Source organism: Ochotona curzoniae, unplaced genomic scaffold (assembly GCF_017591425.1).
Source record: "Ochotona curzoniae isolate NIBS_2020 unplaced genomic scaffold, NIBS_Ocur_1.0 contig_64, whole genome shotgun sequence".
Classification (NCBI taxonomy): Eukaryota; Metazoa; Chordata; class Mammalia; order Lagomorpha; family Ochotonidae; genus Ochotona; species Ochotona curzoniae.
Window position 1 is genome coordinate 49,378,267 of NW_024466502.1, and position 65,551 is coordinate 49,443,817.

The 65,551-nt window shown below is 43.9% G+C and overlaps 2 protein-coding genes across 4 annotated transcripts; one reads left to right on the top strand and one right to left on the bottom strand.

Moving 5' to 3' along the window:
- Positions 1-23,464: 23,464 nt before the first annotated feature.
- NHLRC3 (NHL repeat containing 3) lies at positions 23,465-35,324 on the bottom strand. 2 transcript variants are annotated; one of them, XM_040991483.1, is made up of 7 exons: positions 35,141-35,324; positions 34,678-34,830; positions 34,238-34,385; positions 32,100-32,300; positions 29,104-29,195; positions 25,294-25,406; positions 23,465-24,741 (listed from the first exon to the last, which is right to left on the bottom strand). In XM_040991483.1, exons 1-7 carry the CDS (start codon positions 35,222-35,224, stop codon positions 24,501-24,503), a joined length of 1,032 nt encoding a protein of 343 aa, XP_040847417.1. In that variant the 5' UTR covers positions 35,225-35,324; the 3' UTR covers positions 23,465-24,500. The 2 variants fall into 2 exon arrangements, with proteins under 2 accessions (XP_040847417.1, XP_040847418.1); XM_040991484.1 differs by lacking the exon at positions 32,100-32,300.
- A 540-nt stretch (positions 35,325-35,864) lies between these two features.
- Positions 35,865-60,152, top strand: PROSER1 (proline and serine rich 1). 2 transcript variants are annotated; one of them, XM_040991485.1, is made up of 13 exons: positions 35,865-36,437; positions 38,833-38,898; positions 40,841-40,909; positions 42,390-42,484; positions 43,781-43,874; positions 45,297-45,407; positions 46,866-46,949; positions 48,172-48,250; positions 48,767-48,862; positions 51,889-51,933; positions 54,941-56,717; positions 57,601-57,751; positions 58,294-60,152. In XM_040991485.1, the coding sequence occupies exons 1-13, from the start codon at positions 36,393-36,395 to the stop codon at positions 58,414-58,416; spliced, it is 2,835 nt and encodes a 944-aa protein (XP_040847419.1). In that variant the 5' UTR covers positions 35,865-36,392; the 3' UTR covers positions 58,417-60,152. The 2 variants fall into 2 exon arrangements, with proteins under 2 accessions (XP_040847419.1, XP_040847420.1); XM_040991486.1 differs by lacking the exon at positions 38,833-38,898.
- The last annotated feature ends 5,399 nt before the right edge of the window (positions 60,153-65,551 follow it).

A 65,551-nucleotide genomic window follows, 5' to 3' on the forward strand; every position in this document is an offset into this window, starting at 1 on the left:
GAGATGCCCTAAGTATTTCTGAAACACACAACATAATTCAATTTGGATTCTTAAAAATCGAATTTGTGATAATAAGTATATATAAAGGCATACATGAAGAGCCATTTATTATTTTGTAAGGTAAGTAAAGAGGAAAAATTAGTGGCCAATGCTAATAGTCAATTACAGGAGAATAATTGAAAGTATGGTGTAGCGATACCTTGCTCTTAATCTATAAACGTGGCACTTACACATCCCTTCTTGTGATCAAATGGTGTTTGACTTGCTTTTCCAGAGATGTGGAATCCAGTTCCACTTTTCTGTGATGATTGTCCTTTGTGACTTTATATTAAGACAGACTGATTGATCGTGGTTGCATTAGCACCATCTGCTAACCAGATGAAATGCACATTCAGGACAAAGCAATGCCTTGGAAGAAAACATTGTGCATTTTCACAGACTCCAAAACTCTGGCTCTCATTAATACTCAAAGTAGCTAATTCAGATATCATTCATAAACTAATTCATCCACAGGACATCTCTCAAGCTGATCACCTCCCATCAGCTCCCAAAAGCCTAAAGCATGCTCTTCATTTAGTAATTTTAGTACTTCTGAGCAACAAGGGGACACAGAAATGACTAAGCCATACTTTCACTAAAAATACTGCTACAAATATTCTAGAACATACCTTTTGATGAATTTGCATGTGTGTGGATATTAGAATGGATTTGTTGGGTCATAACATACATGTGTATTAGCTTTCTCTTTCCAAAGTGGAAGTGCCAGTTCATACTCCAGCAGCAGGGTATGAGCTCCAGGTAGATTTAAGTTTTTAAACATTGAAGAAATTACTGCAGTTTCCTTCAACAACAACAACAACAACAACAAAGGTCTAAATCTGAAGGCTGGCTGATACTTTTTCCACATTTTAATTTTCCAACTTCTAACATAAAATAGAAATTGCTTTAGTACTATATATATGTTTTACTAAGTCACTAAACTATAGCTTCCTTTTCTTATAACTTCAAATGAACTTCTCAAAATCCAACTCAAATGCCACTGTCCTCTGAAGTTTTTTGAATCGTCTCTATTAGCAGCAACATCATTCGTTCCAACTCTTTATCCTGTTCATCTCCCACTTCTATTTTGGCTACTCTTCTGATTACTGGCTTCAGGACAGGGTCCCTATGTATATAAAATTTTCAAGTCCATTCAGGCTTTTGACAACTTTCCCATAATGGGAGCTCTTCATGGATTTTTGGGATTACTAAACAATTTTCTCACTTACTGTTACCAGTCCCACTCATGTGTTTGCAACACTACTATCCAATGGTATCATTTTGTTTTGGAGAACAAATACGTGAAGTATAATTTTCATGAAATAAAAGTTTGAAGCTCATCCCCAACTTGCCCAAGAAACAGAGAGTGGGAAGGAATGTGAAGGAGAGGCCGAAAGTCAAGCAATTTTTATTGTACAATGGAATGTTGTGCAATATGCTCTCTTGGGATTTTGGGGATTTAAATATCAGAGGGATTGCTGGCAGCTTGGGTTTGCATATGCAGCACTGTTTGGGAATGCTCATATGGTATGCAATTGTGCTGTGCCTAGAACTGACAGTGCCATCTGTCCTTTGCTGATGGAGCAAGGGGACTTAGCCCTCCCTGTCCACATGAGCACAAATGCATACAATGAGTGCACGTGCACACACACACACACACGCACACACACACACACTACATGCATAACACCACCCCCAATAGCCCAGCCCAAATCAAAAACACTTGATTAACTTTCTATTTCAGGCTTTAATCTCAGCAGGGAGTGCAAGACAGTCAGGCACCAAAATACAGTGGTAAGTGACATCCTTCTCTTCCACGGAGAACTGTGAGGTCCAAACGACCAGGAACCCGATCATCACACGCAAAGCTGTTCAGCAGTGAGTTCTAATGACAGATGGCATTGGTCAAGAAAAAAACGATAGCTTCAAAGAGAGACGCATGCTGAAGGGTATTATGTAATTAGTCAAACGTGCATCACATAATAAAATAACAGTATCAACCACAAAGACAGTTTTAAGAAATGCTAAGAACTACTTTGTTAATTTGTTATTTGTGTCTGTATATCCATTCGTCCTTTGGAAAAACAGTTATTTCTTCATATCATCATGAACTTTTTCATCTTCATCAAATAAAGAGAAATAACATAGCTCAATGAACCAAGGACGCAGCTGTGTTATGGGATGCTGCGTGCCCCAAGAAGAAACAGGGAAGGTGAGTGGCATGATTAATGAGCCATAGGAACAGGGAACATATGCTCAGGGCTTTCTGTGATTGCTTCATTTCTTTGTAATCTTATTCTTTCAAACAAATTAGGACTGAATAATTAGCCACAAATGTAACAACTTAGTTTTTACATGGCTTTTGCATCTTAAAAGTTCACAAATCAAGAAAAATCCTATTCTCAGAAATGGAGGATTTTTTTTAAATTCAGAAAATATAGCCATCTTTATGGTGACTTTTAAAATACAGATATATGTCAATGTTAACATGCTTGCTTAGGTGCAAGCAAAGGTCATTTTTAGTAAGCTGTCATAACTAAGCTGAAAAAAAAATCCTCCCTTTCAACACACAGACAAATGATAAATGCTGTAGGAAATACAACAAGCATTCTGCTAAATCTATTAACTAAGTTTCTAAGACAGAAAAAACAAAAGCAATTCATAGAGGGCCAAAATGAAAAATGAACTGAAAACAGAAGATAAGCTTGTCCATTGCCCACATGGAAGCTCTTTGCTTTGGGGAAGGGACAAGGCTGCTTGATAGTTTAAGTGATGCACGTGTTTTGGTGTTACACCATGGAAAGCTAGACCTTGGGTAGCCTGATGCAAAAGTTTAATTGTGGGTAGACTATCTTCACAGAATGGAAGTATTTCCTACCAGACAAGTAGCAATCACCAAAGAAAGCACAGTCCTTGCAGTGGAGCTTCCTAGCAGACATCTTCTTAGCAAGTGGTTATGTTTCACCCAATAGAGACACTCTCTCGAGGTCTCCAGTCTTTATGAGTCAAATAATTACAGATAGGGACTATTCAGAAAAAAATGTTATATTGATACAGAACAGGTATAGATTGTTTTCATGATACTATTTCTTAAATAGTACAGTATAACAGCTATTTATTGTGTCAGGTATAAGTAATCTAGAGATAAACTATCTAAGAGTTCATAGGTTATGTGAAAGTGCATCCATTATATAAACAACTTGAGCATCCGTAAGTTTTGCTACCTGGGAGATATCCTGGAATCATCCACTGAAGAAATTGAGGGACAATTGTACATCTGTATGAGCACCGTGATTCCCTGGCAGGAGGCATTGAGAGGCACCACCACCTCTCTGATTGCCTTACTCATATGAGGTGCAGAATTAGAACATAACCACAAGAAAATACCACAGGGGGCCCGGAGTGGAAGGACCCTTATTGAAACAACTGAACAGTGCTCTATGTGTCAAGATCATGAACACAAGAAAAGGAGAAGCCAACCCCCGTTAGCCAAGAATAATGAGACAGAACAATGAAATACAATGTGAGATCCATTTTTATATATTAAACACTTTTGAAGATTTTTAATTTATTTATTTGAAAGGCTGAATTCTAGAAAAATGGAGATACAGAGACATTCCATCTGATGGTTCACTTCCCAAATAGCCAAAAGGGATGGACCAGGCTATAAAGCCAGGAGCCAAGGGCCAGAAGCTTCATCCAGGTCTCCCAAATGGTTGCAGGGACCCAAGCACTTGGGCCATCCTCTGCTCATTTCCCAGGCACATAAGCAGGGAATTGCATTCAGAAGTGAAGCAGCTGGTACTTGAACTGGCACTTGTATGGGATGCCAGCATTTTAGGTGGCTGCTTAGTCCATTATACTGCAATGCCAGCCCCTATGCTGAATCTTACTACAACAACAAAAAGGTACTGGTTAAAAACCTTGCAAAATGGGTCCAGCACTGTAGCTTAGTGGCTAAAGTCCTCGCCTTACAAACGCCAGGATCCCATATGGGTGCCAGTTGATATCCTGGCAGCCCTGCTTCCCCTCTAGATCCCTGCTTGTGGCCTGGGAAAGCAGTCAAGGACAGCCCAAAACCTTGGGACCTGGCACCCACGTGGGAGACCTGGAAGAGGCCACGGGCTCCTTGGTTTGAATCGGTGTAGCTCCAGCTATTGTGTCCACTTGGGGAGTGAACCAGTGAATGGAAGATCTTCCTCTCTCCTCCTCTCTGTATATCTGACTTTACAATAAAAGTAAAATAAATCTATAAAACAAACAAAACTTGCAAAATATAAGTTGTATGCTATTAATTTTAGTTAGTAGTATAACAAAGTTAACGTCTTTAATTTGATCAAAGTCCTGTGGTTATAATATGGTACTGACATAAAGTTGAAGGGCATATGAGACCTTTATTGCTTTTACAATTCTTTAAGCCTAGAAGAAATCTCATAAAAGTCAAATTTAAAAAAAATTACCAGTGACCTAAATGTGATTATTAAGAGGATCTAGAGGAACAATGCGGCAAAAAAAAAAAAAAAGAAAAAAGAAATAGGCAAAATAGGTAAGACAAAATACAGGTCATTAAGTTGTGGCTAGAAGAACTTTCAAAGTCAACTCTAACAAACTGGCTGCACCTCCCTTTTCTGTCTTTGCTCCAACCTGTTTGACAGGATGTAAGGACACAGAAGGACACAGGGCCCATCTATTCCTTCCTACTTGTGCAAGTCACTGATACATGACAAGTCACTGATAAATGACAAGCCACTGCTGATGACATTGCCAACCCCAAAATGAAACCTTCAGTCAAGCAGGCACCATCATTGGACCTGGCAGATTGAAATAAAATCCTGCATTCCACAGCAAAATTATGGGCTAAGCCCGGTGACTTCAATGCATCCATGAAACAAGGTATTCAACAAACCTCAGACTTCAAAGGCTAGAAAAGAAGAGTGAAATACATGATTCCGATGAACCAAATCCAATTCATGACATATAAGTCAGTCTCTCCTATTTCCTTAATATGTCTAAGGTTCGGGGCCAGCAGCATGGCTTAGTAGGTTAACCGTTGGCCTGCAGCACTGGCATTTTGAATGGGCACTGGTTCAAGTCCCAACTGCTCCACTTCGAATCCAGTTCTCTGTTGATGGATGAGACAAAACAGAGGATGGCTCAGGCTCTTGGGCCCCTGACCCATGTGGGTGACCCAGAAGCTCCTGGCCCCTGGCTTCCTGGCTTCAGATGGGCTTAGCTCCAGTCATTGTGGCCTTTTGGGGAGTAAAGCAGCAGATGGAAGATCTTTCTTTCTGCCCTTATCTCTATAAATCTGTCATATATAAATATATATATATACACACACATACATATGTACATGTCTGTCATTTATACATATATGTATATATGTCGTATATATTTATATATACCACTGGATTAAAGCAGTAGATAATACAATATTAACACTTTCCCGTTTCTGAAATGTCCACAGTTAAAACCTCAGAGCTCTCAGTAGAGAGCTGACCAACCAAAAATCTGCAATGTAACAGAAACCAAAAGTGCACAATAAGATCGTAATATTAGTAATGGCTTCTGTTGTATTGCATTGTGAGATCAAGTCAATGTAGTTTAAACAGTGTGAGTGACATATTTGTGCTAATCGTGCACATATTTCTATTTGTCCTATGTTTATGCCACAAAACTCCTGTGCCCCAATGTACATAATCTTCAAAATCTTGAGATGATTCAAAGTGGTCAATAGGGCCAGTGTGAAAAATAAGCAGGGGGAGGTACAATGTGCAAATGAACACTTCCCTTCCCATTTGCTGTGAGCTTTCTTACTCAATTCAGGTGGAAGGAGCTTAGAGCCTAATGAAAAGTAAAGTAGGCCCCCTTCTCAGTCCGTAGGCCTCTATCTTTCCATGTGTTAGTTGTCTTTCCTTTCCAGTTTTGTATTTGCTTTTCAATAGAAGTATCTATTTAGTTATTTGAAAGTTGGAGAAACAAGGAGGGAGAAAGAGAGAAATTTTCCATCTACTGGTTCACTCCCCAAGTGCCATAATGGCTAGGTCAAAGCTAGGAGCTGGGAACCCAATCTGGGAATTCCATGTGGTTTCAAGGATCAAACCACCTGAGCTCTGTTGCCAGGATTTCCCTGGTTAGCCCTCAGCAGGCAGACTGAATAAGTACAGCTGGAACTCCGACCAAGACACTTCAAAAATGAATCCAGATGTCTTAACTGCTAAACCAAATGCCCACCACAATTTCCAGGTTATTTATTTACTTATTTATTTATTTATTGAGATTTACTTATTTGAAGACAGAGAAAAATCTTTCATCTGCTGGTTAACTGCCCAGATGGCTGCCACATCTGGAGCTGAGCCAAGCCAAAGCCAGGAGCTAGGGTCTGCTCCTAGAACTCCCACATGGGTGGCAGGGATCCAAACATTTGAGCCATGTTTTGCTGCTTTCCCCAGGCACTTTAGCAGGGAGCTGGATTAGAAGTGAAGCAGCCAGGACTCCAACCAGCCCCTCTAAGGGATGCCAGAATCACAGGCAATGGTTTAACCAGCTACTTCATGATACCAGCCCCTTTTCCCAGGTTTCAAACTCTGCTTTCTTGTTGGAAATTATTTCCTATTCTCTCCAGTCTTGAAGCTCAGGCACACATATGAATTCATTCCTGTCTCCTTCACAAGTTATGTGACATTCTATTTTTTTTCCCTTCTCATTTAAGTTTCTTGAAAAATTTCAGTCCTTACTTCCAATGAGTTTCTCATCCATAGCTATCTGGTTCTGGGTTTTCTTAATTGCTTCACTGAAATAGCCCTTACCAACTGTACTGAGAACATTGTTTTAGCTCAACCCCATGGCCATTTTTTTACTTAAACAAATCCCAGTGCTGCCCACACAGCCTTGAAATTGTTCTTTTGTTCTCTAGCCTCTGTCAAGTTGTTCTGTCTTGAATTTCCGCCACACTCCAGACTGTAACTTGTTAGGCTTCTAGCTTAACTTCTTCTGCTAACTTACTCAAAATGCAATATACCTTAATTCTCAGTCTTATTCTGGTACTTTTTCCCACTTTATAGTAACCTTCTCCATCCAGTGCCTTATCTTCCAACTTGTAGTTCTCCACGGTGTCTGTCCCAACCCCGGTCCTCGGCCCAGACATTGCCCTGAGCTTCATGCTAGGATAACGAACTACCTGCAAGACATCCTCACTTCTAGACAGAGCACCACCTCAAGTTCATCTCATGTACCAAATTCAGTTTTTTCTTTTTTTTAAACTTTGCTGGGATTCCTTATTTCCTTTTCCAGAAATTTGTAGCCAAAATCTGGAGTTGTTCTAACTCCTTATTGTCCTTCAGTTTTCTTATTGTCTTGTTTCTGGCAATCCAAGCCTCACTAATTGTCAGGTCATCATGTTACCTGTTTTTATTTCCTCCTTCACTCCCTAACTACCATAATCCACATCCTCTTTATAACTTGTGTAGCTATGTCAGTGGCTTGCAGAATCTCAGCCGTTGGCTATTCGTGCTCTTTAATCTTCCTTGACAAACATCCTACTCATAGTGTCCACCATGACTTGTGCAAGTAGTGACATTTCCTCCCATGCTATGTGACACTTGCCTGTGTTTCCTTAGCACAGAAGTCCACACACAGGAGTTCAGAGAAAGCTGTGGGCTGTGTTCCGTAGCCTGGTTTTAGGAGTGACATGGAGAAGAAAAACATGTATTGTTCAAAAACTTCCTCCTAGGATTTTAAGATACAACTATGTTTGAAAGTCTCAAGGGAAGAAGCTAAATAAAAAGCAAATGGATCAAAGGAAAGTAATAGTTTGAATGTGCCACTAATTCTAATGGGAATATGGGCCAAGTAGTCTCCAATACTTCTCAGGACTGTTGGGAACTAATAGGAACAAGCCAAATCTCGTGAGGACCTTATAATCTGTCCCCTAAGTTAATTTACCTGAATATTTCCTTACCTTACCCGATAATCCTGGATTCCAATCATATAAAACTATTCACAGCTTACCTATGTTCTTTATATTATTTTTTACCCTTATGACTTTGCAGATACACTTCTGGTTCTAGAATATCCTCTTTTTCTTCTCCATGGAAATCCCCATAGCCATCCTGTAGACTGCATCCATGCTTCATTGCTGAATATTCCTACACTCAGAAAAATCAAAGCAAGCAACTGCTCACTTAAGCCTATATTCTGTTTTGGATATCCCTCTGTTTTTGAAACTACATTGCTTTGAGCTCTTGGTTTACAAGCCGTAATTACCATCTGTGTGGTATGTCCTAGGTATTTCTGAGTCCCTGGTATCTAAGACTGTGTGTGTGTGTGTGTGTGTGTGTGTGTGTGTATACATACATACATAAATATATACATATATCTCAATGAATTGAATGAATTCCTCTATAGATATCCTCCAAATATTATATGCCTAAAATTTACAGAATGTCTCTGAATGACAAAGATTTGTCCATCTTTGGTCTAAATTAATTCAGTGAGTCAGAAGCTTGATACTAATCAGTATCAACTATCTATTTTTCAGCTCCGTAATTCTTCTTTCATTTGGGGCTCTGAATCAGGGTCGTTTGCTGAAGGGTACAGGTATCGATCTGGTAAGGTTCAGCCTTATAATGTTTACAGGTTTTATTCTTCCAAGGACAAAACAAACTAGCTGAATGATTTCCATCAAGGTTTAAATCTCATCTATCGAGGAACCCTTTTCAATCTAGGCATTGTACTTGGCAGTGAACATATAAACAAAAAATAAATATAATGAAGCTAGAACCAAAAATCTATTAGGGCACAAGCAATAGTTGATTGATTCTTCCTAAAAAAAACATACCATAAATCCATAAAATATTAGTTTTTGGGAGCCAAAAGTGGTATCTTAGATAATAAATGGCTGTAACTCACAATAGAATACGTATCAACAGGATGACAGTAATGCATTTGCTAGTAGTTGTCCTCAATTTATGGACAGGAACTTGAGTGGCTGTAACAGAAGGCAGTGATGAAGTAATCAGTAGAGCCAGATCCAAGTGCAGTCATTACTGATAGCTTTAATCACTTATTAGACAAAGGAAAGCCCTATGTCTTCATTAAAGTTGGTGGTAGGGCCAAGCACTGACTAGGCCTGGATTTTGACTACAGAAGTAGAAATTACAAGGTACTTTCTTCATCAGCGAAGCTTTATGACTTTAAGGAAGGCATAACTTCCTCCAGTCTTACTTTTTTTGGAAAAAAACCTCTTTTAGTTTTAAAGCAAGGTACTCATTTGTATTTGATTTTTCAGTATGGAACATGCAAGTGTTAACAATACTTAAAATTTTTCAAACCAATATTGTGTGAGAAAGGCAGATAATGTTTATTTTACAAACATTCAAAATTTCACAGAAATACTTCATTGGAATATGGTTTTGACATTCAGCCCAACCAAACTTTTTCTAAAAAACTAGGCATACAAAAAATTTTACAGTCAATAGCACTTCAATCAGTATTTATATATATTTATTTGTGACCTAGAGTAACAACTGCCACTATAATCCATCTTAAATCTTTAAGAATGTAAAAAGAAAGGAATATAGTGTTATCTTCTTTTTTGTTTATTTATAATGTTTCAGAATCTAGAAACATAATTAATAACCAGCATGAATGTTGACTTACATACACTATAAAATGATAACTTATAGGTTGTTGAGATTTCAATTACACTTTTAGGTCTTCAGCTGCTGAAAAATTTCTGCCACTCCCAAGGACCTAACCTAACCTCCATGTGATTTATTAATTTAACATGTATTCATTTTTACTGGGAATTCAGATTTACAGAGAATAGGAGAAAAAATGATCTTCCCTCCGCTGGGTCACTCCTCAAATGGCTGCAGCAGTTGGAGTGGAGCTCATCTGAAGCCAGGAATTAGGAGTTTCTTCTGAGTCTCCTCTGTGGGGGCAGGGTCCCAAGGCCTTGGGCCATCCTGTACTGATTTTCCAGGCCACAAGCTGGATGAGAAGGGGAACAGTTGGGACATGAACTGGTGCCCATGTGGGATGCTGGTGCTTGAAGGTGGAGGAATAGTCAGTTGAACCATCATGCTGGCCTCAGTGGTAACAATTTTAGGCAAACCATCTGGAGCTACAAAGACACACAGACTTCTGTGTACTGCTCCTGCATATTTTGACCCAGCAGTCACCATGTGCAGAGCTTGGAGTACTGCCTGTGTCTTCCCGCATCTTGTTGAATGACATCAAGACATCCTCAATTCACAACCTCACCTCCCAACCCAGGGCACCGTCATTAAGGTTACTGCTCCCTCTGAATACTTTGAAGGAAAGTTTATTTATTTGTTTATTTTTAATTTCCTGATGATGTTTATATAGTTGATCAGGGTGGGAAGAATCATGGGTTAGGGGAAAATGGGTGAAACAATTATTTCCCAATTTTCTTTTTCTTCTTCCTTTATCTGGGGGAAGGAGGGAAATAAGGGAGAAGCCACATCCAGACTCCCAACTGCCCCATTACCCAGGAATGGGGAGCGGACATCCAATGTCATCTCAAGGTCTCTAGTGTGGAGCGTGTTCCAAGGGTTCTGCTTAAATGGTTTAATAGTTCTGAAATGCTGTCAATCTCGCTGATTCAGAGATGAGGAAATCCTTCCAATGTCCACTGGCTGACATAGTTGAGCTTAGAGTCTCCGTTCGCCCAGATATTTGCTTTGTTTGGTTGGGGTAGTTGTCCAATTTGTTTCACCCTCCTTCCTGTGCTATAGAACCAGATGTCTTTTTGCAAACCATAATGGGCACTATATCCTCTGTGAGCATCCAAGCCTGTCATCCACTGCTCCATCTTTTCCGCTGAGGGGGGCACTCTGGACCACCCACCCCAGATTTGCCAGAACTCCCACCCTTGGGGTTCATGGAACAAGCACCCACCACAGAGGTGGGCCTAAGGACCCAGGTCAGGCAGCTCGGGCCCAACAAGACCTCCTGCCCCAGGTGCTCATGGACTCAGCACCCAGTATGCAGGTGAGCCTGAGGACCCAGCCCAGGTGACCTGGGTCCTGCTGGACCTTTTGCCCCAGGGGTCACAGATGTGGTACCCACCACGCAGGTAGGCCTAAATACCCAAGTCAGGTGACCTAGGCCCTGCTGGTCCACTCCCCCCAATCCCTGGGGCTCATGGAATTGGCATCCCCCACAAATCTCCAGAAAAAAAAATAGAAGGCTAAACAACTGTGCTACTAAACTGGAAATGGTTAACACAGATTTGGCATTAACCAGGCCCAGGATGCCCACCAGCTATTAGCTGCTTTTCTCCCTGCAATTTAACACTTGCCTAGGTACAATGCAACCTAGGCCTCAGCTGGGGGAAACCTTATTTTTACATCAAGTCAAGGACCCACTTTTTTTTTTTTCCTTTGTAAGGATATACAATAGGTTGAGCAAACTTTATTCCTTGTAAGCCATTCTACAAAAGTGGCATGGATGTCCCTACAAGGACCGCGCAGCTTTAGCCTACATCACAGTGGCCATAGTGGAGGATGAGAATCTGGAGTATGTACAGAACTCTGACACTCTGCCTGCAAGTGCTGATGGACAAAGGTTAATGTCCATCCACACTCTCACACCCCAGTAGTATCTTGATGCATGACTTTTGAGCTTTCCTATTTATGAGGATCCTGGTAGTCTATTGTCAGAGATCTCTTGGCTTACATAATTCCTGCTCACAGTCATGTCTTGAACTAACATACATTTCTGTTCCTTGCAATCTGACCACGCTTGACTTTAGGATCTCTGAGGATCTTTAGGAGACAGAAAAAATGATGAGAACAACCACAGCTAGTAAATGTTGTACAGCATAAAGCCTTCTATTAGTTCACCCAGCCTCTGACTGAAGGGCAGAATCCACTTACTCAGTAGTCAAGCTAGCTAGACACCAGGCTGACAACTCCAGGGTATAAAGAGTTGATTGGCTGAGTGTAATTCAGGATGCACTTCAACAGCACACCTGTGTCATCATTCAACAGCCCACTAATTAGGAGAGTACACATTTCATGTTCTAAGACTTCATAGATGTTGACTGTTTCCTCCTTATCTCCATCAGAGCATAATGATGTGACCATGTGCCTATCACAATACCACATTCACTATCCTCAAAAACAAACTCTCTTTAACACAACCCATTTGTTTCCGTGCTGGTGATTTTTTAAAAACTCACCTTCAAATTCTCCAAACATTGATAATGCAAACAGAAATGGAAACCGTATCATTAGATATTGGTATTTATTTCAGCGGAGGGAGAAGATAATCTGTATTGCATCATCTGAAGGGAAGAGAAAAGGAATTAAAAGATGTAATATAGCTCAGCTTTCTGTACCTGCTGGTTTCTGAACTTTCTGCTCACTGCTTTCTCAGGCTTTGTGTGTGTGTGTGTGTGTGTGTGTGTGTGTGTGTAGACCCACAGTCACAGCTCTGGCAATACGCAAAGAAACTGTGCTTCACTGAGGAGTTCAAGGTATGAACTTGCCAATGCAATGCTGATTTTGTGAAATTCTGTTTAACACTCTTGTACAAGTATTTCCGCTGCCTGGGTAATCTTATTGAACACTTTGAGATCATCAGAGCCAGGTGAGAGAACTTTTTTTTTTAAAGATTTATTTATTTAATAAAAGCAGATTTACAGAGAGGAGACGCAGAAAGAGGATTTCCCATCCCCCAGCTCACTCCTCATGTGACTGCAACAGCAGGAATTGAGCTGCTATGGAGCCAAGAGCTTCTTCTGGCTCTTGCAAGTGGGTGCAGGGTTCCATGCCTTGAGCCATCCTCTGCTACATTTCCAGACTATCAGGAAATGATAGCTGGGAAATAGAGCAGACTAGAACCTGTGATCATATGGGATGCTGGTGCTGCAAGGCAGAGAATCAGCCTGTTGTGCCACCATCTCAGCTTGAAGGTGAAAAAATTCTTGTGACACATAGGGTGCAAGGTACTGGCTCTCATCTTTGTACACATGAATTTCAGATAAAAGCTCTTGAGATCATATTGGAACAGCAGTTCAAAACCCATAAAATGAGCTACCTCGAGATGCTTTTAGTACATTGAAAATATCTCCTCCTGGTGGAATGGATCTTAGCAGGTCAGGCTCAGAGGCCATTTCCCCAAGGCCAAGGCAGGCCCTGATCTCCCAGGTCACACAGGACATGATACAGATCCTCATCACAACCAAATTTCACTATTTCAAATGATGCTAGTTTTCACAATACTTTTTATTTTTTTTATTTTTATTTATTTATTTTTTTTAAAAAAGATTTATTTTTATTATTTTTTTATTGGAAAGGCGGATGTACAGAGAGGAGAGACAGAGAGGAAGATCTTCTGTCCGATGATTCACTCCCCAAGTGAGCGCAATGGGCCGATACTATGCCGATCCGAAGCCAGGAGCCTCTTCCGGGTCTCCCACGCGGGTGCAGGTTCCCAAAGCTTTGGGCCGTCCTCGACTGCCTTCCCGGGCCACAGGCAGGGAGCTGGACGGGAAGAGGGGCTGCCGGGATTAGAACTGGCGCCCATATGGGATCCCGGGCGTGCAAGGCGAGGACTTAACCACTTGCGCCACCGCGCCGGGCCCCACAATACTTTTTAAAAACAGCAAGATAATCAAGTAACAAGTAGCTTAGTAACACTTGGGAACAGAGGCTCCATTTCACTGGAGTAGGTGGAGCCAAGTTCCCCAGTTGTGCCCTGACTGCCTTGAAATGTTTTATCAGAGGAGCTGCAATTAACTTGAAGCAAACATCTGCACACATTTCAGAACAACCACATTCCATTCAGCACATGGTCTCTTGATCACCCCTAGTAACTCATGCGGAGGGCAGTGGTCACAGTGCAGCCAGCTTACAAATTATTCCCATTGTTGATTTTTTTCCCATATGAAACTACCGATATTTTATAATGCTGTATATGAAACATGAAAGAGAGCATGTATTGCTTGGGCCTTAGCACCAAGTCTGTCAAAAGCAACCAGAATAGAATCCACAGACAGGAGGGAGACAACTGGCCCAGGGGAAGCAGGCTTTATTCTCTCTGAGCTTGATCCTGCCCTGAAACCCAGGCCGAAACCTCAAAAAACAAACAAACAAACTTCAGTTTTGGGATCACTCCCAGTTCAGACAGCCTTGTAAAGTGAGCACCTACAGAGATCTGTTTCTTGTGGGTGAGTTGGGTTTAGGGTTGGGTTGTCTCCTGCTTGCAAATATTTTGTTTCAATCTAAGCTCATTCCACATCTTCTCCAAGGCACAGTTCCCATTAACAGTGGGTTAGCAGGATGATGCTACCATCAGTCTCAAAATATTTGCACTTCTAAAGGCAGACACTTCTTTGGCACGCAGCATTCCTTTATGATCTGGTTTGGTGATCAGATCCAGGCTTCTTGCCATGACAACATAGGTTAGGCTTCCCCTTGCAGTGCCAACATCCCAAATGGACACTGGTTCCAGTTCCAGCTATTCAACTTTCAACCCAGCTCCCTGCTTGTAGCCTGGGAAAGCAGCGGAGGATGGCCTGTCTCCTGCCTGGCATCAGATTGGCCCAGGTCCTGCCATTGAAGCCAGATATACAGAAAGGAGGAAAGACAGAGAGGAAGATCTTCCTTCCATTGATTCACTCTCCAAGTGACTGCAACAGCAGGTGCTGAGCCAATCCAAAGCCAGTAATCAAGCTCTTCCTCCAGGTCTCCCATGCAGGTGCAGGGTCCCAAGACTTGGAACATCCTTGACTGCCCTCCCAGGCCACAAGCAGGAGCTGGATGGGAAGCAGGAATGATGGGATTAGAACCGGTTCCCCCTATGGGATCCTGGTGCATTCAAGGCAAGGACTTTAGCCACTAGGCCACCATGCTTGGCCCAGGAGTTCATCTTTTATTTGGAAATAGTGATGCATACTGCATTGTATCTTCACATCTTTATGTGATGGTCCCTACTACAGTTACTATACATTCCTTGAAATGAAAGAGCCATAAAACAAATCAACAACAGAGAAAAGTAGAAGTTAAATAGCATGCTACTAAAAGACTAATTTGTCACGGAAGAAATGAAAAAGAAAATCAAAGACCTTCCTGAAGCAAATGAGGCTAATGTGTGACCTGTGAGTCAGTGAAAAAATTAATAAGAAAAACAAAATGCCAACTAAACTAACCTCTCCCAGGAAACTCTACAGACCAGATAAGAATTGAGTGACATATTCCAGATTCTAAAGGCAAAAAATTGTCAGCCCAGGATAACATACCCAGCAAAGCTTTCCTTTGTCTTTGAAAATGAAATAAAACTCTTCCACAGTAAAAAGTTAAAAGAATATGCTTAGCGGCTAAAGTCCTCCCCTTGAAAGCGCCCGGGATCCCATATGGACGACGGTTCTTGTCCCCGCAGCTCTACTTCCCATCCAGCTCCCTGCTTGTGGGCTGGGAAAACAGTCAAGGACCCTGCACCCAAGTGGGAGACCTGGAAGAGCTCCTGGCACCTGGCTTCAGGTCAGCGCAGCTCCAGCTGTTATGTTCACTTGGGGAGTGAATCATTGGACAGAAGATATTCCTCTCTGTCTCTCCTCCTTTCTGTATATATCTGACTTTGCAATAGAAATAAACAAATATTTAAAAAAATTTTTTTTCTTGGTTGAGATTTGTCCAGGATGAGTTGCATATGTAAAGATGTGTGTTGCTCCACGATAATTCAGAAACTCATTTTGATTTTCCTCTGAACATTATTTTTGAGAAGATACTGGGATCTTTCTGTCTGTGGCCATCCCACGGGGCTAACGGTTAGCCTTATAGTAAAACCCTAAAAACCATACAGCTTCTACAACTCCAAGTTTCTAATCCAAGAATTTGAATGTGGAAAATCAAAAACTTAAAAGGTTGACAAAAGGAAAATTGTGCAAGTGACAAAGAAGATTCTGTGAAAACAAATTGTTACTATAAAATCCTAGAGTCAGCTTCTATGCTGCCTCATACATCAGCGAGCAGCCAACTATGATCACTTTAATTTAAAATATTGTAAGAAGCTCAGTTCCCCAGATACATAATACATATTTCAAAGGCTCAATAATCACGTGGGCTGCAGGTTGTCTTACTGCACACAGAAATATGGAATATGAGCAGTGTCTTGTCTATGGGCTAGGGATTTCTGAAGAATGGATCTAATTTTTTCAAATAAGAATCATATCTATACTTCCTTCTTTACCATGGCTATGATAAAACTAATACTTTAATGTGCAATTCCCATCATTACTGCTAATCCAAGGCTATGTACCTTCCTCTACTTCCCACATAATTTTTGATATTACTATTTCTCATTTAAATACTATAAATATTTCATGGTGAGAAAAACCTAAATTTCTTTTGAAAATGGATGGAACATTACCATTTTGTATTAATAGATCTCTACTGCCCTCTGGGTTAAAGATTTAAAAAATTCTAAGCATGGTATTAGGACCAAGTAAGTTTTATTTCCAATAACAAACACAAGAGAAATCCTCTTAGTATAACATACTGTATATATCAGCATCAAGGCCAATTTCAGAAGTTTAGTGATTGGTCCTTACAAAATTCTGATAAAAAATTACGAAAATTACCAAAGCTAAACAGTAAATATTAATTGGTGCAGTACTGGCATTTCCATTAAAATCATAAGAATATCCTATCCCATCACTCAGTATTGATTTCAATGGTGTAACTGCTATAATAACAGCTTAAAAATGAAACAATACAAACTATTGTTTAAAGATATATTTTTATAGTCATGCTTACATACCTAGAAAATCCAAATATCTGTAACAGTCTATTAAGTAATGTTTATTTATAGCAAGTCTCATCTATTGAGGTAAACTCTACATTGAAAGAATTGGGCCTCTGAGCCCCAAGCAGGGGAGCAGTCTGGTAGATCTGGGATTGCCTGCCCAGGTCTAGGCAGCCCTGGGCACCAATGGTGCCGGGTGAAGCCCATGGGCCACTAGGGGCACCCTCTGAGTGCTTGAGGGTCTGGGCTCACAGGTGGTCTGGGTTATGGCACAGGTGGAGGCATGCAGAGATCTGAGGGTTCCCTCCAGGTAAGGAATGATTTCTGAGGGACTTTCATGGACAGTTCCCTGGAAGACCAGAGATTCGGTGGTTTAGATGGAGCAAAGGATGATACAGCCAGATGCAAAAAGAAGATATGGCAATCCATCAAGCCTGCAGAGAACATCCGTTACCATAGCAGAGGAGGGAGAGCAGATTGTCCAGATCGGGTAGATAGGTGGGAGGGAATACTGGTGAGAGAGTGTGTCAGGTGAGGAATGAATACTGAGGCACTTCCATCAACAAGAAAACTGTACCTGCAGGTAAGTGATTGGGCAATGATTTAAAGGGGGAAACTGGAGGACATGTTAGAGTCAGACGAAAGCACAAGCCATCACGGGGGACCACAGCTGGGGTGGTTAGCATTGATCACCTCTGAATACCACTTACTGAAGCTGGGGCTGGGGAACTGCCTGACAGGGCTAGATCACAGTACTGGCTAGTGAGAGTCGGAACCAGAGACTGGCAATGTCAGGCTGGCCGTGACATTAGCTAACCCTCTGACACTCATGGGTACTGGGGTGGGAATAGGCTGTGCTGGTCCAGGCTGTAGCACCTGCAGGCACACCCAAGAATAGGGTATGGGGTGGTACAGGCCACAACATCCACCACCTCATACATAGGCTGGGACAAAGGACGTAAACTGTGCTGGGCAAGGGGCTAGTATCCACTGGCCCTGGATGCTAGGGTCTGTGGAATCTCTGGGGGTGGGCCTGGTGGAGGAACTTGGGAAACTCCCCTGGTGGGCCATAGCTCCCATTGGACAACATGTGATCCATGCCTGGGTGATTCAGGCTGAGCAGAGTAGCTCTACCCACTGGCCAAGTGTGTGGGATGGTTCTGGAGTGGGGTAGACTGGGCAGGGCTAAGCCAACCTTAAATCATGGGCAAATGCAGGAGCCAGGCTGGACTACAGGTCATGCCGGGCTGGATTATCACACCTTCCAGTTTATATGAGTCAGTGATGCGAGCACATTGAGCAGGACATGGCTGTAGAACCTGCCAGTTAGAGTTGGGACTCGGAGCAGGTCAGGTCAGGCCAGGCTGTAGCATCCAATGGCAAAGGCCAAGATGGCAGATGGACTATTCCACGCTGGGTCAAAGCAACCACTGGCATGCATAAAGCTGTGGTTGGGAACAGGTTCAGTCAGGGACCTAAGGGGATGCCCTGACTGGGTTATTGGTGAGCCCAGGGGTTGGAATGGGCATGGTGGTCTGGGCTGTGAGTGGCTGCAGTATCCCTCCACATGGGTGTAGACTGGATCTGGGAAGTGCCAGACTGGGCACACACCGGTATTCGTGAGAGCCAGGATAGGTGTAAGATGGGTTGGGTTAGGTGTTGGCTTCTGCTGAGCCACATGACAGCTGTGTCCAGGTGTGGACCAGGTACAGCTAGGCTGTAGCTCCCCAAAGCAACAACCAGAATGGGTGTGAGCCAGTTGGGCAAGGGCACTGTTCCTGCCATGACAAGAGATGGACCAAGTCAGCCTGGGCCAAGGACCCACTGGTGTGTGTGAGAGCTACCACTGGGAGGAGAGCTGATAGCAGAGCCTGGGGAATGTCTTTGTCAGGATGCAGTCCCTGCAGGCTATCTCAAGAACCAAGGCAAGCTGCAGCCTCAGACCAGGCCTTGTCTGGTTTTAAAAAATTAATAATAATCTTTTCACACCTCTTTCTGTGTACCGTGCGTCAAGGACTGGAGTTAGGATTTTGTATGTATGATCTTGTTTATATTCACAATAATCCCACAAGGAAAAAATTGCCATTTCCATTTCACAAATGAGAAATAAATGATTCACAGCAGCTCAAAAATGGGTAAGCAGCAATGCCCAGACAGAATTCAGACCACCCTACCTAAGAACTCTGAACTGAAGCCATCACATCTTCCACACCCAGTATCGGTGTGAGCCATTCGCCTGCTGAGCAGCTCTGTCAGAGGGTTCCTTTTCTGGGCTGAGCCAACTGTCTTGTTTCTGGAAAAGCTCATTAGTCTGCTCAATCTACTGCAAGAACACTTTCCGAAGGATTCAGAAATTATTTTCTGAGCACCATGTTACTTTAGTTACTTGCATTAAATGATTTTGTTTAAAATGCAGCATCCAAGAGGAAATTGAGCCGTGTCCATCTGCTTGCCAACTGTATATGATCTCCCGCCTAGGAACCTGACTATGTATATATTAATGTTTCCTAAACAGGCAACAAGCGTTTTCTTAATAAGGCTTATAATAGTTTAGAACAATTAATCTTCCAAATATTTAAAACAATTTTTTTTAGAAAGTCAGATACACAGAGAGGAAGATCTTCCATCCAATGATTCACTCCTCAAATGGCCCCAACAGCTGGAGTTGAGCCGATCTGAAGCCAGGAGCCACTTCTAGTTCTCCCACAGAGGTGCAGGGTCTCAAGGCTTTAGGCCGTCCTCGACTGCTTTCCCAGGCCACAAGCGGGGAGTTGCCTGCCTTAGAACTCGTGCCCTTATAAGATCCCAGTGCATGCAAGGCAAGGACTTTAGCTGCTAGGCTACTATACCAGATCCTTCCAAATATTTTAAAAGATGCTTTTATTTTCAAGCTAGGTTTTCTCTCCAGAGCTTTTGAATTTACATTTGGGACTTGCATTAAGCACATTAATTATAAACTAATTGTTACCATACAGCTGCTCTGATTCAGGCATAATGCCCTTTAAGTTCATATCTGTACTTACAGACACATACATAACCTCATGTACATAAATATGTGAACCTTACAAAAAGAACTGGGTAATTTTCAAAAATGTTGATCAAAAAACACACATACCTATAATTAGTTCTAAGCTCTTTAAATAGAAATGAGTATTTCAATTAAAAATTAAAGTTTAATTAAAATTGTTTTTAAATTATGACAATGTGTATATTAATTTATTGATAGTAAAAATATTTCTGTAAGAATGACAGTAATCAATCCTTGTTAAGTACATATCTGAGAATTCTGCTGTGGTGCTAAAATTTTTTTTTAGAAATCATGCTGAAAACCATGGAGCAAGTTTACAATGCCAACTTGTAACACCTGCAAATTTATTTTTTAAAAAACTTACTGAAAAGACTCAAGCTACTTAAGATGTGCTTGTTTGATACATTACAAAGTTTGTCTTTTTTTGGTAGGAATTATGCAGAAGCAGCATTAAAGCGTATTAACCTTATCTCACTTGTTACAATGCAAGTGATAAAAGTTTTCAGAATTGGGGGCCGGCCAGGCCGGTGGCATGGGAAGCTAATCCTTTGCTTGCCAGCGTCAGCATCCCATATGGAAGCTGGTTTGTGTCCTGGCTGCTCCACTTTCAACCTAGCCTTCCTCTCTGGCCTGGAAAAGCAGCAGAGGACGGCCCAAGTCCTTGGGGCACTGTCACCCATGTGGGAGACCCAGAAGAAGCTCCTGGCTCCTAGCTTCAGATCAGCTCAGCTCTGGCCATTGCAGCCACTTGGGAGCCAGTGGATGGAAGACCTCTCTCTTCATCTCTCCTCCCTTTGTAAATCTGCCTTTCAAACAAAAATAAATAAATCTTTTTAAAAAGGCTTCCAGAATTGCTATTCCTCATTGCTCAAATTCTATCTGTTTTTACAAACAAACGTAGCACCTGTATGTGATTTAGTATTACAGGACTATTTTACTACATAAATGCACAGACTCATTGGATAAGTGCTTAGTGGAGACATGACTTGGTTTCTCTGTAAATGACCTATTTTCCTTACCTATGAAATAATCACTGACAAGGGAAAACTGTCGATGAGAGAGCGAGCAAGTCTGTGCACTAGTGGGGCTGGGGGTGGGGGTGATAATCCCCTGCTATTGAGAATGTGCTTTCTGTTGTCCAAAACTCACACATCCAGGAATGGTCCCACATCTGGTAAAATGAGCTATTCACTCCTGCTTCTTTGGATTACTGAAAAAAAAAGTAGGAAAGTTCAATCAAGTGACAAGAATTTCCAAAACCATTTGGAAAATGTGTCATCAATAAGTCAATTTCTTCAAAATATAAGCAAGATGCAGAAAAAGAGGAAGAAAATTAACGTATGATGAGTAGTTTTTTTAAAAAGTACACAGAAAGTTAATATTTGTCCCTATGATTAAAAAAAATGCTTATTATAAGCAGAACTCTACTGCCCCCTTCAGCATCAAGAATGCAATACAACTCAAGTGCCAAAACATGGTACTCCCCCAGGCAGTGACAGAGTCCCAAATAATCTGGCCAGCCTATTGTCTTCCCAGGACACTGGCATGGAACTGGATTGGAGATTCTTAAACAGGCAGGGCTCAAACTGTCATCTGAACTTGCACTGGTTCTGAGAGTTTCAGCATTGACATTGCTTTCTAACTTACTTGGTCTCAGTTTAAAAACCAGTAAAAGCAAAACAAAAGCTAAGATGTTGGCTGTTTAGGCCTCAGTCACATTGCTTGGAGCAGTATTTTGCTTATTTGTTGTTATTTGAAAAGGAGAACAACAAACAGGGATTTTCCACCCACTGGCTCACTCTCCCAAATTATAACAGCCTAGGTCGACCCTGACCAAACCCAGGAGCTGGGAATTCTCCCACGTGGGTGGCAATGAGCCAATTACTAGACCCATTTGCTTCCTTTTAGGATGTGTTATCAGCAAGAAGCTGGAATAGTAAATGGAACTGGAATTCAAACTCTGGCATTCTTTCAACCTGTCAAGTGACCTGAGCACAAATGACATGTCCCCTTTGTTTACTCAGAAGGAATCTAAGTTTCCACAAAAATTTGATTATACAGACTTAATCATGAAGCGGGGATAGGTAAGCAAAGATACCTATACTCTTTGATTTTTAATTTTGAGACTCCGTCCTTCTCTAATCCCAAGAACAGGCTTACAAAGGCTCCACTTCTAACACTGAAATACAATTAGTTAGCAATTACTGTCACGTATACCCACCCACCACCTCAAAGGCAGGCACACTGTGCACATTTTCCAAGCGCCACCTAACAATCCAATGAGCAACAATTTATACTTTACGGAGGTATAAGATGGGATATTCTCTCAGCACCAAGTGCGACTCATGCCTGTTGAAATTCTTTAATGGAACAACAGGTTACAAACTACTTTCCTAACAACAAATATAATATTTAATTGGAGAGCTAGATAACACTGCCTTTTCTTTCCAGAATTTTAATTTGTACATTTTTTAATAGAAAATATAACTTTTTTTTGTAAATACATCTTTCATTAATTTAGTCAATTAATCCAAAGAAGTAAAACACTATAATTACAAGTATGCTATGAAATAAATATATACAATACACAGAAAAAAATGTTTTCAGAAAGTTTTATACAACCTTGTTATAAAACAAACTGAAATTAAGCAACACAAAAATGACAAAATCAGTTTAACTAACCTACATTACTTCACAGAAATTTTGCACTTCTTGTCCTGTCTTACTAACAAATAAACCCTCGATTTATTTTCTTTTACCCAAATCAGTTGTTCATGGTAGCTAAACTGCATAAAGTATACAAAAGACAGGTTTTGTTGAAAGCTATAAATGTGAAACTAAGGCCAACCCAGTACTTCAACCAGGTAAGCAGCAAACTGGCAGGGACGTTATGTTCATGCTGAGACCTGTGGTGCCCCTGGCTTCAAGGAGCACACAGGGGCTTACTGCAGGCCTTATCCTTACACTACCCACAAAGCTATAAACATCACATGTTCCCAGGATGCAGAAAAAAGAACTAAAAAAACCCCAAAAAAACCCTAAGCCTGCCTGCAGCACATTTCCGGTAAGAGCACAGGAAAAGGGTTCACTGTCGCTGGGTTTCCCTTCCTAACGACATCGAGATGGGAGCCAACTTCCTTCAAGTCTGAAGAGCAGACTCCTGCCACCCGTAGGTGAAGAAAGTTCCAGACCGATGAACTGCTACACAATATCCATAAAACACTGGGGTAAGGAAAAGGGGAAGCATGATCTGACAAGGTTCCATCATTTCTAGAGGAAACTGGAATGACTGGAAAAACGCGGTCTTAGATCGGAAGCCAGTCTTCAGGTCAGAAGGGGGAAAGAGATGTGGAAAAAGTCAAGAACTGTTAGGTCGCAACAGTTTAACGTGACATATCCCCATGCAGATAATTCCCCGGAACCTCATGGAGGCAGACAAAGGTTAGAAATAAACCGATTAAAACATGATAGAAGCACTGAGGAGGGGACCTGCTTTCACCGGATCTTGAAAAATCATTTATCTCCAAGAACTCCTTCCGGTAAAGTGCTGGTGCAGCATCACTTCATCCCCACATTTTATGTCTCTGTCTTTACAAGTGAAGGACAAAAACCAACTTCACAGCCCAAGCAAATCTCACAAGCAGCTGATAGCTTTTTTATGCCTCCTCTATTTGGATACCATATCCTCTTCTCTGAAAACTGCCTCTTTGGTTTTCAAATCCAAGTCCAATGTCCTACAAAGCCTCCCTGACTGCTGCTCCTCCGAGAACTGCCGCTGCGCCCCATGTCCTCTCACTAGCCCCTTGCTGCCTGCCCGCGGCTCTCCCGGTGCACTGCAGCCTGCTCAGATGGCACACTACCTGCTTCTCCATTTTGGAGTTTTTAGGACTTAGGATTCTGTGAATATGCAAATTAGCCAACTGCCCATCAGATTCGTTTATCAGTTGAACAAGCTACTTACAGGACAACCAATAAGTCATCTTATTCCAGTTGTTTTACCTGTTTGGGGCGGGGGGGGGGGGGGGGAAGACTAGTCTACCAGAAGAACTAATTTGCAATCCAAGTCCTTCATTCTGACCTCACGTTTTCAAGCTGCTCCCTCCCCTACTTTCTATTAAACTCATTTAACAGGCAAGAGAGAGAAAACAAAAGCAGAGACAGACAGACACCTGGAGGTGGAAGAGTGGAGAAGCAGGGATAGAGCAACCACCTTTGGGGCTCAGTTCCCACACGCCTGCAACAGCCAGGGCTGGGCACAGGGCCAAACCTGGGCACCAAAAACGAACTCGAGTTTTCCTTCAGGAGTAGCAGGAGTGAGTCATCCCTGTGGCTCTCAGGTCCTGCAACGACACGGAGCCCAATTCAGGAGCTGCAGCCAGCAAGTGAACCCAAGTCCTAGCAGATGGGACGTGGGAGTCCTAACTGCTAAGCTCAACACCTTTCCATATTCTTTCCTAACCCTCTGCACCTGGAAGTAAGACTGAGTCCCAAGAATGAAAACTAAAACATGATCATTAAACATAAAAACAAATCTAATTTTAGATTAGTAAATGTAAACAAATTTCTGGGCTTGAACATTGCTTATAAGCTACTTAATAAATTTCAGACTCTAACCATCGTTTGAAATATCCACAGTTAAAAAAAATTATGATCAAAATCAAAGAACGTAGCCACTCCAAGGCATATACTTTTGCACTTGTTTTGCTCCAATTTCCGCTACATAGATTGCACCCGTCCTCTTATCGACTTCCAGCAGATGTGGTAACACCTGATCTGCCAGTTGGATTGTGCCGATCACAGAACACTGGCCAATGTCTCCTGCTGGGGGTGCCGCCACAATGAGGAGCCGGCTAAGATTCAGCTGGGCCATAATCAAGTACTTTTCATCAGGAGTAAATCTGAGGAGAAAGAAATTTTCCATAATAAATTCACGTAAAATCCACATCAGTCAGCAGTGTTATTACCTACTGTGTTGAACACAGGAAGCGCCTCCTTGCTAAAGGATTTAAGGAGAAGTTAAGTTTGATCTAAATTTGTTTGAGGGGATAAGTGGATTTGTAACTGGTAGAAATGGCCAAAGATAGCTTCAGTCTTTAAATAAGAAAAAGATCAACAGTATGACACTAACTACAAAACTAGCAGGCAAGTAGTTTAGTATCATGCACTCAGACCTGGATGTGATCTTCATGTGTTTAAAACTTTCCAAAAAAAAAATCTCAAATGTATCTCAGTGATGAAGATGAACATACATCTTTTTTCCTGATTAGAGAACACAGAATTTGTTTCCACTTTATCTGGGATTAGAAAATACCAGATATGAAATTTCCCATTTCCTTCCATTTTCTCCTGCTTCAAATGAGTAACAACTATTTTAGAGTACCAGCTGGTTCTTGAGGGGGAGAAACACAAACGGACTAAAATTTCATTTCAAAGTAAGAAGAAGCCATTACCTGAGTGCGGAAGGGCCTTCTTGGGGGAAACAATTATCCCACGTTCCCAGCCACTCCCCAGTCCCTTTGTCAAACACTTGGACTCTTTTATTTCCTCGGTCAGCAACCCACACCTGAGAAACAAAACAAAAATGTTCAACTGGTAAAGACCCACAATGTAAGATGACAGAAAAACAGAGTAGAGACTGAATGCCATGTTTTCACATTGGCAGGGATTGAACATGACACAGCAGCGGCCATTTTGGTCCCAACCACCATCCTGTCCTTTAGGAAACTCAGGAATTCATCCCAGCCCTAGTGGAGTAAACCAAACTAACAGATAGGTCAAGCTTGCCTTGCCAGGCAGGACCCTGAAATGCCCCTTGTCCAATGCCTAGGATGGAATTCTTGAGAAAGTTCAAGTGTACTTAATTAGTCATGGGCCACTTCTGCAGTATGGAGACCCAACTCCACCCAGTAAATTAGTCCACAGCACTGTGGATTTGTTGTTTCTTCGGTTTTCCTTATCTGCCACCTTGGGTTGCCAGTTTTTGTACACTGGAAATGAATACATTATTATAGAACTCACAGGATCCCAAAGAAGCATTAAATGGCTCTTTCTAAGATGTGGAAAAACTAACGTTCAGAAAGGCTGCATCTGAAGTGTGTTACAAGTGGGGAAGCTGCCATATAAATGGCTGGCTGTCTTAACCAAAAGCCTACACTGCCCCATACTACCCATGTGAGCAGCTAACAGGAATACCCCACCATAATGCAGGGAATAGCGCCCGTCCTGAAAGCAGGAGCAGCACTTACTGCTAACAGCGTACCCTTTCCCTGAGCACTGTGCCACTGAGTCTCTGTCCAACCCCATCTTGGGGTCAGGCAGTAAGTGTAGCAGCCTTACTCATTTTTTTTTTAAAGATTTATTTATTTACTCATTCAAAAGGAATAAATATACAGAGGAGATACACACAGAAAGATCTTCCATCTGTTGGTTCACTCCCCAAGCAGTTGCAAAAGCTGGAGCTGAGCCGATCTGAGGCCAGGAGCCAGGAGCTTCGTCTGGATCTCTTAATGTGGGTACAGGCTCTCAAGGTTTTGGGTCATCCTTGACTGCTTTCTCAGGCCACAGGCAGGGAGCTGCATGGGAAATGGAACAGCTGGGATACGAACCAGCGCCCATATGGGATCCTAGGCACATGCACAGCGAGGATTTTAGCCACTAGGCTACTATACCGGGCACAGCCTTACTCTTCAGAGTGAGGCATTTGTTCAAATTACAGTATCAGCCAACCTAAACTTGCCATTACCACACTGTATTCAAAATGCTTAACCACTCAGAGAGGACAGTTGGGATATTTGATAACATCTTAAGTAGGGTAATAGACTTAAAAGATTTATTTTTTAGAATAGCAGAGCCACTAACACAGAGGAAGAAACAGCAAGTTAGAAATATTTCATCTGCCAGTTCATTACCCAAATGGCCCCAACAACCAGGTCCGAGGCAGGAGGACACGAAGACCTCAGGAACTCCATCCTGGTCACCTCCATGGGCGACAGGGCCCAAGTCCTTAGGTCATATCATCCTGCCTTTCCGACACAAAAGCAGGAGCTGAACTGGAAGTACAGAAGTCAGGACTCAGCCCAGGATTCTAATATGGGATGCCAGCTCCACAAGTTGGTAGCTTAACTCACTGTACGATAATGCCAGTCCCAGCAGGTTTCCTTGAGGTCTGTTAATGGGCCAAAATGAGCTATTAAGGAACTACTATTTCAAAATAAGAAGTCTGACTCAAAATAGATGACATTCCAAGTATTGTATGTATGCAACTTCTGTCATAAACAATGTGAAATGTATTTTGATGACATATTGCTTGGGTTGCAGAGACAGGAAATAATGAACTAAGTGGAGAGGTGGGCCAATGTTCCTGATCTCTCTTACCCCACTCTTCAAGTCCTTAAGATTTGTTGAGTTTCTGGAATCAGTAACTATTTTTTCTGGGTAACCCTATCTATATTTTCATCAGGGCATGTGAATGTTGCTAGCCACTGAATTCCTTTCCGATCAGAAACAAGGCTCATTTGCCATTTTAAAAATGCTACTACTACTGCCAAGTACTTAAGGTGATTTCTTATTCCCTTCCTAATCCGTATTTCTTCAGTAAGGACAGGTTTCCTTAAAAATTGCTGTCTCAGGCAAATGACCAAAGACAGTTTATATCCTAGAAATCAATAATAATGGCTGGCATTGCCAATCCTAGTCAACACTCAATTGGTCTTTGATTAGGGGGAATCCTGTTTAAGAAACAATAAGATGTCCTTAACACTTAAATAAATTATCTTCTCATACATGGTGGTGATGACTGAATGAACTACTCATGTAAAATACACAGACAACACTGTCTTTATAAAAACCCTTGCCTTGCTAAGTGCCAGGATCCCAAATGGGTACCGATTTACAACCTGGCTGCTCCAGTTCCCATCCAGCTCCCTGCTTGTGGCCTGGGGAAGCAGTCAAGGACGGCCCAAAGCCTTGGAACTCTGCTCCCACATGGGGGACCTGGAGGAAGCTCCTGGCTTCAAATCAGCTCAGCTTTGGCCACTGTGGTCACTTGGGGAGTAAACCAGTGGACGGAAGATCTTTCTCTCTGTTTCTTCTTTGCTCTGTAAATCCGCCTTTCCAATAAAAATAAGTAAATCTTTAAGCAACAAAACAAAACACAAAACACAGGTACACAGAAATTAACACCTTCACTTTTTTATCACTCTGCTGTATCTGTGAACTCCCATGAGGGATCTCTAAGACCTCTCAGAAAGATACTCCTCACTGTTGTGAATAAATTTGTGTCTGGCTTTTATAAGATCAGAAGTTCAATCTTCATTATAGTCCCAAGTGGCAGTAATTAATCAAGCTCTGGGGAGTGACATGTAAAGTCAGCATTCTAAAATTTCTAGTTTCCAATTTACAAGCAAAGGTCACAGGTTAGTTAGCTTATTAATAGAAGGGAGAGACAATGGATTGAATTATTAAACACTTTCATCATCAACACAGGAAGCCCAACCACAATTATAACACTGCTTGCTGGAATCAGAAGTAGAAAAGCATTAAGATGTCTCCTGGCACGTATCCTATCCATTAAGCATCAAGATGTCTATTCAGACAATTAATGAACACTTATGAATGCGGACTGCTAGGCACTAGGATATGAAGTGGAAGAGATTCGGTTTCTGAGTTCATTCAGCCTCCACACTGTAAGGGAGATGGATGTGACAGTTACTAGAAGGACGAACTGAAGGCCACTAAAAGAAAACAAGAAGAAAGTTGTGTAAACATTTTTTCTGGGCATTGGGTTTTGGGAAGATAAACCCAAAGATGTGGTTTCTATGTTGGGAAGGTATTTGAAGGTAAATGAGGTGACAGCACAATAATGAGAAACTGACTGAAACTTGCAGATGGAAAGTTTCTGCTCCACAGAGCAAGTCGGTCTCCTGGCTCTCTTTTCCACGTTTCCAAAATTAGCCTCTCCTACACCCAGGGAACTTTACATCTGAATCCATTATTTGTTCCTCCTGACCTTTAAGAGATACAGGAAACCTAGTTCATGATGTCTGAGTACTTAGGGAACCCTCTGACTACAGGAGTGAAACATTTTTAATAGAGTATGTGCACACCCAACTCCAGGGAAACTGCCCAGACACACCGACTCCATGATCTGTCTGTACAAACTCAGACACGTATGTGTAAGCCACAACACAGACACACAGCTCCCCTGCCCTCGCACCCGAACACATTCAGACACACAGCCTACACAATGACTGTATTTTTACCCGGCCAGTGGAATCAACTGTGACACTGTGAGGTATGTTGAACTTAGCAGGCTCCGAGCCATTTTCTCCTCGCAGCCATAGGATGCTGAAATCTAAAAATGGCACATACAGATGGTCAGAGAGACATGCAGAAGGTCCAGGGCATTTACACGTTGTATTTGGAGACAGCTGAGAAAATCTATTAAATTCTATCCCAGGTCAACTTAACTAACATTCCCATTTGTCTAATCATTACACTTTTTTTAAAAAAGTCCTTCTGGGGCCCACATAATGGCTCATTTGGCTAAAACCTTGGCTGCAAGTGCCTGCATCCCATATGGCTGCCTGTTAGTGTCTTGGTTGCTCCACTCCCCACCCAGCTCCATTTGTGGCCTGGGAAAGCAGTGGAGGATGGCTCAAAGCCTTGGGATCCTGCACCCATGTGGAAGACCCAGAAGAGGCTCTTGGCTACCAACTGGTTCAGCTCTAGCCACTGCAGCCATTCGGGGAGTGAACCAGTGGATGGAAGGTCTTTTCTCTCTGTTTTCTCCTTCTCTGTTAATCTGCCTTTCCAATAAAAATAAACAAATCTTTAAAAAGAGAAAAAAAAAGTCCTTTTCTGCCTCAAGCAAGTTATCTATTTCGTTAATTTTCACTGGAAGTTTTCATGATTGCTTCAAAGCACTGTTTTCCCTGAGTTGTGTCCCTTGTACCCGTGCACCTTACTGGGCAATCCCTGCAAGAGCAAGGAGCAGGAGGTGTGAGACACAGGGCCCCCAGAGAAGGGGCCGCAGCCAGGGCAGGCAGGGCGGAGTTATGCCACCACCTGTCAAGGAACGCCTGAGCCCTGGAGGCAAATGACGTCAAAAGATTTTCCCCTAGAGCCTGTGGAAGAAGCGAGGCTTAACACACACATCCCAACGTTGTCTATTCCAAAACTGAGAATGAATACCTGTTGTTAAAGACACTGCATCTGTTACAACCTTGCAGGGTGCGTGTGGTGGGTGTGGATGACACGAAGGTGTGAAGAGAACAGCTCCCTTGTTGGCAGGGCCGCCAGAGCTTCCAGCTGTATGGCAAGGCCCAGCGAATGTCTCTCTACCACCTTGATGCAGTTTTACCTCTGTTTGCATGGACACTCAAGCACCCCACTAAGAATTCTGTAATCTATTCAGGCATTGTTGCTTGCCCCTGTGAGATGGTTTTGCAACCGATGTGAGCTTGAGAGTTAAAGTCGCTGATAATGCCTTGGTGAGTGGGCCCTTCAATTTACACACAGGAGTAGAATTAAGCCCATGCTCTTTCTGGACACCTGGTTTTGTGCCTAGCCATTGGCCTGGAATCTGGCCCAGACTTGTAGCATGCCTTCTGGGAAAGGACATGATAAGTATCCTAAAAATAATGAGAGAGATGGGAGAATGAGCTGAAACTGCTGTGGCAATAAATACCATTACTGTGACCATGAAGACTAGCCTATCTTTGTAATTTCTTTGGAGCATAGAAAGTTACCTGTTGTAGCTACTTTTCTAATTTTTGACTAGAGGAATTAAAGGATGCTTTTATTAATATTATAGAGATAGGCTTTTCATTATTGCTTGACTGATTATGGAGTTGTAGAGTCTATAGTTGTAGAGGGATTTAATGTTTGAACCTTTTGTCCTGGATCTTCATGTTTTTCCCTTGGAACCTATTCTTCAAATTAAGTGATAGATAGGTTGTAGAAATAGAAATGTAGTAGGAATATATCACTGCTTAGTAGGTAACCACATGTGCCTTGGCCTTGGAGACCTGGCTGTTGTCCACTGGCTACTGCTTTAGAATGAATAATGGATTGCTTTGAAATAAAATGATTATAGTATTTTGTAGAATTACCTTTAAGAGCACCTGCTTAACCATGAAAAAAAAAAAAAAAGAATCAAATGTCTGTGTATTCCTGCTTACTCTTGAAGTAAAAATAGAACAAGTAAATGTTTGTGCAGAGGTGTGTGATGTGTCTGAGTAAATAAACAAGACAGCTTCTTGAGCTGTTGGCAGAGGGTACCGAGTGACCGTGTCTGTGTCCCCATTCGCCGATGCTACACCTGCTTCTCGAGCTGCGAACTCAGCTGGAGCTGGCCTCCGGTTTCACCTGTTACAGGAGCCACAGCAAACTAATGTCCCCATACCGTATCCGAGTCTTATCTTAGGTGGTTTCTTTCATAATACTGTCTGGATTACTGATTTATTCTACCCTACATTGACTGCTACCAACTGAATCCGGTCACTAAGTGACAAACTTGCCACAAACTTCCCATGACAGAGTCTTGATCCCGCAGAGTCCTATTCTGTAAGCATTCTGCTTCTACACCATCACAGTTCCACTGGAAGCATCTCAGGTACCGCATGGCAACACAAGGCTTAAAAACCCCTCCCAGAAGCTCTCAGAGTCACTTCAAATTTTACTTTCTCTTGTTGAAAAAGTGCATATTCTGCTACTTTCCTGCCAACGACCCCTGCAGATGTTGCAAGAGAAAGCCCCATAAATGTCCTGCCCAATCCCCTCTCCTTGCATCAAAAACAGGTCAGCAGAAAAAACACTGCCTTTGTCATATCCTGTCCTACTTCTCCAGTCAACTTAGTTCTTCCTTCTAATTCCTGTTCCGCCTGAAAAAGCAGTATCATGGATTCCACTTCATTGTTGTTGGCCTGGAACAGTCCCTGGCCCCTGGGATTCTAGGTCTCTAACCGCCGCTGGGTGTGTAGCATGCTCACTTACACCCTGAGGGCAGCCTCAATTTCCACCCAGCCTTCAGTGCCTTGGGGAGAAACACCTGCTCCCAGGGAACAACAGGCAGGCCTGCTGACCATCAGTCACTCTTGCCACCCTCACCCATCTGCTTGCTGGTTTTCTCCCAGTGTCGAACTTTGCCCGTGACACGCACACTCACATATAACATGCCACCATCGTACCAGGGAGCAGACAAACCAAATCTGAGCAACATCAGTCCTGTGGTTTTACACAAAACGAAGTCACGCACCTTGGGACAGCTTGATCAACCTGTTATTCAATCCTCCATCTCCATCCACAATGTAAATATCCCCGGTGTCCTCTACATGGAGTTCTGCAGGGTTATCAAACTGCAGGGGATTCAAACCAGCGCCCTTCTTCCCGGGAGTACCCAAGATCTGAACCAGATCGCCAAAGGAGTTGTATTTCTTAACAGTATGGCCGTAGGATCCTGCGAAGACAGGCACACATGTTTCATAAACAAACCCATTACACATTCATGTTCTTCAAATAAACTGAGAGAAAAATCTGACAGAAATGAATAGTAATTCAAGATTGGCTGGCTCAGACTATTAAATATAAGTGACAAGTCACAGGGAACGTCTTACATTACAGGCAAACGTGCTCATGAATTAGTCTGTCCCACAAAATAAGCAGACTCTAAATTCAAATAAAAGAAATTAACACCTTTCACAGAAAACTCATGCTAACAAATTGGCGCATGGCTTTCTTCTTCGTCTTGTGACCTTGGATAAATATTACTGATTAAAAAAAAATCAAGAAGAAACTGTATAAACAAAGAGTTTTAGCTGAAACTTTTGTCTCATCATTCACATTCAGACCTGAATGTCTGAATGTCAGTAGGTCAACACAAAACTTTTGGTAACCATACTGTCTCTTACTGGAAACAAATGGAAAATTTTAACTCAGGAACTTTTCTTTCCTAGGAAGGAAATTCTTGCCAAATCACTAGTACCTTATTTTTGTCAACTGCATTAAATGACTTTGCATTACAATGGTTTTAAAAGCAAACACATAAAGAAGAAAATTGTTTAATGGGAAAAACCATGAAGCAACGAATACAAGTCAACTTGAAGACTTAGTATTCAACAGGCCAAGCGGAAAACACGGGGCTTACCAGAGAGAAAGCGAATCAACCTGAATTACAATGATAGCTTGAAAAAGGCATTTACGTTTGTGTTTGCTGTAAAGCTTGAGCTAAGCCAAGTTTGCAGCTATAAGAGAACATGATACTAGTGCAGAATGTAAACCCCGAAGCTTCTGAGGTCTCAGCAAACGGGACAGAAGAGCAGCAAACAATGTGGATTTTTTTTTAAATTCACTGATTTGCAGACATGTTTTCATCAGAGGGCATGAACGTCTTTGGAAAAAGGGAAGAAGCAGAGAAGCTGCGCAGATGTGTGGGGCGGAAGACAATCCGGCCGGGCAAGAGACCATCTGTGAAGCCTGTAAAAAGGTTACAAGAACGGAGCAAACTAAACTCAGGGACTTCAGCCCCGGGTTCTGATAAACACAGCAATCAAAACGCTCAGCTTTCACTGCAGATCTGCCGCGGACTCAGAAATAACCTGGGCTTTTAACTGCAACCATTCCGTGGCAGACACAGCTTGCAATAAACGAGACTCAGAGATCACTTGGGTTGGGAGAACACACACGGCACTCCTGAGACCCCCAAGTCCATCTGCTTCTTTTTTGAGACCTCATTGGGTCCTCATCTGAGGACCCTCATTTGACACCTCAAGGGGTAGCGAAATTAGCCAGAATGTCCCTTGAATTTGTAACTAAACTGGCCAGAGAATAGCAGAAATCCTGCCATGACTGCTCTGCTTCCTTGCCGAGTCCCTCGGACAGGCCGGCTTGTCGGGGGTAGGGCTTGTGTCAAGTCCCAAGCACGGGTGAACTGCCTTCTTGGAACACTTTTTCCATAGTTCACTCATGCTGACCCAAGTTCCAGCATTTTCTACTACAAATACTTGATGGCAGGAAGATTTCACACCTGTGGAATTACCAAAAAATGCAAACATCCTTTTAAAATGCAAATGCATTCTGCTTGGGGCAACACGCCCCAACCTCTCCTGAAAGAGAAGCGAGATGACAGTGGCGGATTCCAAGACTCCTTTCTGAGCTCAGAGAAGCCGCAGAGACTTCTCTGAGAAGAGGGAAGGAGGCTTTAGGGAGGCACTTGACAGGCTGCCCGACTGTGTTCTGCAGAAGCAGGATGCAAAGACTTTTTACAGACAAGTTAAGTCACGGCTTAGGAAACAACCGACCACTGGATTGGACAACTGCGATTTAAAAGCCCACAAGCCAAGGACAGGGTGGAGTTGATCCCAGCAAGGAGGTAACTGAACAGACAGCTCCACATACCACTTCCTACATCCGTGATCCAGACGGACTGCTCGTGGGCTGTACTGGCTGCAAAGATACCGTGAGGGGTGTCAACTGTGTGATTCCAGGCTCGCAGCAAATATCCATCCTCTGTGAACACTAACACCTTTGGGACGTTATCCCCTCTCTGAAGGGACACAAGAACCACTGCTTAGAGGGCTGGTGGGAAGGAAGAGGCATCGCGCGATGGGCACAAAGAAACAAAAATCACAGGTTAACTGACACACTGAGTAATGTTCAAAATACCACCTTCACAAACCTAATAATATCCCGCACAAAACAAATCTAGTCCCTTGAAAACAACGCCCAAAACATAAGCTGCAAAATGAGCGCTGTGAACCCACAAGGCTCTGTGTGTGTGTGTGTGTGTGTGTGTGTGTGTGTGTGTGTGCACGCTGAAAGCCTCCCGCTGGGCTTACCTGGGCCACGTACACCAATCCGTTCAGGGAGTCCGCTGCGACACAAAACGTTGTGCCAGTAAAGTATTCTGAATTCCTGGGCCAACCCACATCCAGCCGGTAAAGCACTTGCTCTGTGTTCCAGTTAATTTTGAAAGAGATTTTTCTTAAAACCTTAAGTAAATCGAGAAAGTTAAGAGTCCGCTTTCGCTCCAGGCAAGAAACACAGAGGGCCGCGGGGTAGGGGTACCGATGGGGTTTGTTTTATTTTAGCATGTTTCAGATAAGCACACGGCTGGATTCTTCCCCAGCAGCAAGCACCCAGACTACCCAAAGACACGCCTGCTCCTGGAGGCTTGCAGGAGCATCCCAACTGTGTGCACGCCAGCAGAAGGGCGGTTGGAGGACCGGGTCCGAGCCCAGCTCCTCTCTGCAGCCCGGGACTGCGATGTCCATCCACGGGACCCTCCCCCGTGCAACTCACCGGAGAGCCACACAGATGAAAATGCAAAATCAACAAGGACAGCAAGGTGCCGGCGCCTGCTGCGCAGACCCAGAATCTGGCCATGACGGCAGGGCAGGTGGCCGCGGACTCCCGGGAGGCAGCTCGTCCCGGCCCCGTCCCTGCCCAGTCCCTGCCCCTGACCCGTCCAGTCCCGGCTGCCCGGCTCCTCGCCCGGCGCCCCGCAGCCGTCCACTCCGCGTCCCCACCCCAGGTCAGGCGCCCCGGAGCCCCCAGCAGTGACCACGCCTCCCCGTCCTCGGGGCCTGGGCCAAGCCGAGGACACCGCTTCCCTGCCCACATAGGGAAGCCCACCGAAATGCCTTAGCCACTCTCAGAGCATCCTTTCCCAATTAGGTTGAACCATCAAAATACCGCATCAGAAAAGCCGATCTGTAACGCGTCGTGACGTTGCCAAAATGATTTCCGGCCTCTGAGAAGGACTTAAGCCACATGGACTTCGGAAGCCATCAGGCATCTGCTCGGGACACCTATGTTCCCACATCAGGCCCTCTCTCCCGGAGGCTTCAAGTAAAGAGCGGTCCAAGCTGGTGGCGCAGGCTTGAGGTGGCTGCGGCGCGACTGGCTGCGGAGAAGGTCCCCGGGAGCTGGTGGGGGCCGAGAGGGGTGACCGGGCAGGGCGCCTGGCGCGGCGGATAGCGGCGGTGTGCGGGATCCCCCTTCGCCCAGGCCGCGGCCCCCTTCGCCCGGCTCCCGCAGCTGCCTGGCCGCCGGCCCGCTCCCGGAACCCCGCGGCCGCTGCTAACAAAGAGCCGGCCGGGCCGCCTGCCGCCCGGGCTGCGAGGCCGAGGAAAGGCGCTGTCCCGGCGCCGCTGAGGCCGAGGCGCTGGTCCGGGCGCAAGTGCCTGCTCCGCCCCGGGGCTGCACGAGCATCCTGCGGCCGGGCTGGGCCGTGAGCTGCAGGGCAGGCAGGGGCTCGGGGCTCGGCTCTGCCCGGCGCTGCTCCCGAGCCGGCTTGAGAGTCTGCCGGGAGTGGGTTTGATTTTGTTTTGAATTAAAAAAGAAAAAAAAAAGTTGTTTGGTTTTTTTTAGTCTCAGTTTTGAGAAATTTTAGCGAACTTGGCCATACTCTACCTCCTCGCCACCTTCTTCAGCTCCTGGCGTGTTTTTTTTCTTCCTCTGCTGTAAACATTTTGACTCTCGGCTGAGCAGACGGGAGATGAACCCTTGGTGATTGCAATTGTAACTTCAACACCGCCACCAAGTCGGAAAGATGGACAAAAAGTCCTTCGAAACGGTGCTGGATGAAATTAGGAAGGTAACGACCCTGGGTTCCTCGGATGCTTCTGAGAGCTGCTAACATTCTGGGCGTGTTCTTGTAGAGGGGCTGCGTGGCGCTTGTGCATGTTCGCTGCTTAGTGTAGGCACTTGTCCCGTGGATGCAATACAAGTTCATGTTGAACTGGAGGAACTGTAGTGTGGAAGTTACTCATCCTACCCAGCGGGAACGAACCAGGCAGCAACAGTTTTTGGAGTGGCTCTCTGATGCTTCTGAGTTCCTTGCAATTCCGCAGCTGCCACACCTTTGCAAGAATGGGGGGATTAGCCACGTGCTCTGATGCTTATTTCAGTGAATCAGGTTGTTTGTAAAGTTGTGCCTGGCCTGGCTGTTTTACTTTATTCTTTGCCAGGGAAAAAATAAATCAAGTCGCCGTTCCATTTGTTGTATTGGATGGCCCTGCGTGTTTTTATTTGGAGGAGTTTCTGGTTTTGCAGATGCTATTTGTTCTGTTAAGGTTTGAGGTAGGTGTACTGAGAATTTGGCACAGTGCGTTAATGAGCCGCCCACTGCTGGTGGAATTGAGCTGGAGATTTCTATTTGGGGAAGATTAAGGGGTTCGATTTGCATATCCAAAAAGTTGCATAGTCAGTGCTGGGGAGGAGGAAGTAAAGGATTTTCTGGAGAAAGACAATCACAGTGTCTTTTGTTGACTTTGCCAAACGATTAAGAACATTCCATCCTGTGGTCTCGAAACACTGTTGCCACAACTAAACCCGAGTGTCCTTCTTGATCTTAAGAATTGCCCCCCCCCTTTTTTTTTTATCATGTGGTCTCTTTTCCTGGATGTCACGATTGGCCTGTAGAAAAACTAGCCATCAGTTTAAAGTGGAGGCATGTGTGAAGACTAAGGAAAGGGCGAAGGAATTTTGAGTTTTTCAAATGCTAAGTAATAGTATATCCATTCATTCTGGGAAACTGACTGTGAGTTGGTTCTCAACACTCTCCCCAGTCTGACCTTGTAACAGCTCCCCTGGTGGATTCTGTATTCCTCATTGTACAAACGGCAACCCTGGTCTCCCTGAGTTGCCAGTCAACTCAAGACTCCTTCAGTAGCATATGGGGGTCACCAGTGTGCAGACCCCAGGCTGCGCCCACATGCCTGTGGCTGCAGCTGCGCCTCTCGGCCGTTGAGAGGTCACTGGTGCCAACACAGTGGAGGGCTTGGTGGAGAAACTTGTTGGCTGTGGAGGATGTTGATTGTAATGAGCAAGCTCAAGACTGTACTTGCCCAGTCTCACCTCTGCCCTGGGAGCTCGACGGCGGAGCCCCTCAAAGTTTCCAGTGTTCTCTGCTCGCGTCATTTCCTCCTGGCGTGTTGGGTAGCGTTGTCATGACTGCCAGCTTCCCTCTCACCTTCCTCTTGGTGGATTCCATGTGAGGAAAGGACCTGTCACATCAAGCACCTGTCATGTGCCCTATCATCTGTGGGCTGTGCGGAGGCTCCGGGCACTGTGTGACGTGGGTAGTGAGTGAGGGCACTTCTCCAGCGCAGCCAGGCCGTGAGTTTAGGACTCGGCTGCTTGGGTATTGGTCCCATAAAAGTACTGAGAGCCTCTGCTGGACATGGTTATTCCTGCCCCTCTGTCAGAGCATATAGCAGGTGCTCGTTATCTAATTAGTACTTGATAACCCATATATTTACTCTTTTTTTAAAGGTGTATTTATTTTTATTGGAAAGTCAGATATAAAGAGGAGAGATGGAGAGGAAGATCTTCCGTCCGATGATTCACTCCCCAAGTGGCAACAATGGCCAGAGCTGAGCCAATCTAAAGCCAGGAGCCTCTTCCTGGTCTCCCACATGGGTACAGGGTCCCAAAGCTTTGGGCCATCCTTGACTGCTTTCCCAGGCCACAGGCAGGGAGCTGGATGGGAAGCAGGCTGTCGGGATTAGAACTGGTGTTCAAATGGGATCCTGGTTCATGCAAGGCGAGGACTTTAGCCAGGCTACCATGCTGGGCCCCACATTTACTTTTAACAGTGACAGTTTGCTTGGATCTGCTGTGCTTCCACACTGTGTAATTACATTCACCAGCATTCAGTATGCAATTCCTACTAATGTGGAATGCTGTTGGTTCCAGTCTTACTCTCTTTCTTGGTAGGGATTAGGGAGGACCAGGTCATCTTCCTGTTGGGGTCCCTTCCAGGGGGACCTTGGAAAGGGAGAAGGGCTGGTCACTGGGTGACCCTCGCTGCCTGTTGAGGGGTGCTGCTGCAGCAGGCCCACCGAGCGTGCTGCCTGGCTGCCTCCATGCGGTGGCTGGGTCACTGGGCTGCCTCCATGTGGTGGGCGGGTCACTGGGCTGCCTCCATGCGGTGGGCGGGTCACCGGGCTGCCTGCAGGCGGTAACACTGTGCTTCTGTTTCTTTCCAGGCTGTTTTGACAGAGTACAAACTAAAGGCAATTGAGTACGTGCATGGGTACTTCTCCAGTGAACAGGTATGCCTCATTTGTTTAACACAGTCTGCTTTTAACGTCAGAGTTCTGCTTCAAGCCAGCTTGCTTATGAAATGTCGGATTTCTTTTACCTTTTGCCATATTTATTCCAAAACATTAGAAGCTTTCCATTTTGATAAAATGCTTTGCAGAGTTTATAATTCAGGAGTGTTTTATAAATCTGCATACTTTCACCACACTGTCAAATTCTAACATGATTTTCAAATCATTGTCAAACGAAGTATTTAAGTGTTTTTTTCAAAAGATTTATTTTATTTTTATTGGAAAGGCATATATACAGAGAGGAGGAGAGACAGAGAGGAAGACCTTCTGTCCGATGATTCACTCCCCAAGTGAGCGCAATGGCTGATGCTATGCTGATCCAAAGCCAGGATCTAGGAACTTCTTCCGGGTCTCCCACGCGGGTGCAGGGTCCCAAAGCTTTGGGTCGTCCTCGACTACTTTCCCAGGCCACAGGCAGGGAGCTGGATGGGAAGCAGGGCTGCCGGGATTAGAACCGGCACCCATATGGATCCTGGGCGTGCAAGGCGACCCAGTGTTTAAGTGTTTTTCATACTGGGCGTTATACTGATAATTTATGACCTTCTAATAGTAAGCTCACTCAAGTGTATACAGTGTTATGGGAGAGTAATGACAAACTTCAGGACACAATGTAGAAGAAAATCTGGACAAATAATGAATGTATTTCATGAGGCTCCTAGATAAAAATTACACGAAGAACGAAGGGTGTAGTATCTAATACATAGTTTAAAGCATATTAAGCATAATACTGTAGTGAAAGATTTCACTCAAAATTTTTAAAACTTAAATAATTGTTTACACTACAGATACACAAACATGTACATATGACATAAGCAAAGAAATAGAGTGCATTTCAAAGAAACTTCTAAAAGTGGAATGAAAAATTTGTTGATGTGGGGGCAAAAATTTTTGAGATAGTTTACAGAAAATACAAACTGGTTTTTTTGTTTGTTTTTGTAAAAGCCAGGCTTGTTTGTTAAATAACTGTTGTGTGTGAATTTTCTTTTCTCACCTTACTTTATGGAATAATTGAAACATTATCACATTTTCAGGAACTCACAGTAAAATAATGAACGAACCCGGGTTTAATGGCTCCCACCAGCCTCCTCTCGTCATTCGTATTTTTCTTTGTGGAGTGTGCTCTGAGACAGACGCTCACGCAGAAGCCTTGGGGTGCTGGCTTTACCCCCTCACTGCTGGCTTTTTTTTTTTTTTTGCGCATGTCACGTCGTCTCCCTCCCTGGGCGGAAGCTTGCTGCTGATGGTGGGCGCTGGGGACAGCTGGGTATCTGACCTCTAAAGGGGGTCCTGGGCCACGGCCGCTGGTGGTAATTCGTGGTACAGATCCTTGGGTCTGTAGGGTGTGCCTCTTGGACGTCTTACGCCTTCCCGGGTCAAGGGGAAGGGGAGGAGTCGGCGCCACACCCTGCAGCTGAGTAAGCTTCTTCTTTTCTTCAGTAGTGGTTGGAGTTGTCCCGTTGACCAGATGTCTGTGTGTTCTGAATCTAGTATTTTTCAGTTTGTTATTATTGTTTTAACGAGGTTGCCATCTTTCTCCTGTACCGTGGGCCTTCCTGGCTCTAGGGCAGTGCAGCCACACAACTCTTGCCATGGTGGCAGCAGCGTTCTGCAGGCGCACTGCTTGCTCTGCGGACTGCACGGCAGGTGGCAGTTGAATAATTGAGGTGTGGCTTGTGCCACTGAGGAACTGAGCTTTTAAGATCTTGTTGGATTTCATGTGATTTAACTTGCGTAGCCCATGTGCTCCCTTGTCGGCATGTTTAGAGTGTCGTTGTACACTCATTCAGCTGGCCCGTGTCGCACAGAATCCCACGTGCTGAAATCCTGGAGATGAGTGTGCCAACACGCTGTCCCTTGAGCTAACGTGATTCTCTGCTTTCAGGTGGTCGATTTGCTGAGATATTTTTCTTGGGCTGAGCCTCAGCTGAAGGCAATGAAAGCATTACAGCACGTGAGCAACTTAATTTTCTTTAGAACTTGAAATTTACAGATTTTTAGTTTCCCCTGTTTTCCATAATTCATCTCAAGTTATGATTTGTGTCCCTTAGGAAGGTCCACCCTAAATTAACTATTCGATAGCTGTAGTTGAAAACCAGAAACCTTCCTGTGTGACGCCACTTGGTGCCAAGCATTGCCCCTTGGGAAGCGCTCGTCCCGGGCGTACTGATTTCCCTTACAGGAATATAATACCTTTTACTTCCTTAAGCAATTTAGTGTCCTATAGATGTAAATATCACCTTATAATGTAACCTGTAAGAGAGTATGTGACTTGTAAATCCATGTGTGTGCGAGGAGCGCGCTGTGGAAGGTGATTTTGGACAGAGCTCGGGGCGGTGCTGGTGTCCTGTGTTAGGGTGCTCTGGGGGACCTGCTGTGCTGCATGCCAGAGAGAGCTGAGCTGGCACTGCGCTGGCCACATGGCTGCTGCAAGCATCTGGGGAATAAACCAGCAGGTGGGAGATCAGTCTCACTCTTTCTTTAAAATAAAAAAAAAAAAATAAGCGGGGCTGATGCTGTGGCCGACTGTGGGTTAGCTCTGTAATGGCGGCATCCCGTTAGGATGCGGGTTGGAGAAGCCCCGGCAACCCCACTGGTGGCCTGGGAAAGCAGCCGAGGACGGCCCAAAGCCTTGGGACCCTGCAAACTCATGGGAGACCTGGAGGAGGTTCCTGGCTTCTGGCTTCAGATTGGCACAGCACCGGCCATTGTGGTCACTTGGGGAGTAAACCATAGGATGGAAGATCTTCCTCCCCGTTTCTCCTCTGTATATATCTGACCTTCCAATAAAAATAAGTAATAAAAATCTTTTTAAAAAATCAAAAATAAACATTTTTTAAAAGTACAAAGGACCTAATTATCTTTTTTTTTTAAAGATTTATTTTTATTATTTTTTTTTTTATTGGAAAGGCAGATATACAGAGAGGAGAGACAGAGAGGAAGATCTTCCATCCGATGATTCACTCCCCAAGTGAGCGAAACGGGCCGATATTATGCCGATCCGAAGCCAGGAGCCTCTTCCGGGTCTCCCACGCGGGTGCAGGTTCCCAAAGCTTTGGGCCGTCCTCGACTGCTTTCCCAGGCCACAGGCAGGGAGCTGGATGGGAAGTAGGGCTGCCGGGATTAGAACCGGCGCCCATATGGGATCCTGGGCGTGCAAGGCGAGGACCTTTAACCACTTGCGCCACCGTGCCGGGCCCAAACCTAATTATCTTAAATGGTGACATTTGGCATAGAAGTATAACTCCTGTATCTTTAGAATGTCCATTCGAGGGCTGTCTTTTGAAGAAGTAGTTTTCTTCCTTGTAAACATTTTTTCCTACAATGTTTATGTTTAGGACATTTAGTAAACTTATCAAAAAAAAGAAAAATGGCAATTTCTGGCATTAAGAACCTTCACATGTTGAAAATAAAATTATGTTTTATCTTAATAGAAAATGGTGGCTGTTCATCCGCCCGAAGTTGTCAATATACTCAATTGTTTCACCTTCAGCAAGGACAAGCTGGTCGCTCTGGAGCTGCTGGCTTCGTAAGTGTGCCTTTTATTTCATTAGAGAAAAAAATGGAAGCTTTTTCTTTAAGCTGTCTTTTAACTCAATAATAGAGTTAATAGAACTGTAATTAAATAGTGTATGAAATCATGCTAATGACTTCTGATGTCTTCAAATAAATAAATATTCATTGTATTTAATACAAACGTGGTTATGGCTTATGAAATTGTGTGACTCTTCAAAGCTAATCATTTAATTTGATTTCTGCATGTCAGTAGTTTGCCTTGCCTGAGTACATTGAAAGGTACAGGACCTGGTTCAAGATAGAAATGTAAGAGAGATTTTGCCTCTTATGGATATTTTTTGGCAAGTTACTTATACTTTCTGAGTCTTTTTTCCCCCTCCCTGTTTTAAAATAAGAATTCCCTCTAGTTAGTGGCGTATAGGAAGTCTAAATACCACTGGGTACGGGGAGCGCCTGCCAGGGTGTTTGATAACTAAACCTGGTGAATGTGAACTCGGACAGAAGGGAAGGAATCGCCTCCCTTGTCCTGTGTGATAGAAGAGTGGCTGGGTTTGTATAGGGCTTGCATTTTTAAGTCCCTCCTATATTCTTTCCACAAAGACAGAATTGGAACATAAGGCAAAAGTTTGTTTTTAGATCAGCTATGATTTTTATGCATTTAACCCAGATTGGATCTGTTGCTGCAGCTCTCCTAATGCTCACTGAAGCAAGTATATGTGTCTTTCCCAATAATCTCAAAATACTGATTTTTAATATATATATATATAACTACTTTATTACAGTAATTGATTCATCAAACCTCATTTATTTTATCATCTTTTTTATAAACATTATTTAAATTGAGCTGCTGTAAGTAAGTAATCAGGCCTGGCGTGATAGCATATAGGTTAAAGTCCTCGCCTAGAATGCGCCAGGATCCCATATAGGCGCCGATTTTAATCCCAGAAGCCTGGCTTCCCTTCCAGCTCCCTGCCTATGGCCTGAGAATGCAGGTGAGGACAGCCCAAGACTTTGGGACCCTGCACCCGCGTGGGAGACCGGGAGGAGGTGCCTGGCTTCAGATTGGCTCAGCACCGACCATTGTGGTCACTTGGGGAGTGAATCATCGGACGAAAGATCTTCCTCTCTGTCTCTCGACTCTCTGTATATCCGCCTTTCCAATAAAAAAATAAATATTTTTTAAAAAGGAAGTAAATAATCACATTTTCTCCCTGTATTCACTAGATGTTTGTGAAATGAGAAAAATCGCAGAGCTCAATATGTAGGTCTAAGTCTGTACATGAAAAGCTAAATTTTATTTCCTTGGCAGAAACATCATCGATGCTCAAAACTCTCGTCCCATTGAAGATTTATTCAGGATAAACATGTCTGAAAAGAAGCGGTGCAAGAGGGTGCTTGAACAGGTAACTTCGGGAACGTTGCTCTGTGGGTGTCTTTCAGAATGATGGAGAGGAAACAGGCCTGTCTTCTGGTGACTGTAATGGTTGGCTGCGACGCTGCTCACGTCCGTGGAGTGACGGCAGAGCTGGTTGAAGGGAGCGTGGGGAGGGGCAGAGGTGGCTCAGAGAGAAGCCTGCCGGCCGCTGGGCTCAGACCCACAGAGCTGGTTGAAGGGAGCGTGGGGAGGGGCAGAGGTGGCTCAGAGAGAAGCCTGCCGGCCGCTCGGCTCGGACCCACGGCATGCTGATGGCTTGGTCACTGGAGGACTTGGATGCTGTGGCTCCAGACTTTCTTGTTTAACTTGGACCCTTTGGAATCTGACATTTCAGATTTGGGTATCAGGCTGCGTTAACTGAATTCATAACAGATGAATATTAAGGCTGAATTTCAGTTTGTTAAACTGCAAAAGCCTGGGAAGACCAGTGCTTGTTCAAGTCTAGAAAGCTTGACTTGTCATCTAAATGGTGATTCCTAGGGCTGTGATGACTGGAAACCGTCACCATTAGAAGCCTGCTCAGGCAGGGTGCGGATTTGACTCTTAGAGTCAGCTCCTTACAGCCGCCAAACACCGAGTGGGCTTCAGCCTTGAGATTATATACCTAATATAACTGTATTTGTTGTCACGGATTTATAAAACCAATATGAGTTACAACTGCAACCAAATATAGAATATCATACATACTTGTAAAATATAACCATATACGTTTATGTATAGTTAGGTATTCTCATAGAACCATTGGGATATATGTGTCTAATATGGGGTTTTTATTTCTTTAATAAATATTGACTGAGTAATACTTCAGTAAATGTGAGATATTGTTTTAGGGGCTGAGAATGCCGTAATAAGCAGCCACAACTAAAATTCTTAACACTTATTTTATGCCACGATTACATAAATTATGAACGTGTGTATCCAAATGGCTCTTGTCTTTGCAGAGGTGTGGCTGCTGGGGTGCTCGGTGTCCCGTTGCTTGTTTGTGTTTTCCTGGCTAGGTTGTGCACTCCAGGAGTCGTGTCTCCCCCTTGCCTTGCCTGTGCTGTCCGCTTGGTTTTAGTGGATCTGGAATGTATTGTTTCTTGGTGCTTGATGAAATGGAACAGATTAAACATAGGTGTTTCTGCACACAATTTGCAAAACCCATTGTCCACTGCACTATCATAAGTTTATTAGTTGCAACATCGATTACATTGCCATGTTATTTCGCTTAAAGTGTTATTATTTGTGTCTCTTTTGGTCATGTTCATTGTGGTGAATGATGATTGATGTGTGAACAGCTTGAATGTGATTCTCTTCCTTAATTTATGCTTTTTAGCTAGGATCCCCAGGATCCTGCGTAGTTCATTTGACTTATTTTTTTTTTTTACTATTGATTTTTAAATTGCAGGCTTTTAAGGTGGGCTGCAAAGCCCCTCATGCTATGATATCCTCGTGTGGAACCATCCCAGGAAATCCGTATCCCAAAGGCAGACCGAGCCGCATAAATGGCATTTTCCCGGTAAGTGCATTTTCATGACTGTATTTGAAAATACATGTGGTTAAGTGTGAAATGTAGCATAATCTAGTGGTGTTCAAAAAATATGCAGTTGATATTGTTTCTACAAAAAACAGAATTTTATTATATCAGCAACTTCATTCTTCAGTTTACCACTAATGGATAAATTGTGATATTATTTGTATAATATCTATAGAAGCAGGCAAACAAGTAAGAAGGCTAATTTTGTTGTAGTCTGTCTTTCAGTGTACTTCAGATGTATTGGTTACTGTGAGCCCAATCTCAGTGTTTTTCAAACAGCTTCGTGGTTAGGACTGGGGACACTATGCAGAGTTCCCTTCCTGGAAGTCATATTGCATAGTAAAGTTTCCGAGGAATCATATAAAAAAGAAACTTGTTTTTTTTATCACCCAGTGTTCCTCGGACCTGCTTGAAAGTGCTCGAAGAATGTTGTTTGTGTTGTGTCCCACATATTTAGTGAAAACAGTACATGTGTGGTTTCTGTGAGTTCGGAATCTGGGAGAAGCCCAGCCAGGTTATTCTTGTGAGGTCCTACTCACTGGAGAGCTTGGTAGGAGTCCGCTTAGGTTTCCCGTGTGGCTTGTTACATGCCTTGCAGGTTGACACTGCTTGTTGACAGGAGGCCCCTGTTCCTTGCTGTAGTGACTGCCGTGGAGCTGCTCAAATATTCTCATGGTGCTGGCATCCAAGGAGCAAACCATACGAGAGATAGCAAGTGGGAGCCCCAGGCAGCCTCTGACCTGGCCTCAGAAGCCAAGTGTCATCATTTTTCCTATATCTTAGTAGTCATTCCGGAAGAGACCACGCAAGGGCGAGTAGAGTGAGTCTCTGTGGGAGCTATTTGGAAGCTGGCTTCTGTCCCAGTCTAAATCCCTCAGGACATGCACTACCGGGGATAGACACGGTAGGCACCTGGACGTACTCTGTATTAGAGCCGGTAAGTGAGGTCACGTCTGCCCTTGATAGCAGAAATTGTCACATTTAACAGCAATGTTTTTGCATTTGTTTTCATGAGTTATTTTGTCTTTGGGTATTCTCTTAATTCTTTGAGCATCATACCTGCGGTGACACTCGAAGTCTGTTTCTGATTTCTCCCATTTTGTGAAGGAAGATATTAGAATGAACTTGATCCCATCGCTTCTCGGCCTTTTGGCTAAGATCAAGTGTAGAATGAACTTGATCCTGTCCCGTGCTCCCGTCTGTGTGCTGCCTGCTTGCCTCCCCTTGAGGACCTGTGCACATGTTACAAGGACTCCGTAGCTGGGGAGGACTGAGCCCTCCCTGGCAAATGTAGAGCCAGCCAGGGCATAGCTGATCTACTGGTTTTGAGAGCCACGTCTCTGGACTTCTCCCAAGGAGAGGGCTCTTCTGCTGAGTATCATAATGAAGGTGTTGATTTAGTTTTTGGTTTTTTAATCTTTCTTTTTTCTCTTCAACTAGGGAACCCCTTTGAAAAAAGATGGTGAAGAGTGTACCAGTGAAGGCAAAGGAATAGCTGCGTGGATTCTTGGCCCATCCAAACCTGTATGTGTAGAAAACAAATAAGCAAGTTTTAAGTCCAACATACATAAGGTTTTACATTTATTCAAAGCAGAAATTCACCTTCTGTACTGCCAAGTTTGAGGTACATTAGAAATTCTGAAAGAGTGGGAGAGCAATAGTTTTAGTTTAGGGAAATACTAGATAGCTAATAAACACTTTCAAGAGCCCTTTAGGGGTTAAGGTTTTTAAAATGAGACCGGACAAGCATTTGTCCTAATGGTTAATATTTGGCTTGTGACAACTACTCCTCATATATGAATATCAGGGTTCAAGTGCTGTCTGCACTTCCAGTCCTGCTACTTGCTGCTGCAGTCCCTGGGAGGCAGCAGGTGATGGCACAGCTTGGGGACGTGGTGTGGCTTCCTGACTTCCAGAGTGCAAACGGGCCCTCTCTCGTGCTTGTCTTTCCATCTCTCAAATTCATGAATGAGTAAAAGGGATCTTGTAGTGCTTTAAGTAAATGAATAAAATGGTACCAGTCAAATTTTTCCTCTTTAGCCGCATTGAACGTTTCAATTCAGATAGTGGGGGGGGGGGAATTTGCTGGAATGGAGATGTGATTTGTCAAACTGTGTGTTAGTGCAACAGGAGTGGAGCCAGGAGGCACTGAGTACTGTTGGGGGCGGGGGGTGATTGTAATGACGGTCCTTTGGGTGGAAGGGCTGTTGAAGTTCTGGGGCCTGTGAACAGCCACCTTGCAGCCTGCCTGTCCCCATGGCCGCTGTCTGGCCGCTCGGGGAGAACAGTCCTTGCATGGAGCTGGCACTTCAGGCAGGACCACTGTCGGACGGCCAGACAGTCCAGATCCCTGCCCCTGCCCCAAGAGCTCTGCCCTCTTCTCTCATGTGGCTTAGTGTGGGATTCTTCCAGCTTCTGAAGGTTACTTTTTGAATGTTCTTTTGTTACCTTTTAGACAGTCAAAAAAAACCGAAAGTAAAATTTAGAGTTTTAATTCAGTTGGTTTTTACAAAGTTGTCAGAATGCTGAATGCTGAAGCATCTCTCCGAGGTGAAAGCGAGGTGCCTTTGGAATCTCATAGGAACCGTGTTTATTAAAGAAATTTTCCCCATTTGAACCAGCTCTTAGTTTAGTAGTATTTGATACACTGGGGTCATTTTTAGGCAACATGCACTTTGCAATGAGAAACCTTACGTATTATTTTTGTTGTTGTTAATGGTTGTTAATTCTTTCTGTCCTTGTTCAGCCTCCTTCAACATACAATCCACATAAACCTGTTCCTTATCCAATACCCCCGTGCCGGCCACATGCAACGATCGCGCCAAGTAAGGAGCTGTGGGCTGTTTTGTTTTTGTTTTTTACCTGTCTTCCTCCTTTGTTGTTTATTTATTAAATTGGAACTAAGTGCTGGTCTGTGCCTTGGAAGCCTGCCACATGCATGAGTCGCTGCTTTAGTTTTACCAGGAGTTGGCCACTCGTGCCCTCCCCAGCAGTGCTGCAGCAGGGTGGTTAGGATGTGTGCTTCATGATAAGTCCATGGTAGAGAACTTCTATAATCAAGTACATATGTTTGACAGAAAATACAAATAGGTCTGGCAGGTTCTGTCTGCCTTGCTCTTCAATGGGCTTATACTTAGAATGAGCATGCAGTAAGAAGTACAGTTCCTCAATGGACTCGTTTGTTTTCTGTTTTCAGTAGATCAAGCCTTCATGTACAATTCAAGTCTAAATTTTAAATAAATTGGATAACTACATTTGTTCTTTTTGGAGGTTCTGGACACAAACTCATTAAATTGTGTTTTTTTGTTTGTTTGATTTTTCCTATCATTCCTTTATTTTAGGTGCTTTTAACAATGCAGGTCTGGTCCCATTGGCCAATGTCATAGCTCCAGGAGTGCCCCCTCCACCTCCATATACTCCTAATCCAGCAGGAACAGGTAAAGTCACATTTTTATTGGATGATAAAATTAGATGTCTTATTCCTGCCCGAATGTATACTTGGAGACAATTATTTCACATGGTATGTTCTGGTAGTTCTGCGTGTGAATATTTGGTGACCTTGGGCAGTTTTCGTAATCCTGAAAGACTTGTAACTGTTATCAACTTTTCCCTAGCATGTTCAGCTTGTGTTAGAGAACCATCCTGCACTGTGTTCTGATACAGAGGAGAACAAAGTGTCCTGTTGGCAGAGCTTACAGCCCAGTGGGAAGTACATCCAGGGAAAGAGAAGGCAGTTTCAGTACTCTCCTCACTGATTCTGAATTGTGTAATTTTTTCAAAATTAAATATCTGCTGTAGCCATGTGGTTTAAAACAATGGCATCTTGGGTTCTGAGAGGTAAGATAGAAGGGCCAGTGCCGTGAGAATCCAGGAGCAGTAGAGACTTACAGGAGAGTAGCAAAGTGGCCCCATGAAACCAGTGGGAGCTTCCTGCATACAGGACTGCTAAAGGTTATTGACGCAGGCGCACAGCCGCCATTACAAAAACCAAGTTGGAGAAACGATAAAAAACAAACTGGTAATGAATACTCTGAAAAATGGCAGTGACAGTGCAATGGTTTTTCTGTAACTTGGGATACCCAGAGTGCTTTATTTTTTATTTTTACTGGGAAGGCAAATTCACAGAAAGAGACACAGAGAAAAAGTTCTGTCTACTGGTTCATTCCCCAAGTGGCTGCAGTGACAATTGCTGAGCCAACATAAAGCCAAGGAGCCAGGAACCAGAGCCTTCTCCAAGGTCTCCCTTGAAGGCGCAGGGTCTCAAGGCTTTGGGGCTGTCCTTCCATGCCACAAGCTGGGAGCTGGTGGCGAGTGGAGCAGCTGGGACTGGAATTTGTGCTTATGTGGGATACTAGCACTTGGAGGTAAAGGATTAGCCAGCTGAGCCATTGTGCCAACCCCATACTTGTACTGTTGCTTTAGTTCAGTTTGCCATTTTTCTTATATTGACTTAAGTAGATTGATCAAATGCCATTTTATTTTAAAAAGTGGTTTTCACATTCCCATTCAAACTTAGAAACTGTTAGCATTGCTAGTGATTACTTCCATACTGTTAATGATTCTTGATTAATAAAGAATTCTAAACTTACTCTATAATATACAGTTTTGTTTCTATACTTCATTATTTTTCATCACTCCAGGAATTTTGTTGGAATATTTTACATTTTTAATTCTCCTGATGTTTTGCTTTTCTTTAAAACTGTGTCTTATTATTATTTGTTTATTACTTTTAATTTTGTTCTTTGGTTCTCTGTCCTTGTATGTCTGATTCTCTTTTGGTGGAAAATGTCTTTTGAAGAACACCTCTTCAGAAAGGCGTCGTGTGTTAACTTCAGAAGCCCTGCTTCATTTTCTTCGTGTTATTGGAAACTTGGTCTCTTGCCTTGGGTTTCTGTGAGATCTTTGGATTTGAAAGCTCGGGTCTTCAAAGCTTAGGACACTTTTGTGGTTTTTATTCCTTTAGTTGTATTTTCATCAGTCCTTTCCTGGCTCTCTTATTTCCTATTGATTAAATTTTCTATATTTGCCTTTTTGTATTTTTGGCCTACCCCTCCTTCCTCCTTTCTTTTCCTTTTATTTATTTTTGAGCTTGTGTGAGACGTGTCATTTTCTTGTTTTCAGCTGCAGAGTGCTCAGTTCCTAGTAGTGCTCTCCTCTAATCTTGGCTTATTCTGTGTATTTATTAACTTGAAATGACATTTGTGTATCCAAAAGTTATTGGCCGTCTCTATTCTGTTTCTCCAGAGTGTTCTGTGTCTTGTGTTCTCAACTTACCTTATGTATTTTTAAAGTCCCCTTTCTGTCTTTAAATGAGTTTTATTTTTTTGGTTCTGGTTGTTACTTGTTGCTACATGGCCAAGTAAGCAAGTTCCTTACCAAGCTGCAGTCTTGGCTTTGCTCACCACACCAGGGTTTGCGAGCTCCTCTCAGGGCTGGTTTCTAGGGGGATGCATGGTGCTGTTAGACATGAGTCGGTGTGCTTTCCCCACTGGATGCTTGGCTAGTAGGAAGGACTGCTCCTTCCCTGTGGGGGTGGAGAACAGAGTGCGTCCCACTGCCAAGGTCAGCCTTGACTGCTAGCTCTCCGTGCCAGCCTTTGGCAGAGTCCCTTTATGTTGATTTGGGTGATCCACTTGATTGATTGATGAGGTTGAACCACTTGAATGGCAGGTGTTCAGCATTTTTTTACTCAGCCACCGCTTCCCATTTCCCAGTCTTCCCACTCCTCAGGCAGTGGTACCCAGGGTGGCTGGTGGTTGACTCGGCCAGCTGGGTCCCTTCTGCACTCCAGCCACAGGCTGTCCTTTTGACTTGGTGACACACTCAAGCCCACATCCACCCAGAAAGTGTTCTGAAGGGTGTTAAGAAAATAGCAGTGTTTAAAACCTGATGAGGATGAACAGGCTTGGAAGGAGGAGAAGAGGAATTGCTTGTAATATTCTTCATTTTCAAGTAGCTGGGGTTTTCATTTATTTACTTTTCTGTAACATTTATTTTGCTTTTATTTGAAAGTCAAATTTGCAGAGAGAAGGAAAGAAGTACAGAGGAAGAAAGAGATCTTACATCTGCTGGTTGTCTCTCCAAATGGCCACAGTAGCCACAGCTGAGCCAGTCCAAAACCAGGTGTCAGGAGCTTCTTCCGGGTCTCCCACGTGGGTGCAGGGGCCCAAGTGGCTGAACCATCCTGCTGTTTCCCAAACCATAAGTAGGGACATGGATTAGAAGTGGAGTAGCTGGAACTCAAGCTGGATTGGCTTGCTAAGCCGTCATGGCAGGCCCCATTTATTATTTCCTTTCTTTCCTGTGTGCACTACGATTGTTAATACGATGTGTGTATAAGTATTTATATTATATTTTGAGTTTTTCTTTGTTTGAAACCATATCTTATGAAAAAAAAACATCTTATGATAGGGTAGTAATTTGCTTAAAGCTTGCAAATCAACTTTTGTTTATTTTTATACAGAAAATGAAGACCTTTCCAGCCAATCAAAACCTACACAGAATCAGAGTAAGTACCGGAGTTGATGCTGAACTAGTGGAAGTCAGCCGTGGTTCTCCACGCTCACTCATTGAGCACGTTTGAGTTGTGTGTATTTAGTTTCTCTGTTTTAGAAGTTCCTGCTTAAAGAGTGTGGTTAGTTAATATTTGCTAAGTGTGACATAACAATAATAGGTTTTGTTCACACAACACAAACTGATGTACTAACTGGTTTAAAATTAAGCTTGGGACCTTTTATTACGTTTGTAGAACTTGTGATGGAATCTGAGTCTTGTGGCTTTATATATATCCGCATTCACTTTTCATTCTGACATAAAAGCTCATTCTTTTTCAGTAGCAATATACAGGATGATATAAATCCCCCCCTTTTTTATATCAGATACTCTGTCCATCTCTACACTTAGATGTAGTTATTTCAATAAGCATTGTTAGCTTAAAGTAGAAATGAGGAAAGGACACCAACACAAAAAATCCCAGTGAGAATGAACAGCCCACGTGTGGCCTGCAGAGGGCAGCAGCACCGGGTGTCACGACTCCCCTGGTTGAGCTTCTGTGGGTTGCCAGGGTGGTGCCTGGGGTGAGACACACTGGCATCATTCTTGGGCGGCAGAGGAACACATGAATCGAGGTGTTGTGGGACACGGTGAGGAGTTTCAGTGGAGGAATTCCACTCTCCAGGAGTGGGGTCTGTGGGGCTTTGGCGGGGGTCCTCCGAGGTGGCAGGAGCAGCAGGTGAGTTGACAGGACATGCCATGTGTTCTGCCTCTGGCAATCATCTAACTTCTATGGAAAGGAAGTTAAAGACCTCAGCCTCGCCAATAAATCTTATTTCAGAGGAAGCAGTCAGGTTATGAGCCATTAGTACCATCGATAGAAACAGAATCTTCTGTGCTGTTTTACTTTAACATAATGAACCCTTCCCTCCTCTGTTGAACCACGTTGAGAAACACTGCTAAAGACACTCCAAGTCAGTGGTGAGGGATGCATCGGACAAACAGGTCAAACCTTGGCCCTCCTTCTTAACTGCTGCTCATGTTTCAAAGTTTCTTGGCCATACCAGCCTCAGATTACTGTTCTTGAAAGTGGAGCCTTCAAGGGGCATTGTGAGAATGAGGGAAATGAGTGCTAACGTGTTTATGTTACACGGTCAGTAACCAAATTAGGTGACAGGAAAGTGATACTTGTCATTATACACAGCTGGGAGTTTTAGGATTTTTGTTTTGTTCCATTTTTAACTGCAGCCACACATAGCACATAACTTTGGCTTTATTATAGGAAACATTTTGAATGAAGGTTACTATAAAAGAACTCTGGGATAGCTGGCTTTGCCTTGCTTTTTGTCATTGGACTTCAAGTTGTGTTAAATTTAATAATGATTTCTCAGCACTTCCCCAACCACTGTGGACTTTACATATTTTTGATATATTTTTTATAGATATAAAATAAGGCATAATGCCTTTCACCTCTAATTCTTATCAAAGTAATAAAAATAGTACACATTCATTGTCATGGGCACTCTGAATTTAAAATGAAGGCTAGTTTTGTTGAAGTCACTGCTTACAATGTGAATATGGTATAGACTTAAAGTGTTTTGAATTTGCAGTTTATGTACTTATAAAGTGCTCTTTGCTAAATTTCTTGCCTTTTTTTGTTTCTAAAACAGTTGTAAAATATGTTTAACCCAACATGGCCTTCTTCTACTTTCACATAGCACAAATTATTTGTATGTCGTTTCTTATCGCTGACTTTTCCCTGGTTTGCTCTTCCCCTCACCGTGAAACTGGCTAGCATAATGTATTATTTCACTGATCATACAGCCTTGTTATGTCCAGTCCTGATTATGCATGGATTTTAAAGTGTCTTAATCCGTGGAAACATATTTCAGTTGATTTTCGTTATGTAACAAGCTGTCTGTTTCCAACTGAAACAATTTGATGCAAGTACGATATCAGATAGTAGTTGTCCTTATGACATTACCTACTTAGGTCCCTAGGTGCAGTCACTGAATTCAGTCATAAAGGAGCCCAAATCATATGAAGCTGCTTATGTTTGTTTGCAAAGTTTATCAGAATAAACATACTGTAGTCAGCTCAAAATAATGTTGAGAAGGAGTCCCTGACTGGGTCATCATGATGCATCCCACGCAGCACTTAACTAAACACACAGGTGCTGTGATCTGTGCTAGGTGCCAAGACCCCAAAGATGAGCTTGTGAATAACAGAGGCCAGGTAGGTTAATAAGGTGTAGTGGGGTCAAATGCATAGGAATAAAACGCCACTAGTTAATACTCTACAGGATCTTTTTTTTTAAAATTTCATTTGAGAGATAGATTTATGTAGAGAAAGAGAATCTTCCATCTGTTGGTTCACTCCGCAGATGACCACAAGGGCTGGGGCGGAGCCAGGCCAAAGCCAGGAGACAAGGGCTTCATCCATGCCTCCCACATGGGGGCAGGAGCCAGGAACTTGGGCCATTTTTGGCTGCTTTCTCAGGCACATTAGCAGGGAGCTAAATTGGTCAGTGGAGCGCTGAATGGGATGAACATCTGGGGTTGCAGTTTAACTTCTCTGATGCAACACTGGCCCCACAATTCGCAGCAGCCTTGAGGAAAAGGCCTATATGTGCGCCTTTGGAAGGAAAGTTCTGATCTGAAGGAGTCTGGCTTGCGATTCTCACTCTGAATATCTGGTTTGCAGGAAGTGGGGAAGCCCAACACACCAGCACTATTCACAGCATTTTGAGAGCATGGGGAAACATGGAAGTGGGCTTCGGTTTTTCAGAGCTTTCTCCTTATGGATTGGAGGGCTGTTGTGGGCAGGTCCAGAGGACACCTGGGACTGTCGGAGTAGCAAAAGGGTAATGGTATTCAGCAATTCAGATATTGTTAAGAACCCATGTCATTAATTTTCTTTGATGTTTGTAAAATATTTAAAAATTTCTATGTATATAAGTTCAAATTGTACATCTCGGGATGAAGACGAGTTTTGGTTTTTGTTCTTTTTTCTCCTTCCTGCAGCGTTTTCCACCCCAGCAAGTCAGCTCTTCTCTCCTCATGGTTCTAATCCTTCCACACCTGCTGCAACTCCTGTTCCCACTGCGTCTCCAGTCAAGGCAGGCAGTCACCCGGCAGCGTCGGCAGCAGCCAGCATGTCTGCAGTGAACATACCCAACGCTGTCCTCCCTGTGTTCCCGGGACAGGTCTCCGTGGCTCTTCCTGCTCCTCAGCCATCAACACCAAACCCTGCAGTGACCCGGACCCCCTCGTTGCCTCCTGCACCTGTTACTGCCATCCACAGCACAGCATCTACTCCTGTTCCTCCTGTTTTTTCCAGCCTAGTGCCACTGCCAGGGCCTTCTGCCACCCCCACCCCAGCCCCACAAGCCACATCTGCACCTCGGGCTGCTCTGACTTCCAGTGAAACTCTTGCTTCCACGTCTGCTCCCTTCACCAGCCTCTCCTTTTCAGCCAACTCCACTGCCGCTTCTACCAGCAATCCCAGCTCTTCATTGTCATCAGTGTTTGCGGGTCTCCCTTTGCCTTTAACACCAACATCCCAAGGTGTATCGAACCCAACTCCCGTCATTGCTGGCGGTTCCACTCCCAGTGTTGCTGGTCCACTTGGTGTAAACAGTCCTCTTCTGTCTGCTTTAAAAGGCTTTTTGACATCAAATGACTCCAGCTTAATGAACCCCTCTGCTTTATCCTCTGCTGTTACAAGTGGGCTGGCTTCACTGTCTTCTCTTACTAATGCCAGCTCTGGTGCTTCGGCCTCAGCCCCTAACAAGTGCTATGCCCCCTCTGCCATGCCTGCTCCCCAGAGGTCTTCCACTCCAGGGCTGGCCATGTTCCCAAGCCTGTCGTCTCCTGTGGCTAACTCCACTTCCGCTCCCCCTTCTTTGCCTGTCCAGTCTCCACTGACTACTCCTGCATCTTCAGCATCTGTCCCAGTGAGCTGTGGTTCCTCTGCCGCCCTTTTACATGGTCCCCACTCAGGTCCCTCAGAACTGCACCTTCCATCCACACCTGCCGTCACCACAATCCCAGTTATGATCAAAACTGAGCCGACGAGTCCTACCCCCTCGGCCTTCAAAGGCCCGCCTCATCCCATGAATCCCGCTCATGGCACTTTAGGTTTGTCAGGGACCTTGGGCCGTGCGTATCCCTCAACTTCAGTGCCCATCAGTCTGTCTTCTTGCCTTAACCCCGCATTATCAGGGCTCTCCACTTTGAGTACTCCTTTAAATGGTTCCAATCCCCTCTCCTCCATTTCCCTTCCACCACATGGTTCCTCTGCTCCTATTGCTCCAGTGTTCACTGCTCTTCCACCCTTCACTTCTTTAACCAATAATTTTCCTTTAGCGGCTAACCCGTCTCTTAACCCATCAGCGTCTCTTCCTGGGTCACTAATAGGCCCCTCGTCGGCCCCTGCCCCCTCCGCCTCCGTCCCTCATCCCAGCTCCACAGCAGCTGTCCTCTCGGGGCCTTCTGCTGCAGCACCAGCATCGGCAGCACCTTTCCCCCTCAACCTGTCCACTGCTGTCCCCTCACTCTTCTCGGTCACCCAGGGGCCTCTGTCATCTTCAAACCCCTCCTACCCTGGCTTTTCTGTCTCTAGCGCCCCGAGTGTCACCCCGGCCCTCCCTTCGTTCCCTGGGCTGCAGGCACCCTCCACGGTTGCAGCTGTCACCCCACTGCCTGTTGCTGCCACTGCGCCATCCCCAGCCCCTGTCCTCCCAGGATTCGCTTCAGCATTCAGTTCCAATTTCAACTCTGCGCTCGTTGCACAAGCTGGGTATGTGAATAGTTTGCGAATAGGATGGAATCTCTTCTTGTAATTTGTAGTGTATAGTTTTATTTAAAGCCTTCCAGATAAATGTGGTGGTGCATTTTTTTTAAGCTCGTGAAACATACTAAGGTAAATATATAAAACGTGAGTGTGTGTTATCATAGTAATTGTATTTGGCCATTTAACTTGCTTATAAAATAGTAGAAAATCTTAATAATTCATCTCTCTGCTTTTAAAATAGTTATTTTGCAAAAGGTTAGATTATTTATTTTAGAAGCAGAATTACAAAGACAGATACATTCAGATAGAGACCTCCATCCACTGGTTCACTCCCCAAATGGCTGCAAAGCCAGGAGCCTGGAACTCCATCTGCCTCTTGGCCACAGGTGATAAGAGACCTAGGTTCCCGGACTGTTCTCTGCTGTCTTCTAAGGAATGTTGGCAGCAACCAGGACTTGGCACTCTTAGGGAATTTTGGCTTTGCAGGTGGCAGTTTGACTAACACTCTTGCACAGCATTGGCCCATCATGCGTCTCTTGACCACAGGGATACATTCTAAGAGCTGTGTCATTAGATAATGCGCTGTTCAGAATCACAGCACACTTACAAAGCAAGGTGGCTGCTGGAAGGTGGAGTGTGCTGGACCACCATTACCCCTGCAGCCTGTTGCTGACGGAAGCTATCCTGTGCCGTGCGTAACTATGTGCAAAACATAGACTTAATTGGGAATTAAATACGTTTCAGATCAGTGAGCGGCTGGACTTTCATGGTTCTTCCAAAAAAGGAATAGGTTCTACGTCTTACTTTGCCTTTAACATCTGCAGGTGCAGCAGCACTCGCTTGGCAGTCTGATACTTCCTGTGACTTGCTTTCCTATTGATTCTTTCAGTTTATCGTCTGGACTTCAAGCTGCAGGCAGTTCTGTTTTCCCAGGCCTTCTGTCCCTCCCAGGAATCCCTGGGTTTTCCCAGAATCCTTCCCAGTCATCCTTGCAAGAATTACAGCACAATGCTGCAGCACAGTCAGCGTTGCTACAGCAGGTAAGACGGCATTGTCTGCAACACGCCACCAACTCGGGTCGTGGTAGTACTGCAGTGCCACTGCAGTAAATGGCTCTTGTCACAGTGTCTGGAGGATTGATGGCTAGTTGTCTCCAAATTTGCACATAATGTTTGTTTTCTTTCAGAAGAGTAGCGAGTAGCAAGATATTATCATCCATGTGTTTTTTCTTGTGTATCAGTTTAAAAAAAAAAATATCAGCTTGGAAAAACTGACTTATTAAAATGGAACCACATGTAAATTTTAACTTCCAAAGTTGTGAACCGTTACAGAAAGTTATCTCTGGAAAGCCAGCAGGCTTTTTCTTTGCAAGAATGTTCAATATTTTAGTGGTATTCCTGTGCATTTCCTCCACTGAGGCAGTTGGAACATTTCTGAAAAGGCAGGAGAGCGAGTGGACTGGGTCTCTCTCCCAGGTGTCCTCTTCCTTGGCTGTTGTGATTGTCCAGTGTGTGAGGCAGATGGAAGCAGGTCCAGAGCAGATCCGGCGCGTGCTGTGCTAACCGTGCGCTTCTTCCTGCAGGTGCACTCTGCCGCGGCCCTGGAGAGCTATCCCGCTCAGCCGGAGGGCTTCCCGAACTACCCGTCTGCTCCAGGAACGCCGTTTTCTTTACAAACAGGCCTGTCCCAAAGTGGGTGGCAGTGAATATGGCTTTGGTTTTTTTTTTGTTTTCTACTTCGATTCAGCATCACAGTTGCCCAGGAACTCCAGTGAAGGATCTGAGAAATGTGGAATTGGCCAAAAGTTAGAAAACGACAAGGATGCCAGCCCTGGCGAAATTATGACAAGAATTTTCAAATCCCAAATGCATTTTTAAAAATGGCTTTAAGAAAGAACATCTCCATGTGTAAATACGCTGACGATGACTCAACTGTAAGAAGAGTAGCACTTCAGAAGCATCTGGGGTCTGTACACCTCCCTTAGGACGTTTTGGATTGTATATATGATCTACGTAGAAGGACCCTTAATGAGAAGAATGAACTCTAAGCCGAATTCAGCCTTAAATCTGCTTGTATAGCATCTGCTTACAGAAGTAATAGCCGTGCCTCAAGCTCTGGGGTTGCACGTGGCCCTCGGGGAGGTCCCACCCTTGGTATGCGTGAGTGACTCCTGTTAGCATCAGTGGGAACTCAGTACTCCTTCTGTAGCTACAAAAGGAACTGGAGACCCACCAGTGTTTTTTAATTTCTAGTGTTAAGAATCATATATACTGCTGAATATAACCCGATATATTTCAGATAAGTGAAAACGGTGCTTAATGCGGACGTTAGAATGACTTTCAGGTGTTTTTGACTCAAAATATATACAGAATATTACTTTCTTACATACGAGGAAGGCTTATGATAATTTGCCTTGAACTCGTTGTTCCCATTAGCAGTCTTGGCAGTGTCCAGATGGCCGAGAGACACTGGGCTGACTCCCGGGCCACCTCTGTTACTCATCTCACTCTGGAAGCTCTTGGTGAATGTTTACAGTCATGGATGTTGTATTTCTATTTGTACTTAAAATCAAATGCTTATCTGAAATAATTATGCGCCAACAAATAGAGAAGACTCACTCTGTTAGTAAATACATATGCAGTGTGTACTGTATTTAAGGATCTGTGGTAGTACAATATGATTGAATGTCATTAACTTAAGAGTAATAACTGCCACATTAGGGGAGGCGGGGAGAGACGGGAAGAATAAATTCCAATTCAGTGATTAAAGTGTAAACTATAGAATCTACTGTAGTACATTTCAGCATCTAGAAGTTCTACTTTTGTAAAGATGGTGTCTAGAAGATGTTGCAAATGTATTTTCCTTCGATATGGGGAACAAACTTTTTAAGTATATTAATAAATATTCCTGTATGGTTAGTTTTTAACAGTTTTTAAAAATAAACTTTATGGATATGACAAATATTTTATAAGTGTTTAATGAAATGCTTTTCATATGGGCCAGAGTTAATATATTATATATTTTTTTTGTCAAAATTTACAAAGCTTAATTTAAACCTGTTGCTCAGACATTTAATATCTTATGCAGAATTCATGTTCAGCACTTGAAATAGACTGGTGTATGCCTTTGATTATCTTCAGGCACGGAATGTTCCCAGTGATTAATCTGATAGCAGTATTTAGAAGTTGCCTGTTTTTTTTTTTTTTCAAGTCTGTGCTCATAAAACTTTTTAAGATCGTATTGTGCTTATGTATGTATATATTGGTAATTCAGAATGGATGAGTATCTGTATTTATTCTTATTTTGAAAGGCAGAGTGACAGAATGAGAAAAACAGAGAGAAGTACCCACTGGTTTCATGCCTAAAAGCCCAGAATAGCCAGGACTAAACCACACTAAAACCAGGAGCCGGGAACTCTATCCTGGTGTCCCATGTGAGGGGCAGGAACCCAAGCACTTGGGCCATCATTGACTGCCTCCCAGACTCGCTGGCAGCTAGCTAGATCGAGAAGTGCCAGCTAGCAGGGACTTAGGCCCAGCACTCCATGTGTGGAATGCACAGTTCCTTAGTTTACCGTGCCCCAGTGCCAGTCCTGAACGTGTAGTCTACGCAGTGTGGTGCCACTGTGCTTAGATTCTGCTCTCGTTTGAACACTGAGCAAAAGAACTACATCCTTTCCATCCTGTATGTGCGTATTGGGCAATCAAAGATGCACATACAGGAAAAGAGGACAGCACATTTTGGGGATACTTCCACTAATAACAGGAAGCTGATTTTATGTCTGTTTCATAACCCTGTGAGGTAAATCCTAGTAACCTGATCTGTGGTAATGAATTTAAGATCTTAAGATCTAAATCACAAGAGTGACACATTTGAGCCAAGCATTTGCTGAGTATTAGACATTTTGTGTTACCAGATGCTATAAAAACATTGGTGAGGCCAGATGTGGGAGAAGGGGATTGCCGTACGGTTTGATAGAGTTCAGAAAAACTGAATGAGATTTGAAATCTCTATAAAAGCGTGGCAGAATAGGCTAGCACTACTCATGCAGTATGATATGAAATGCAGATGAAGTTAGGAAGGAGAGTAGTAAACCATACGATCATAGCGGAAATCCAGAAGGGAAGACTGTGATGACTGGCATTATGGGAAGGCTAGAGATGCTTCTCTGTAGCCCCTTTAATGAAAGCCTGCTGCCTCAGTAGGATTTGTAAAGGTTGTTAATTCATATAATTTTCTTGGACCTAAATTTTAAGCCTCGCTACTTGATATGCAGGGTGCTTTATTCTGTGTATTTGTAAAATGTAGGTATCAACACTGTACTGCAAATTGCAAGTCAAACCTTGTTTTTATTTTTTCCCTTCTATTGTCCCCATGCAAGTCAAACTTTTTGTTTTTAAGATTTATTTTATTTTTATTGCGAAATCAGATACACAGAGAGGAGGACAGATAGAGAGGAAGATCTTCCATCCATTGATTCACTCTCCAAGCAGCCACAACTACTGGAGCTAAGCCAATCTGAAGCCAGGCGCCCAGAGCCTTTTCTGGGTCTCCCATGCAGGTGCAGGTTCTCAAGACTTTGGGCTGTCCTCAACTGCTTTCCCTGGCCACAAGCAGGGAGCTGGATGGAAAGTGGGGTAGCTGGGATTAGAACCAGCGCCCATATGGGATCCCGACACATGCAAAACGAGAACTTTAGCTGCTAGGTTACCATGCACGTGCCAGGATCCCATATGGGATCATCTAAAAAGGTAAAAAGATTTGTGATAACTAAGAAACAATGTCATACACTTCAAACATACATTATATATTAAATTTATTTAGGCTTATGTGCATCCTTGTACATAGATTGTCCTCAATTTAAGCTAGTATTATGTTCCAGTAAACCCATCATAAGTTGAAAACAATTTAAGCTAAAAATTATTTAATATCATTAAACTACCAGTAGTGCAGCTTACCAATTCCATGCAGGGACTCGGGTGTCTCCCCAGTAAAGCTGTTACTGGCAACTGTGGCTCACTGCCACTACCCAAGGGAATGTGAAAGCCCATCTCACTAGTCCAGGGAAACATCCGCAGACTCAAGGATGTTGTAAAGCCACTCATGGTAAGTCAGGGACCGTGTGTGTGTGTATGTGTGTAATTCTGTAAGAAAGAAGGCCAAGAAAAGCGAGCAGAAGACATTGATGTGCAACATGAGTTGTAAACATGTGATTGTTGTCTAGCTTCCTTAAAATTCAGGGGACTCTAAGTCCACATGGGCCCAAGAGACGTAACATGGGAAGATATAAGCCATCACAGAGGAAGAATGTGGGACTATGTTTACACAGGTTAGAAAGGAAGTAAAGCGAAATGCTCGTTTGTTTACAAATGCACATGATAAAGATGAGGGAATAATCAACAAACCATGGTTGTGTCTGGAAATAAATGGACGAGACCTGAGCTAAGCGTCTCCAATGGTGCTGATTGAATCCAGACCGTGTCCTCTGTTCCTGGCATTTATTTACCTCAGTGAATCAATGTTAAATTATATTTCACATGTATCATTGAAAGTTTTACAACAACCAGATCTTTAAGTCAATACATAGCTTTCTAATTGTCTATTTAATCGAGGAGAATCTGGGTCGGGATGTTTGACCAGCTGTTAGCTGGAAATACTTAGTATTTTGGGGAGGTCTAGATCAGAATTAATCTGTGGAGTTATTTTAGGACTATAATTTTTCAGGATATGGGAATTTGAGAATTGAATAAATGAGGATGAAAAAAGTGGATGTTTGCTGTAAAAAGGTAAAAAAAAAATTTTTTTTGGAATAATTTCCACTTGAAGAAAAGGCATGGCGAGCCCCTGGGTCACTTGGGATCCTCAGATTCCAGGTTGAAGTGCCTGGGACCAGTCCCACCTTTCTTTCCAACCAAGCTGCCAGGAGACAGCACACTGGATAGCTGAGTTCTGGGGTCCCTGCACCCATGCAGGAGATTTGAGTGGAGCAGCTCCTGGCTTCAGCCTGCCTTGCTCGCTTTCGCTCTCTGTCAGTCTGCCTTCCAAGTAATTAGTGAAATTTCAGAAGCAAGAAGAAAAGTGGCTCTGAGATGAACAGTCAAGAAAAAACCATGTAGCGAAGGATGGGCAACTTGTATGTCAAGAGCAGGGCCGAAATGAATTTTCAGCAGTTGTCGTCATTGAGAACTTTAACCCAGGAATGGGTAGAATGAATGGGTAGAATGAACGCACAGACATGTAGAAACATCAGAGCACTGTACAGCCATTTTCCCATCTTGATGGAGGGGAGAAAGTCTGTAATTGTGTCCTCTGGGGGATGAACAGTTACCATCTGGGCCTAATCATTTACAAGTTTTAGAAGATTTGCTTATTGGAAAGGCTGATTTACAGAGAGGAGAGACAGAAGGATCTTCCATCCACTGGATCACTCCCCCAGGGACCACAACATCTGGAGCTGAGCCAATCTGAAGGCAGGAGCCAGGAGTTTAGCTTCTTTGGGGTCTCCCACCTGACTTTGGGTAACCTATACTGCTTTCTCAGGTCACAAGCAGAAAGCTGGATGGGAAATGGAGAAGTTGGGACATGAACCAGTGCCCTGATAGGATCCTGACCCTTACCAGAGGAGACTTTAGCCATTGAGCCATCACACCGGCCCAGTCATTTACGTTTTACAAAGCAGAAAGAAACTCGGAAACAGGCTCCTGGCTCATTTCGGAAGGTCCCTCGGCAGAAGCCACAGGTGCTCATTAGTTCTTGACACCATTCTTGCTTTCTAGGCTGAGATATTTGGAACATTTTGCGGGAGGAAGAAAAACAGGTGCTTAGTCATCTTCCAAAGGGATGAGCAGAGCCTTGCTCCCTCGAGCATCCTGTCAGTCACCCCGAGGGGGCAATTACTGTTCTTGTTGTTTTGAACCGTGCTGCTTAGTGGCTGGCCTTGCCAGCACAGTGACATTTGGCTAATACAGGGTACAAATGTATTTAGAAATAAGCTTGACTAACACCTTCAAAACACATTAAAAAAAAAAAAGATTTATTTATTTGGAGACGTGTCAGAGAGAAGCAGAAAAGGCTCTGTCTATGACCCACTCCCCAAGGTCTACAATGGCTAAGGTTGGACTCGGTTGAAACCAGGAGTCAAGAATTCCACCCAGGTCTCTCCTGTGGGTGGTAGGGGCCCCAGGACTTAGGCCATCCACTGTTCACTCTTGGTGTGTTAGCAGGCAGCTGGATCAGAGGTGGGATAGCCAGGATTCACCAGTGCTGTGGTGTCCATCAGTAGCTTAACCTGCTGTGCTACAACAATGGCTCCTCCAAAACACATTTTTTTAAAAAGATGTGTTCATTCATTTGAAAGACAGAGTTACATAGAGGGTCACACACACACACACTTCTGCTGGTTCACTCCTCACATGGCTGCAACAGAGCTGGGAGCCTCCCCCAGGTCTCCCTTTTCTAGGCACACTGTGCAGGAGCTGGGACCCCAGAGGGTGCCCAAATGAATTGCCAGTACTGCAGGCAGTGGTCTTCCCCAACTACAGCGCAACACCAGCCCCCAACATGTTAAATCTATTTTCTCTGTTTATTTGGGAGGCAGAAGCAGGGTAAGAGAGCCAGAGTGCTTGCATGCCTGTATCAGCCATGGCGAAGCCAGACTGAAACCAAGCATCCCAGGAGTCCTAGTATGTGTGCCAACACTTGCGGCCTGTCGGAGTGCTGCGTGGCCATGGGCAGGTGTCCCATCGCAGGGAAAGGGGCTTCCCGTTCAGGCAGAGACTGTATGAGCTTGCTGTGAAAAGTGATTGAATCAGGAAGTTTTCTGGTTGCTCCTTCTATGAGAAGTGAAAACCCGGGAGGAGAAGCACGGTGGCGTCTGTACTGACAGTGCAGAGCCAGGAGGGGGCCTCAAGTTGTTGCCTCTGTTCCCTACTGAGGGTCACAGCTGACAGAAAAGGGAAATGGTGAAAATACACACATGGGATCACTCTAATGATCCTGCATTCACATGAAACCGGGGGAGATGTTCTGTGAAAATGAACCCAACATTCCCACAGAGAGGAAGACAGTCCTGAGAAGCAACGGCTCAGCTCCCATGCATAACATTAATAGTTATCTTTTTTTTTTTTTTTTAAGATTTATTTGTATTGAGAAGGCAGATTTACAGAGAGAAGGAGAGACACAAAGATCTTCCATCCACTGGTTCACTCCTCAACTGGCTACAATGGCTACAGCTGAGCCAATCCTAAGCTAGGAGCTTCTTCTGGGTCTCCCACAGGGTGCAGGATCCCAAGGCCTTCGGCCGTCCTCCACTGCTTTCCCAGGCCACAAGCAGGGAGCTGGATGGGAAGCAGGGCTATAGGGATTAGAACTGACGCCCATATAAGATCCTAGTGCATGCAAGGCTATGACTTTAGCCACTAGGCTACCATGCCTGGCCCCAATAGCTAACATTAAAGCCAGTCGTTCTGAGTGCTTTTATTATTTTTTTTTAAAGATTTATTTATTTATTGGAAAGCCAAATATACAGAGGGGAGAGACAGAGAGGAAGATCTTCTGTCCGATGATTCACTCCCTAAGTGAGCACAACGGTCGATGCTATGCCGATCCGAAGCCAGGATCCAGGAACTTCTTCTGGGTCTCCCACACGGGTGCAGGGCCCCAAAGCTTTGGGCCATCCTCGACTGCTTTCCCAGGCCACAAGCAGGGAGCTGGATGGGAAGTGGGGCTGCTGGGCGCCCATATGGGATCCCGGGGCGTGTTCAAGGTGAGGACTTAAGCCGCTAGGCCACGCTGCTGGGCCCCTGAGTGCTTTTATTATTAGCACTAGGAAAATTACAAAC

Excerpts from the sequence above, each read along its gene's own strand:
- NHLRC3 (XM_040991483.1), bottom strand. The coding sequence starts at position 35,224 with ATGGCCAGATTCTGGGTCTGCGCAGCAGGCGCCGGCACCTTGCTGTCC. Across the intron at positions 34,386-34,677 it reads GATTGGTGTACGTGGCCCAG|AGAGGGGATAACGTCCCAAA; the intron begins GTAAGCCCAGCG and ends GTGTCCCTTCAG. Across the intron at positions 29,196-32,099 it reads GTTGATCAAGCTGTCCCAAG|ATTTCAGCATCCTATGGCTG; the intron begins GTGCGTGACTTC and ends TGCCATTTTTAG.
- PROSER1 (XM_040991485.1), top strand. The coding sequence starts at position 36,393 with ATGGACAAAAAGTCCTTCGAAACGGTGCTGGATGAAATTAGGAAG. Across the intron at positions 43,875-45,296 it reads GCAAGAGGGTGCTTGAACAG|GCTTTTAAGGTGGGCTGCAA; the intron begins GTAACTTCGGGA and ends TTTAAATTGCAG. Across the intron at positions 45,408-46,865 it reads GCATAAATGGCATTTTCCCG|GGAACCCCTTTGAAAAAAGA; the intron begins GTAAGTGCATTT and ends CTCTTCAACTAG.